The sequence below is a fragment of the Euprymna scolopes genome, chromosome 46, assembly GCF_053919585.1.
Source record: "Euprymna scolopes isolate OS-2025 chromosome 46, ASM5391958v1, whole genome shotgun sequence".
In the NCBI taxonomy this organism is placed as follows: domain Eukaryota; kingdom Metazoa; phylum Mollusca; class Cephalopoda; order Sepiida; family Sepiolidae; genus Euprymna; species Euprymna scolopes.
The window spans coordinates 50,556,793-50,628,881 of NC_136527.1; the positions used below are offsets into that span (position 1 = coordinate 50,556,793).

The 72,089-nt window shown below is 33.5% G+C and overlaps 1 long non-coding RNA gene across 1 annotated transcript; it reads right to left on the reverse strand.

Moving 5' to 3' along the window:
- Positions 1-19,130: 19,130 nt before the first annotated feature.
- On the reverse strand, positions 19,131-28,655 carry LOC145270555 (uncharacterized). Its single transcript, XR_013865440.1, has 3 exons — positions 28,552-28,655; positions 25,600-26,014; positions 19,131-21,097 (listed from the first exon to the last, which is right to left on the reverse strand). It is a non-coding gene; the product is annotated as an uncharacterized LOC145270555 (long non-coding RNA).
- Between the last annotated feature and the right edge of the window lie 43,434 nt (positions 28,656-72,089).

Genomic DNA, 72,089 nt, shown 5'->3' on the forward strand with positions numbered 1-72,089 from the left:
CTTTGGGAAAGAAGAAGGAAAGGATGGCTAGCTTCCGATTCAGCAACGGTAGTGTCATGGATATCGGCAGTGACTGGCGATAAGAGAGTTGGGGCCAGAGGTGCTGCAGAAATGCTGATCAAGTGCAGGCTTGGAGCACTCACAGATTTTATAGAATTCCAGACAAGAGAGGTTTACCTAGAAACCACCAACGAGGAGGCCAAGGAGGTAGTGCACAAGACTTTCTTACAAATATGACAATCAGAAGACAAATCTGCTACAGAAATCACACGAAGACTAGTTAAAATACTTCTCAACCTGCATTTCAGAATATTGGAAAAATGGTCCAAATACTAGTGTGACAAGTATGTTTCGATTTTCCCTAAAAAGTAAAATAAGATAAACTGAAATATTTTTGTAATGTATGTGACTCTTCTTTTAAAAAAACAAGGTCTTTATTCGCAAGTAAATCTTTAAAACGAAAAACATACAACTTTTATGCCAAACAGTTTTTTTTACTTTTTAAATTTACGACATCTCCATAAAACATCTATTTTATATCAAGTATTCATGTTTAAATATCTATTTAAGCGTTTTGCCTTTTGTCATTGTTGTTTTCATAAAAATGTTTATTGTACGATTTTTTTTTAAATACGAGAGTGTTTAATAAGTAATGTCCCGAACCAACTTCCGTTTGTCTGATTTAGTAGAAATGTTGCATATGCAATGATTTTTTTATCTTTATGAGCCATGATGCAAATTACAACTCTGAATAAATTGTTGTTCCTGATTTATAAGTGTTTGAAATTAGTTAAGTGTGAAATGGAACTGTGGGGTATATGTGAAAGGGGGAAAATGTACCGTTTAAGGCTAGGTTATGGTTAGAAACAAAAACAAACAAAAAAGTAATATACGACGTACCGGGCGTATCTGCATCGCTCTTTGGGAAAGAAGAAGGAAAGGATGGCTAGCTTCCGATTCAGCAACGGTAGTGTCATGGATATCGGCAGTGACTGGCGATAATAGAGTTAGGGCCAGAGGTGCTGCAGTAATGCTGATCAAGTGCAGGCTCGAAGCACTCACAGATTTGATAGAATTCCAGGCAAGAGAGGTTTACTTAGAAACCACCGAGGAGGAGGCCAAGGAGGTAGTGAAGAACTGTCAGGAGTGCCAATCGATAGATCATGGACCGCCCAGACACAAAGCAGGGGAGTTACACATTGCAGAGGACTGGAAGCAATTGGCCATTGATGTGACCCATTATCACCATAAGCTGTATCAATGGTCGACTGTGGACTGGAGAAGTTTGCTATCTGGAGAGAGATCAGGGCAGAAGCTGCATAGACGATCGGAGGGGTCATCAAAGAAATATTTTTGGAGAGATGGCCGGTTGAGGAACTGTTAATGGACAATGGCCCCGCTTTCCGATCAGAAGCCTTTAAAGTTATGTGTGGTAAATGGGGAGTAAGGCAATTTTTTAGGGCAGCCTATCGGCCGAGTGGCAATGGGATAGTGGAGAGGAATCATCGCACCATCAAGGCTGCTGCGGAAAAAAGCAAAATTTCACCCATGAATGCAGTGTTTTGGTACAACATCTCACCGAAAACCAGATAAGATGAGACAACTGTGCCTCATAGAGCCATCTTTGCATATAAGTGGCGGCATCCGTGCAACAAAACGGTAGGAATTGAGGGTGAAGAAGCTACCATTAAAGTGGGTGAGGAGGTGTGGGTAAAGCCCCCAATGCAAAATGTATCACTCACTGGGGGAGGGGGTCTTAACGGGAATGCAGTCGAAAAACAATGTGATGGTGAATGGCGTTCCCCGGCATATCCTAGACCTGCGTCGTGTAACTCTGCTGGTGCGCAGTGATGGCAGTGAAGAGGAAGAAGTCGATATCCACCAAGAAGCTAACGATGCACCCCAATTCGACTTAGCCCCACATTGTGGTTCTTTACAACTAGATGAGAATGTCTGTAGTGAGCCTGAAACCGTCAACCCCAAGAAGTTGTCCCCCAGAGGCCTCAACGTGAGAGGAGGAGGTCTGCTTTGATAAAGGATTATGAAGTGTCTTATTGATCTCGAAGATCAGGGGGTGCGTGTGGGGTATATGGTTAGAAAAAAAAACGTACCCGGCGTATCTGTATCGCTCTTTGGGAAAGAAGAAGGAAAGGATGGCTAGCTCATTTATATACACGATGGGCATCCTGGGAAGGCAGGACATGATGGGAGAAACTATTAATTTCCTGTCTCTGCCTTTTTTTCTAGATAGGAAGATATAAAAGCTGGGGAAAATCCCTGGAGATTGCAAAAAAGTAAAGAGTCGTGAACATCTTCTCTTGAAAAGTATTTCGTATTGCCGACGTTCGGATTGTGCAGTGTGAAATTGGTGGCGAGAGGCCAGGTGTGGTCGATTAGAAAAGAAGATGGCAGAAACGAGCTGTTGGCGAGCCAGGCGAGTGACTCCCTCCTTCCCGAACCCCAGAACAGAATCTTGATTGTAACACTACATAAATAAAGTAATATTCATTTTATCCGTGATATTCACCAAATAGATCGACTCTATTTCGAAATGATTTATTTTTTTTATTTTTCCTCTTCAATTTTGTGTTTTGCGAACTTGCTCTTCCGTTCGTCATCTTAAATGTTAACTTGAGCTTTTAAAGTCAATCACATTTGAAAATCGTTTTCTTTATAAAAGTAGATAAAGTTGATCGAAAGCAGATTATTAAACAAAAACGTAAGTATTACTACGTGAATTTAGTATCGATTTTTGCGCATTTGCAGAATACGTTAAAATTTCTAAGGGAGATAACTACATGTACTAAGCGAATAATCCTAATGAAAATGTTAATTTATCGTTGAAATTTTTTCGCTGTCGATTGTTTTTTTGTTTTCAATATTGACTTAAACATGAAACAAAAACATAAGCTGGCATGGCTCACGTATTTTTTATTTTCATCTTTTTTTTACATCGGATTATTATTGAATGGTCACTAATCTATCAGATATTGTTTTCAATCTTTATCGTTTACTAAAGAAAAAAATGTTTTCCAGTTTCACAAGTTTTTAAGCAAAAAAAAAAAAAATTAAATGCTCGGCGCACGTATAGAAGAGGTGTATTTTTTTAAAAATCTTTTTTCCCCGGCGGATTATTATCGAATAATCTTGTTTTTAATACTGACTTGAATCTAAAAATGTCTAGAATGTTTCCAACTCCAAAAATACCTTTACAATGATGAGTTTTATATGTTTTCCGTGGTGCTGAAAACAAATATATACTTCAAAAGTGGTACAGAGAATTAGTTTTCATGATATAAATTCTTTGGGGGTCAATGTTACCTTACGCTACAATAGGTGTATCAGAAATTTGGAGGAATTTTTGACACCCTGTTGTAAGTAAAACAAATAATAGATAATGTCGAAATTGAAGCATGAAAGCTCCAATCTCCAACGGAGCAATTGATCGTTTTTTATTCGACTATGGTGATTTTGGCCGTAAACAAATTTTACTGATTTCTGATCAGTAATAAGTTTGCTTCCCCAAGAGGTAATGGCACCAATATCTAACTTCTAATGGCAGCCACTTCCTTTTCAACAGCTGGATGGTTTAGTTCAGAGTCATGTAGAGTTCGTGAGAAAAAAAAAACAACTGGTCTACCATAGTGGTTGAGGACTCCAGAAAGAGCACAATCAGGGGCATCAGTCTCCAACTCAAGGGGAGCATTCTCGTCGATAGTTTTTTTTTAACAGATGATTCAATATCTAGCCTTAGACTGTCAAATGCATTTCGAGCTTCCTGGTTAAGGGGAAATAAATTGGTCTTAATAAGAGGCTGAATCTTATTAGAATACCTATGGATCCACGTTGAATAATACGAGAAAAAAACCCAGGGCTCGCTTGAGTGATTTGCCGTCAGTTGGATAAGGGGTCGGGTTTAATTTGACCGTTGGGTCCAATGATATAACCCATGGAGCTCAGTTCATTCACAGAAAACACACACTTTTCTTTATTTTACGTAATTTTCCGTTTTTCTGTTAATTTGATAAATTCGCCAGATTCTCAAAGGGTATTCAAGTGAACTGATACAAACTGGAGTTAGCTTCAAAAGCAGTGAAGGGGTTGTCATTCTCATTGATAAGGATCTGGTGACACGCATTTTTCAGGTCGATTGTGCTGAATACATTATACTGAGTATCCTTATTCACTACGTCATCCAGCCGGGGCAGCGGGTAGGCATCAAGGCTTGTGTGCTTATTCACAGTTTCAGAATAATCAATGACCATTCTCTTTTTCTGATTATCGGATTTAATCACGACCACTTGTGCCCTCCAGGGGGAGTTTGAGGTTTCGAGGATCCCCTCCTTTAAAAAGCACTTAACCTCTGAGTCAATGAACTTGCTATCACTTGAGCTATAACGTCTAGAGTTGGTGGCAACCGGTTTGCAGTTCTTATTTATATTAGCAAAAAGTTCAGGCGTTTCCAGCGAAGCCACAGATAGTCCACAAATCTCAATAGGAGTTGAACTCCCACCGTACTTGAAGGTAACGCTTTCATGTTTACTTTAAAAAGCCAGTCCAAGAATCACATCACACAAAGGTTACTTAAAACTGACAGTTTTTGGTTGGGATACATACGTTTGTTAAAAAGTACGTTAGGAAAACAAGCATCTACCACTTTGGATGAGAGGTCAGACGTTTACATCGATGACAAACAAGCATTTAGGTTAATTCGATTAAAATCCAAGTCCGAGGGCTGCAGCGGTTGGTTCCCGGTATCGTGCAGGTGAAGACGATTTCATACGTTGCATTATCCAGCGCTCGAGCCTGGTCGAACATAGTGTCCAGGTCGAGCGTTTTATTTTCCAACAAACGCTGGCAAATGGTATGGGACTGAATTCCGGCAATAAAGGCATCCCGAATCGATTCATCAGCATATATCTCGTTTTTTTTTGTTTTATAAAGAGTTCCTCCAGTTTGAGACAGGCTTCTTTATAATTTCCGCAATCGCTGACGTATTCAAAAATATCCGGTGAAATAAAATTTATCAGGACCGACAACTTGTCGAGATTTTCCTGTGGTAATGCCGCTAAAAAATAATGAACGTCGCAAGCCAATGCTTAAACTCTCGCTCTGCATTAGATGAATTAGGGTTTACGTCCAATCGAGATGTCCTCATGGCTTCAGGGCACGATCCATTTTAAAATCTCTTACGTTTTTTTACCTTTTTATGCTGATAAAATGGTTGTACGTAAAACAAATACTGAATACCCTTTAAATAAGTGTTTTTATTAGCATAAAAGAACGATACGTCAAGTCAAACGTCAGCACTATGAAATAACATGGCTGACACTATTGGAGTAGTATACAGGGCTAGCGCTTCATCAGGGAGAGTGCTATTGGGACGTTTCATATCCATATGAAACACAATACAACATAGGTTAAACCTTTTCTGAAGCAGTGTAACAGAGCACGTGTGAGAAAATCAGCAGCAGCTATAGGATAGCTTGCTGGCGAATATATATTGCCTTTTTGCTACCGGTTTTGAAGAACTGCTAAGATTTCCGACCAGGCTATGTGTGTAATTGAAACAGCTTATCTCTTTTTGGGAAATCACATTAGGAGGCAACTTCTTGTGAAGCTGGATTTTTTAATATAAATTGAAGTTGTGTCTAATATTGCTGGTGTGGTAGACATGTGTTAAAAATCGGATCTTCGTTCTGTCAACAATAAAACTGTTTTATTTCCTATAGCCCCCGAGTTATTACTTTCTTTTTTTTTATTAGTTATTACATGCTTGTGTTTTGAACGTATATAAATATATGGAGGCGTTGTCAAGCGTTCACACAATTATTGTACCATCCGAAAACTTTCATTTCTATCTTTTATTATCTTAACAAGTCTTTTTTTTTACACGGTGGTCACAACTTATCAAGGCCCGGAAGCCACTCAGGGATAAGGGTTATTGCAAGTACAATACGTTAGTGTGGAGATTTGATGAAGTGTTTACTTAAGGGGGCGGTTCATTAGGAATTTTTTAACGTTGGACTTGAACACATCCAAGTTGTATTCAGGTGGGAAGCAGGCGTGCAGTTATAAGAAAGAAGCTTTCTTCATGAAATCCACGTTTTGATTTAGGCACGGATAAAGAGTGGGGGAAAGTTTTCACAGTGGATTCAGCTAGACGGGTGTTTTTCGTGAAAGATTGGCGAGGGGGGACCAGAGATTGGATTTCAGACGAGCACCTGCCACGGAAATAAGGATAAAACCAGGATAGGCTCGCAACGTCTCTTCTGTGAGAGAGAGGTTGCAGGGAAGAGAAAAGGACATCCCCCACTAGCCACGAAGTCTATTTTATACTCTGTCAAGGCAGGATAGGCTGTTTTCAGCAGCTCCTGCCCAGATGTGGCAGCAGTATTCTATCCTTGGACGTACTTGGCTTTTATATAGATAGAGAATTGCATCAGTAGTGAGATATCTTCTGGAGCGGTAGAAGGATCCCACCATCTTTCCAGCGACCTTGGCAACAGACTTGATGTACGTGTTCCATTTCAGATCAGGAGTAAAGGACAAACCCAGAAGCTTGTCAAAACACGGGGCTTCTCCCAGACGAGTCATCCATTTCAATTGATGCCAGATGGGGATCAGAGCGTTGATGATGTAAAGATAGGAGTTTGGTTTTAGATGCATTATAGGTAACCAGCCACGACTTCCCCCACTGAACCACGCGCTCGAGATCAGAGGAGAGAGAGAATCAGAGAGAACTTTGTCATTTACAGCCTTTGATGTGTTGCCGTAGATGGTCGTGTCATCAGCATAAATGCCAACGAATGATTTAAGTATGTATTTAGGGAGATCATTGATGTAGATCAGGAAGAGAGTTGGGCCCAGGATGGACCCTTGAGGGACTCCAGCATTAATACTGCAGGCCTCTGATTTTTGTCCATCGACCACTACTCTTATGAGCCTATCGGAGAGAAATGATTTAATGATTGAGAACACATTTCCAGTTATACCGTAACTGGAAATCTTGTGAAGTAGGCCCTTATGCCATACCTTGTCGAAGGCGTTTGATATGTCAAGAGCAATTGCCCTAGAAAGGAAGCTTCAATAGAATTAATTAATTTTGTAAAATGGCCGTTTTTATCTTGCTTCCGGGTATTGCATCATTTTCTGAAGAGTGGAGGTCTTCGGACCTTATTGTCTTAATTGCTGTCAGGTTGCAACCCAGGCTCTGACAACATAATTGTGTGAAATTGGCAATTCTCATATGTGTAGATCGAAATATGAATTGAATAAGATTATAAAAATAATAATAATTAGATAATCGAAACAAATAATTGTATTAAGAGAAACATTTCTAACTAAAAATTAACAAGGATTGAAGATAGAAATTCATCTGTAGCATGATTATATTTTAATGGAATTTGTCTTTTCATTTCAATTAAATGTCTTTATTCTGGTAGATATCCACAGACACATGTTTCGCCATCTCTAAGTCTCATGTGTGACTAAGTGTACATAGATAAAAAAAACTGCGATTCAGTTGTTGGTCCATAGTGTTCGATTACTTGATCCAATGAAACTGTCTGTGACAGGGAGAGAAACTTGATTGAAACCTTCATCTTATCCTCTTTCACACGACGGATTAATGAGACACGTGAGTGGAAAAGCACGCTAGTCTGCAAAACATTCGGAGTATTAGCAATAATTATAATTAGCAATTGGTAAAGGTAAAGTTAATTGTTTCATGAATGCATTATCTCAGGCATTATCAACTTATTTTGGATCACAAATATATTACTTATTGCGTGACGTCTTTCGATTATGTTTCATGAATCCATTATCCCAGGCATTATCAACTTATTTCAGATCACAAATATATTATTTATTGCATGACGTCTTTCGATTATGTTTCATGAATCCATTATCCCAGGCATTATCAATTATTTCGGATCACAAATATATTACTTATTGCGTGACGTCTTTCGATTATGTTTCATGAATCCATTATCCCAGGCATTATCAACTTATTTTGGATCACAAATATATTACTTATTGCATGACGTCTTTCGATTATGTTTCATGAATCCATTATCCCAGGCATTATCAACTTATTTCAGATCACAAATATATTACTTTTTGCGTGACGTCTTTCGATTATGTTTCATGAATCCATTATCCCAGGCATTATCAACTTATTTTGGATCACAAATATATTACTTATTGTGTGACGTCTTTCGATAGAACTAAGAAAGTTGTTTGCAGTTTGATTAATTTGACATTTTTCAGAGCTTAATTTTAGAATGCTTGATTCTGAATATGAATTGATCTTGTGTTGAATTCATGCCGTAGAATGCATATAAACAAATCATACTTCTGTGCAATATGTGTAGTATCTTTTTTTGAAGGCTAGAAGGTTTATACTGTATATTAGTTATAAACGATGAATCACATTCAGCCATAAAATTATTACCAATGAGTTTTTAGGGTGATTAAATTTTATTTGGTGTATGGATGGGCGTGCTATATTTGAGGATTAAAGAAGAAACTTAGCATACTACTTACGTATACTTTGTAGTGGTGATAAATCCCTATCGTCATTTCCAAAAACAAGTTAGTTCTCGTAAGAACGTGTTACCTCAAAATATTCATGCCCTTCGACAATTGTTTTAAACTAGAAAAATTAAACTCTAATTGTTATATATATTGGAACCTCCATAGCAATTTTATTGATTCGTACACGTTTTAGCAAGGGTTAGAGTCGTACATGTCAGAATAACATGTCGACAAAAAAATATGCTGTGCTGCTGCACTGCTGCAGGTGACGTGATTTAAAGTTTTGTTCCATAGATAAACACATAAGAAATGCAATTGTCACATGATATGGCAAAGAAGTATATTACGCATTTTAGGATAGTAGAGGGTTTCCGGACAGTCTGAATCGGGAAGCAAGACAGGCAAGATGTTTGGTCGTCTACAATTTCCATTGTTTGAAATAACTTAGAAAATCTGATCAAGAAGTAATTAATTAGACATTGGTCTTTCCTCCCATGAACAATTTCTCTTGAAATAAAACCTCTTAAATAAGCAGATCTTTATTGTGCTTTACTACACGTGTTGTTTTTGTTTGTTAACATAATCTAATTACAATGAGGGTCAGGGGTCAACAATCACGAGAATATGACGGCAAGTGAGGCACAATAATCAAATCGACTATAAAACAAAAATGTTAATAGCTTGAAGGCGAAAACGCAAGTGAGAAAAACAATCCATTTATGAAAAGACTGTTTACAAACATTTTTGAACATTAAAAAGTTACATTAAGTTATATTAATCAAGCCTATATAACTAGTACCTTGGGTAAGACAATTATATTTCTGCAAATTTCACAAGCTTGTTGGACCGAAATACTCAAGAATTTGTGCCAAACAACAACCCTCTCTCTGCACTTAATCTCATGTACATATTCTTACACATAAGCGAGAGTCTGGGGAACAAAAATAATTGCAACATACAGCTATACACGAGCTAAAAAGAACAATTAAAAGCAACACACATGCACACTCACATACATATATTACATATATGTACATATTATTCACACTATGAACATATTGACTTATACATGCACATTCACATACATATATTACATATATGTGCATTTTATTCACAATATGAACATATTGACTTATACATGCACATTCACATACATATATTACATATATGTACATTTTATTCACACTATGAACATATTGACTTATACATGCACATTCACATACATATATTATATATATGTGCATTTTATTCACACTATGAACATATTGACTTATACATGCACATTCACATACATATATTACATATATGTGCATTTTATTCACACTATGAACATATTGACTTATACATGCACATTCACATACATATATTACATATATGTGCCTTTTATTCACACTATGAACATATTGACTTATACATGCACATTGACATACATATATTACATATATGTGCATTTTATTCACACTATGAACATATTGACTTATACATGCACATTCACATACGTATATTACATATATGTGCATTTTATTCACACTATGAACATATTGACTTATACATGCACATTCACATACATATATTACATATATGTACATTTTATTCACACTATGAACATATTGACTTATACATGCACATTCACATACGTATATTACATATATGTGCATTTTATTCACACTATAAACATATTGACTTATACATGCACATTCACATACATATATTACATATATGTGCATTTTATTCACACTATAAACATATTGACTTATACATGCACATTCACATACGTATATTACATATATGTGCATTTAATTCACACTATGAACATATTGACTTATACATGCACATTCACATACATATATTACATATATGTGCCTTTTATTCACACTATGAACATATTGACTTATACATGCACATTCACATACGTATATTACATATATGTGCATTTTATTCACACTATAAACATATTGACTTATACATGCACATTCACATACATATATTACATATATGTACATTTTATTCACACTATGAACATATTGACTTATACATGCACATTCACATACATATATTACATATATGTACATTTTATTCACACTATGAACATATTGACTTATACATGCACATTCACATACATATATTACATATATATGCATTTTATTCACACTATGAACATATTGACTTATACATGCACATGCACATTCACATACATATATTACATATATGTGCATTTTATTCACACTATGAACATATTGACTTATACATGCACACTCACATACATATATTACATATATGTGCATATTATTCACACTATAAACATATTGACTTATACATGCACACTCACATACATATATTACATATATGTGCATGTTATTCACACTATGAACATATTGACTTATACATGCACATTCACATACATATATTACATATATGTACATTTTATTCACACTATAAACATATTGACTTATACATGCACATTCACATACATATATTACATATAGGTGCATTTATTTCACACTATAAACATATTGACTTATACATGCACATTCACATACATATATTACATATATGTGCATTTTATTCACACTATGAACATATTGACTTATACATCCACACTCACATACATATATTACATACATGCACATTTTATTCACACTATAAACATATTGACTTTTACATGCACATTCACATACATATATTATATATATGTGCATTTTATTCACACTATGAACATATTGACTTATACATGCACACTCACATACATATATTACATATATGTACATTTTATTCACACTATAAACATATTGACTTATACATGCACATTCACATACATATATTACATATATGTACATTTTATTCACACTATAAACATATTGACTTATACATGCACATTCACATATTACATATATGTGCATTTTATTAACACTATTAACATATTGACTTATACATGCACACTCACATACATATATTACATATATGTACATTTTATTCACACTATAAACATATTGACTTATACATGCACATTCACATACATATATTACATATATGTACATTTTATTCACACTATAAACATATAGACTTATACATGCACATTCACATACACATATTACATATATGTGCATTTTATTCACACTATGAACATATTGACTTATACATGCACATGCACATTCACATACATATATTACATATATGTACATATTATTCACACTATGAACATATTGACTTATACATGCACATTCACATACATATATTACATATATGTGCATGTTATTCACACTATGAACATATTGACTTATACATGCACATTCACATACATATATTACATATATGTGCATATTATTCACACTATGAACATATTGACTTATACATGCACACTCACATACATATATTACATATATGTACATTTTATTCACACTATGAACATATTGAATTATACATGCACACTCACATACATATATTACATATATGTACATTTTATTCACACTATAAACATATTGACTTATACATGCACATTCACATACATATATTACATATAGGTGCATTTTATTCACACTATAAACATATTGACTTATACATGCACATTCACATACGTATATTACATATATGTGCATTTTATTCACACTATGAACATATTGACTTATACATGCACATTCACATACATATATTACATATATGTGCATTTTATTCACACTATGAACATATTGACTTATACATCCACACTCACATACATATATTACATACATGCACATTTTATTCACACTATAAACATATTGACTTTTACATGCACATTCACATACATATATTATATATATGTGCATTTTATTCACACTATGAACATATTGACTTATACATGCACACTCACATACATATATTACATATATGTACATTTTATTCACACTATGAACATATTGACTTATACATGCACATTCACATACATATATTACATATATGTACATTTTATTCACACTATGAACATATTGACTTATACATGCACATTCACATACATATATTACATATATGTACATTTTATTCACACTATGAACATATTGACTTATACATGCACACTCACATACATATATTACATATATGTGCATATTATTCACACTATAAACATATTGACTTATACATGCACATTCACATACATATATTACATATATGTGCATATTATTCACACTATGAACATATTGACTTATACATGCACATTCACATACGTATATTACATATATGTGAATTTTATTCACACTATAAACATATTGACTTATACATGCACACTCACATACATATATTACATATATGTACATTTTATTCACACTATGAACATATTGACTTATACATGCCCACTCACATACATATATTACATATATGTACATTTTATTCACACTATAAACATATTGACTTATACATGCACATTCACATACATATATTATATATATGTGCATTTTATTCACACTATGAACATATGGACTTATACATGCACACTCACATACATATATTACATATATGTACATTTTATTCACACTATAAACATATTGACTTATACATGCACATTCATATACATATATTACATATATGTACATTTTATTCACACTATAAACATATTGACTTATACATTCACATACACATATTACATATATGTCCATTTTATTCACACTATGAACATATTGACTTATACATGCACATGCACATTCACATACATATATTACATATATGTACATATTATTCACACTATGAACATATTGACTTATACATGCACATTCACACACATATATTACATATATGTGCATTTTATTCACACTATAAACATATTGACTTATACATGCACATTCACATACATATATTACATATATGTGCATTTTATTCACACTATGAACATATTGACTTATACATGCACATTCACATACATATATTACATATATGTGCATTTTATTCACACTATGAACATATTGACTTATACATGCACATTCACATTCATATATTACATATATGTGCATTTTATTCACACTATGAACATATTGACTTATACATGCACACTCACATACATATATTACATACATGCACATTTTATTCACACTATAAACATATTGACTTTTACATGCACATTCACATACATATATTATATATATGTGCATTTTATTCACACTATGAACATATTGACTAATACATGCACACTCACATACATATATTACATATATGTACATTTTATTCACACTATAAACATATTGACTTATACATGCACATTCACATACATATATTACATATATGTACATTTTATTCACACTATAAACATATTGACTTATACATGCACATTCACATATTACATATATGTGCATTTTATTAACACTATTAACATATTGACTTATACATGCACACTCACATACATATATTACATATATGTGCATATTATTCACACTATAAACATATTGACTTATACATGCACATTCACATACATATATTACATATATGTGAATATTATTCACACTATGAACATATTGACTTATACATGCACATTCCCATACGTATATTACATATATGTGCATTTTATTCACACTATGAACATATTGACTTGTACATGCACACTCACATACATATATTACATATATGTGCATATTATTCACACTATAAACATATTGACTTATACATGCACATTCACATACATATATTACATATATGTGCATTTTATTCACACTATGAACATATGGACTTATACATGCACACTCACATACATATATTACATATATGTACATTTTATTCACACTATAAACATATTGACTTATACATGCACATTCATATACATATATTACATATATGTACATTTTATTCACACTATAAACATATTGACTTATACATTCACATACACATATTACATATATGTGCATTTTATTCACACTATGAACATATTGACTTATACATGCACATTCACATACATATATTACATATATGTACATATTATTCACACTATGAACATATTGACTTATACATGCACATTCACATACATATATTACATATATGTGCATATTATTCACACTAGGAACATATTGACTTATACATGCACATTCACATACATATATTACATATATGTGCATTTTATTCACACTATAAACATATTGACTTATACATGCACATTCACATACGTATATTACATATATGTGCATTTTATTCACACTATGAACATATTGACTTATACATGCACATTCACATACATATATTACATATATGTGCATTTTATTCACACTATAAACATATTGACTTATACAAGCACATTCACATACATATATTACATATATGTACATTTTATTCACACTATAAACATATTGACTTATACATGCACATTCACATATTACATATATGTGCATTTTATTCACACTATGAACATATTGACTTATATATGCACATTGACATACATATATTACATATATGTACATATTATTCACACTATGAACATATTGACTTATACATGCACACTCACATACATATATTACATATATGTGCATTTTATTCACACTATAAACATATTGACTTATACATGCACATTCACATACATATATTACATATATGTACATTTTATTCACACTATGAACATATTGACTTATACATGCACATTCACATACGTATATTACATATATGTGCATTTTATTCACACTATAAACATATTGACTTATACATGCACACTCACATACATATATTACATATATGTACATTTTATTCACACTATGAACATATTGACTTATACATGCACATTCACATACATATATGTACATTTTATTCACACTATAAACATATTGACTTATACATGCACATTCACATACATATATTACATATATGTGCATATTATTCACACTATGAACATATTGACTTATACATGCACATTCACATACATATATTACATATATGTACATTTTATTCACACTATAAACATATTGACTTATACATGCACATTCACATACATATATTGCATATATGTGCATATTATTCACACTATGAACATATTGACTTGTACATGCACATTCACATACATATATTACATATATGTGCATTTTATTCACACTATGAACATATTGACTTATACATGCACATTCACATACGTATATTACATATATGTGCATATTATTCACACTATGAACACATTGACTTATACATTTCTAAGCTTTTTTGATTACTTGGCTTTATCTACCAAACACGACTTTTAATAAAAAACGCTTAATGTTTGAAAATAACTATTATATCCTTAGAAAATTGATATAAACATGTTCTCCTCAATTATTCATTAAAAGTTCTGCTTATGTATTAATTAGCACTTGCTAACTGGTGGCCGTAATATTCATTAATGTTTAATTTATTTCCTTTACTATAAAGATGTACGTCACTAATTATTCTTCCTAAACTTATCTAGCAATATTCATTGAAAAAACACAATTTTGTTAAATTTAGTTAAAATAATGAAAATATGTATTCTAACATTTTGTTCATTTTATTTCATGTTTTCGCTAATTAAACAAAAGAGTAAGAAATGATTTAACACCAAATATTATATCGCTGGTGACTTGGGTGGGCACGTTTAAATATTTAGACATGAGAAAAGTTGTAACTAAGTAGCAGTACACCCCATATAAAGTATTTTAATCCAATAATAATTGATCAATAATTCTAAGTAGAATAATTCGTTCACGTAAATATAAAACAATCCCACAAACTGTAACTGCTACACAAATTACTATCTATGTCGAGGTTGTATATTGCTAATCAATTTATAATTGTTAATTTTTTCTCGATATCCTGATGCTACAACAGGAAATGATAATGCAACAATCTAATTTCTAATATAAGTAGAACAAAAATTGCCACAGTTATTAGTTTGTTTTTCTATATAAGAACATCACAGAGTTACACATTTCTTGCATTATGTAAAGCATTTATGGATCTTCAAAAAAGTAGCCTCAACATGGCTAAGAGTTGCATCATCAATGACAGATGGAGCGCAACTAAGTCTAGGTGCTGCTTCTACAGATTTCATGGCATGTTGGAATTAACAATGACAATGTTTTACAAAAATAATATGTGACATTGTTTCTTTTAATTTCATCAAAAGTTTCGTGTGGTGTGCATGATTTCAAATAAGACAACTGATCACTGCATGACAATTGACAGGCTCCATTTAACTTATTTCAAACACTTGTAAATCAGGAACAACAATTTCTTCAGAGTTGTAATTTGCCACATACTCCATAGAGATATAAATCATTGTATACGCCATATTCCCACTTGACCAGGCAAATGGAAGTGGGTCAAGGTCATTACTTATTATAGATTCTTTGTATATGCAAAATTTCTACTAGGTAAGACAGATGGAAGTGGGTCATGGTCATAATTTAGTACAGATTTGTAATTTGATACATGACCCATAGAGATATAAATCATTGCATATGCAAAATGTCTACTAGATCAGACAACGGAAGTTAGTCAAGGTCATTACTTATTGAAGATTCCTTTTATTTAAAAAAATCATGCACAATAAACATTTAAACAGTTTATGAAAACAACAATGATAAAAGGCTAAAACCTGAAGTAGATATTTAGACACAAATACTTGATATAAAATAACTTTATTGAAATGTATTCAAATTTTAAAAAAATAAAACACTTTTAAAATGTTTCATTGAGATGTGTTACATTTTCAAATAATTTAAAAACTGTTAAAACGTTTTATTGAGATGTATTAAGTTAAAAAAAACTAACAAAACTTAAAACGTTTTATTGAGATGTATTAAAATTTTAAAAAACTGTAAAAACGTTTTATTGAGATGTATTAAATTTGAAAAAAATTGTAAAAACGTTTTATTGAGATGTATTAAATTAAAAAAAACTACCAAAACTTAAAACGTTTTATTGAGATGTATTAAATTCGAAAAAAAACTGTAAAAACGTTTTATTGAGATCTATTCAATAAAAAACTGTTAAAATGTTTTATTGACATATATTACATTTTAAAAATAACAAAAACACGAACTCAGCATAAAGGCTGTATGTTCTATTGGGTGGTTTTAAAGATTTACACGAGAATAAAAACTTTGTTTTTAAAAGTAAATTATTTACATAATAAAAAAAACATATTCTTTTCTCTCGTTTTTGCACGAGAAAGTAGCACAGATTTCAGCACAATACCAAAACACACATATAACAAGAATACAAACACACACACATATAACAATAATACCAACACACACATATAACAACAATACAAACACACACACATATAACAATAACAAAATATGGTTTTTAATTTTTTCAAATCATTTGAAAATGGAACATATTACCAGATGCCAGACATTCACAAAATCTCAAAACAGTACACTTGTGTGTTCGCATGTTTGTCTAAAGTGATTTCATATAAACAGAAGAGCTACATTACAAAAATATTTTCAGTTTTTCTTATTTTACTTTGTAGGGAAATAAAAACTTACTTGGCTTGCATGTGTGCGTGCTTCAAAGGGTCAGTTGTGTAACAAAAAGTAGAAAAGAGGACTAAAATGGTTGTTTACATGTTTGTCTAAAGCTGATTTCATAAAAACTGTTAAGACGTGACCTCGGCATAAAAGTTGTGTGTTCTTTCATTTTAAAGATTTACATAATAACAAATTTGTTTATTTAAAGAAAATCAAACGATCATATCATGTTCTCTCCTGAGAAAAAAAACTACATACATTACAAAAATATGACTTTTTTGTTTTTCTTATTTTACTCTGTATTGAAAATCGAAACTTACTTAGCATATGTTCATGCTTCAAAGGGTCGGTTATGCAACAAAAAATAGAAAGAAAGCCCAAAATCTTTACACCCAATAGTTTTTATGGATAACGGTCATGGCAGCGATGCAGAATGTCGCCATTTCTATGAGAAAGAAACAGATGAACTAAAAGAAAAGACATGTACAGAATAGAGGACGAGTTAAAAGAAATGTGTTACGTATGTAGGCATGTACAAGTAAACTTGAAAAGTATTGAGTTTTGGAGTTGAACGATTTGACAACATAATGACACGTTTTGGAGTTAATAGTTTTTATAACAGAATGTCTGCTTGTGGAGTTAATAGTTTTGACAACAAAATGTCAACTTTTGGATTTTATAGTTTTGACAACAAAATGTCGACTTGTGGAATTAAAAATTTTAATAACAGGGTGTCTTGTGGATTTGGACATTTTGCGAACAAAGTGTAACTTTTGGAGTTGACAGTTTTCATAACAGAATGTTGACTTTTTGAATTGGAAGTTTTAAAAACAGTACACGCTTAAACTCTATAAGAGATACATAGATACTTGCATGTTCTATTCAAGCTCTTTTGTATTCAGTATATTTTGCATGTGAAACAACAAATGTTCCTTTTATACAAATCACTCTTGTACTTGGTTCATCAGGTATATTTGCCAAGTATTTTTATATTTGCCAGGTAATTTTAAAAATTCTTTTGTCTGATTTAAGTTCCTCCTATAATTACTGGAATACAGATTTTCTAAAGATTACAGTTTATTTTCTATGTCGTACATAAAACCCTGGTATTTCGTTATATTTTTGTCACTTTGTTTAACCAAATAATATTTCTTTTTCTATGTCGTGCATACAACATAGGAAGTCGCGATTTCTGAAAAATACTGCAGTGAATAAAGGGGAAATTAAGTTCTAACGTTGATTCTTTCTCCTTGTCTCATTTTATTATGTCAGCTTTAATAATAGCCGTAGGAGTCACAGTCGATGGTGTATATGTCAAACTGTTGTTCCCAGGACTTGCTGCAGCTTTAATTCCTCCATTTTCTAAGCATGTAGCTGTAGGAATCGTAGAGTCATAGTCGATGGTGTATGATATGTCCAACTGTTGTTCCCAGGACTTGCTGCAGCATTCAATATTCAACATTTTATAGATGATGTGGATATATTCACACAATCCATTGTTTTTAACTGTATAGTAGCCATCCTCTAGCAAATGTCAAATGGCTCAAACTAACTTCTCTGTTGCACAAACTACACTTGTCATGCTGAGATCCTTTATCTTATTATGGAAGATCATCAGATATTGTTTCCCATATGTGTTAGCATATGATGCAATAAATATGGCCTCTGTCAAAAGGAACCAGGTACTTCAAAAGAATGTGGTTTGTCTCTTTCCTTTTGATTTTCCTGGGGAGGGGGCATTCTACCGAATGCCAAACATTCTCCCATAATTTTAGTTACTCCAACCAAGAGATCGTTTTTACGATCCTAACCGTCCTTTTAAGTGCTATCATTTGTATTTCATTTGCACTTGGTTCATGGGGTATATTCGCCAGACAGTTTTTGAAATTCTTTTTCATTAGCATGATTGCTTCTATAATGACTGGTATGATTGATACCTTCTTAGGATTTCAGTTTCTTTTCATGTCGTACATACGTCCTTAGTATTTTGGTATTTTCTCCCTCTCTGATCTGTTAGAGCCAGCATCATCAAGGATGCTTATTTCAACTAGGGTTTCCACATTCTCCTTCTAGTCCCATATCACTATGTAAGGCTTCCGTATGTGTTTTCATATGACTTAACAAATTTGACTTCTGTGCAAAAGAAGAACTACAAATTTTACATGAATGTGGCTTGCCTCCTGTATGTGTTTTCATATGATTCAACAAAGTTGACCTCTGTGCAAAAGAGGAGCCACATAATTCACAAAAATATGGTTTCTCTCCCGTATGTTTTCTCATATGAGTCAATAAATTTGTCTTCCATGCAAAAGAAGAACCACATACGTCACAAGTGTGTGGTTTCTCTCCAGTATGTATTTTTACATGACTCAACAAACTTGACTTCCATGCATAGGAAGAACCACAAACTTCACAAGAATGTGGTTTCTCTCCTGTATGTGTTTTCATATGACTCAACAAATTTGACTTCCATGCAAAAGAAAAACCACATACTTCACAAGAATGTGGTTTCTCTCCTGTATGTGTTTTCATATGACTCAACAAACTTGATTTCTCAGCAAAAGAAGAACCACATACTTCACATGAATGTGGTTTCTCTCCCGTATGTATTTTCATATGATTCAACAAATTTGACTTCTGTGCAAATGAATAACTACATATTTCACAAGAATGTTGTTTGTCTCCTGTATGTTTTTTCATATGATTAAACAAATTTGATTTCCGTGCATATGAAGAACCGCATACTTCACAAAGATATGGCTTCTCTCCTGTATGTGTTTTAATATGATACAACAAAGTTGACTTATTTGCAAAAGAAAAACCACATATTTCACAAGAATGTGGTTTCTCTCCTGTATGTGTTTTCATATGATTCAACAAAGTTATCTTCTGTGCAAAAGAAGAACCACATACTTCACAAGAATGTGGTTTCTCTCCCGTATGTGTTTTCATATGAGAAAACAAATGTGACTTCCATGCAAATGAATAACCACATACTTCACAAGAATGAGGTTTGTCTCCCATGTTTGCTTGCATCTAATTCCACAAAAATTTTATGCAATGGATAGTGTGATAGATTCCAATGACGAAATTTCCTTCTGATGCTTTAATGAAGTTGTTTTATTGCACAAATTCTGGAAATATAAAATACATTTTAAAAAATACATTTCATTTCGTGAAATTGGATTTTTTATGTTAATTTTCATATATGAATTTATTATTAATGAAATTCAAAACAAAATGTGTATACTTTTAATCAATACTGGTTGGTTAATTTGGTTCTATTTTCAAATATTTAACTAAATTTTTTTTTACATTCTTTATTTTTAGAGATGAAGATTTATTAATCATTTTATTTTGATTCTTCACTGTTTTCATCTTGGGTGTTATTTTCACAACGTTTCTATATTACCTCCCATCTCATTCAGTTGAACTTGGAATCTTTCTCTTGAACGCACAAATCTATATAAAATTCTGGTGTTTATTTGTTTGTTTAACCAGCATATCGACCTTTTTGAGGGTCAATTAATGCTGTATATATTATTTTAAATTTTTTGATACTTCTGAAGTCTATCAACATTCTTTGGGTCATTTAATACGGTTTCAAATTCTTTTCCAAGTCGATTTTCGCTGGGTATATTCGGGTAATATTTTGGAATAGTTTGTTATTTTATGGCATTTATATTTTATGGTAATGGTTTGCTCTTTTTAGGAAATTTAGAAAAGTTTTGGGGCTTTCTTTTTTGAAGAATTCTTTTAAGTTTGTTGCCTTGTAGTAGTGTTGACGGATGTGTGTGAGGTCATAGCAATCAAGTAAAAGGTGTTTCACTGTATAAGGTTTGTGACATGGTATACTGTTGAGAGGTTCTTCACTTTTTAGTATGTAGAATGAGTTATGTAGGTGTCTCCTATCCGGTTATGTGATAAGGCTACTTTGTTGTAGGATTTTCTGGGATTTTTTAAGTATAATTTGGAAGAGTTTGTTGTTTGGCAATTGTTCCAGTCATCACGAACAACACAAGAACATGCTACTCTCATGTTTTAAACAAAGGGTGCCATTAGATAATTTTAAATCCTATTCTCCATCTCACTGAGGAATGAAACTTCAACGTTCAGGAGTAACTTACAACTGAATTTTACCAAGTACTCTAACCATAGCAGCACAGATTCTAGCAGACAATACGAGTAGGAATTTTAGGAAATTATTTTTTTTAGATGTTATCACTATTTATTACTATATATTATATTTATGCACTGGATTCTAAAGCCAGCTTGATCTTCACCGTTCTTCTCCATCTATAATTTATACTTCATTCCATAAAGACAAAAACGAAAGAAAAAAATATTGTTATGTTGATGTAAATAAAACAAAATAATAAACACAAAAATGGAAAAATAAAAAATAATATGCAAATATCATACTCAAAGGGTAAGTGACCTATGGAATACATTTGACACTGATTTTAAATGTGGTACAATGTTTGTTGTTGGTTATTTTGTTTTATAATTGTATTTTTTGGTTTTAAAAAGAATATATATATATTCTTTTCATATATATATATATATATATGTATACTGATTCTGATTGTTGGACAGTTTCGTTATTATATTTGTTTTGTATTGTAATAATTGTTTTGTTGAATTTTGACAAAAAGAAGAGTTAAATGATGAGAGCGTTGAGACGGAGAGGAAATGTAAAAAAATATATGTGAATAGTTTTGTTGCAAAATAGAGTGGGGAGGGATGTCGTGTGTTGAATATGCACACAAAGCAACACATGACAGCTCATAACAAACGCATAGAACGATGGGGTCTGTTTGTCAGTATTGATGTTGTCAGTGGTAGAAAGGTTAACTATTTGACGCATGCAGCTATTGAAGATGAGCCCACTTGCAAAAAGCAAGTCACATATATAGCCCAGAGAAAAAGGCAAAAGATAAAGAAGTTTACACTCCGCCAGCAATCAACATTGCACATGTGTTGTTCAATCCATACTAGCTAAGAATATCAATAGCAAAATATCTCATAGAATATTGGCCCATTTTAACAGTGATCATATCACTCTACAACTGACTACAATAACCCACAGTGTGTGTCAATTTTTTATTGCATATCCTTAATCGTCTTTTCTCTCTCTTGTTCTTCACATATAGACAAAGCCGTTTTACATATGCAGGTAAAGAAGAGAAGGAATTTTTGTTAGTTTCATATGATTGTAGGGGATTTTTCAGTTGAAATCTTTCATATATGTCAGTTATTGATAAGCTTTTTTTCATGCTACTCTGAGAAATGATGTCCTTTTAGCGACCAATGAAAATAAGGTGCCCTATATCCAAATAGAACTAATAAGCATGTCTCATCTTTGTGACAATCACTAGGAGTTTATCTTCATTGACCTCAAGATGAGGCCGAGGATGAAAATTTACTTGCTTACATCCTCCCAGATGATTATCATAGGTAACATTTGAAACGTATCCAAATTTCATAACAAACACATTTGAAACGTATTCAAATTTCATAACAAACACACGATCTAAAAGTTAGATACACAGGTTCTTTTACTCATAGCCGAAAGAAAAATAAAAGTTCATACAAACAAGAGGGGGATAACAGTTCCTTACTTAATTTCCATGGACACAAGCCTTCTTCAGTCATAACCAGAAGAAAAATAAAAGTCCATAATAATAGCAAAGAGAGAGTAACAGAAGTAGTAATAAATAACAAGAAGAATTAACAATGAAACATACAATCCAACATAAAGAAAAATTAATAATTAATCACAATTATTGAAAAACTAAAATAATCTCATTTTTTAAAACAACTGTCAAAATATCTGGATTAAAGAAATTGCCAGAAGGGTCTTACCAGCTGAAATAAATTATGAAAGAAATTCGAGATATAATACTCAGATTTTCTTTAAATGCTGCATATATAATTCAGCTATCCAAAAACACATGTTCTTGTAATATAATGTGCTTTGTGCTACTGTGAGAAAATCAGCAGCAAATGTAGGATAGCTGACTAGTGAAAATATAAGCAGCTGCCATCTTAGCACATATGCAAATGAAGCAAGTGCGCACATGCTGATGTCACGGGAAGGAGAAGAGAAAAAAGGAAAGCACACGATGAGAAAAAATGTGCTACATGGTCGAAAAAGTAGTAACACACTGAGGAAAATGACACATGCAAAAAGGGCATTTCTGACAGACATGTACAACGTGCAAGTGATATATTTTAACATAGTCAAGGGCGTTGTTGGAAATCACTGGATTAAATGCTTGTGTATCCACCTAAAATAATCATATTTTATGTATTTCCTTCTAAATTTGTTCCTACAATGGTATCAGATTATGTGCAGGTGCGAGTTTTTTTTAAAATGCATGGTTTGAGTACAAGAGCTTCATTACATACTCTCATCTCTATAACTGATCAGTAAGATTCGAAACCAAAATGCTAGTGACTTTGAATATTTGGTGTGTAAGCTGTGCAGATTACTGCTAGAAGTTAACTCCCTTTCTAGCTTACCAAATAAAAGGCCATTTCTTATTAAAGCCCCATTAATAATAATTCCAATCTTTTCATCTATCACAGTTAATGTCCCACAAAATACAAAATAGTTTAATTTTATGTCGTCTTCACTTTTCAAAACAGAATTAAAGTTTAAGTGTACGATCACAATCCAGTAAGTAAATATTCATCAAATGTTATTTTTACAATGTTTGCATAATAAATAACACTAAAGATGAGAACAGTAGTCTTAATAATCTAAATAACACAAAGAATCATTCCTCATCTAAAAACTTCAGAAACGTAATATTGTAATTTGTTTAAGAATCATGATGATTTTTTAAGGTTTGTTGCTTCGTTTAATGTCTATGATCTCCCCCCCCCTGCAATCCTTTACAATGACGACTTTAAAAATTTTTTTTTAAAGTGCTAAAAAAGAATATGTATTTAGAAAAATGATGCAGAGAAATAGTTTTCATGATATTAAAAATTTACTTTTTCAAAGAGTGAAGGATCATATTTAAATATGAATTAAACGTAAATGAGCACCCACTTTATGGCCACCTAGGGAAGGAGTAAATTTTTGCCATTGTTTTTGGGCGAAAAATATTTTTCATTTTGTTTTCTGATTTCCTCTTTTAATAAAGACACAAGGATATTTAAAAAAAATAAAGTATAATCTATATAAAAACACGTGTAATTCATTATGTTATCAGTAGTGACCATTTTTGTATATGCAAATGCGCACATATGCAACAAACAAGTAGTTTTCCAAATATTAATCAATGTAATTCCTTATTTTATCGGTGGTGGCCAATTCTGTATCTGCAAGTGCATACTTAATTGGCCACCACTGATAACAAACAATTACATGTTTTTAATATCCAGACACTTACTTGTTTGCAGCAAATTTAAATGCGATATTCGTTTTCAGCATACCCGAAAACCCATAGAAGTTGTGATATTAAAGATGATTGTTAAGGTGAAAAATAAATAAAAATTAAACAAAACGGCTTTCAGGCAGGCAAAAAAAACAAATAAAAAAAATTATCACCATGTGGCCAGAAAGTGGGTTCTTATTTTACATTAAATTTATATAGAAAATGTGAGAAAAAAAAGTTAAACTCACCTGACTTGAGGAGGTTGATGATCGGACTAAAAACCGGTGACGTTTGACTCGTGCTTATATCTACTGCTGCTGCTTCTGATGGAAGCGTTTGCATATGAATGACTGTTACTAACTATTTAAAGGATTGAGGCAGGATCTGCTTAGATGACGGAAACTTTCAGTGGACGTTATTCATTACCGATAATAAGAGTACAGATGCACCGGTTGGTCTCCTAGCTTCGTGTTTCTTGACTCCTGATCAGAGCTGGGCATCGCGATCTTGCATACTTTCTATTGGTGTTGGAGAATTTTCGACAAAAACTGATTCCCACTTTTTGAAAAAGTAATTTCCTCATATCATGAAAAATAATTTTCTGCGTCACTTTGGAAGTATATATTCGATTTTAGCACATCCGAAAAACTATAAAATAATCTGCTGAAAAAAATGAAAAAACAAAAGATAAAACTTTTTATTTTAAACTTGTGAAACAGTTAAAAAGATATAAAATTTACAAAATTAGTTTTTTTTTGTAAACGACGAAAAGTTGTTTTTTATGTTTAAATCAATATTAAAAACAAAAAACAATCGACATCAAAACGTTTTCAACGATAAATCTACATTTTCATTAGGATTATTCATTTAGTAAAAGTAGTTATCTCCCTTACATTTTTAACGTATTCTGCAAATCTGCAAAAATCGATACTAATTTCATGTTTTACGTTTTTCAAAAAAAATTCATGTTTTACGTTTTGGATTATAATCTGCTTTCGAGTAACTTTATCTGCTTTTATAAAGGGAAGGATTTTTCAAATGTAATTGACTTTACAAGCTCAGGTTAACATTCAAGATGGCGAACGGAAGAGCATGTTCGCAGAAAATAAAATTAAAGAGGAAAATTTAAAAAAATTATTTCAAAATAGAGCTGATCTATTTGGTGAATATCACGGATAAAATCTGTATTACTTTATTAAATATTTTAATATTTACATGAGAGATAACAGATTACAAGCTTAATATTTATTACTTCTCTAATTCATTGCATGGTACATGCAATTTAATGGCGGAAACTGATAGGTGAACATAGTTTAGAAAGCCAACTTGTCATATTTTTATGAATTTCCGATTATTTCTTCACTGTGTTTTGAAAGATTAAAGTCTAAAGTTAATCTCTATATTAGAAAAAAATACACACGAAAAAAGTTTATAATTAAAACTGTTTTCATGGCGGTTTCAAAGATAATTAGTAAAGTCTTAAGATATTGAATTTAAAAAAAGATAGTTGTATTAGCCCCTTCCCTCGAAGCGAGATTTTAGTAACAGATCTAGCTTTGCACAATAAAAACAAGAGACAACACGTCACAGATAAGTCTTACGGAAGCCCCAAAATGTAAGAAAGTCTATTTTATTTTATATCTAGTTGGGAGGGGAGTGCCCGGCTTTTCCCAGTCATTAAATATGCTAAAATATGATATTTTAAATTTGTTCAGATTTCGTATATATGATTATAGAGTCGTGATATCAAAATTAATAAAAAACGTGTTTGGGTGTCATCAGCTAGAATCGAAACCAAAATCAAAAACTGTAACATTCAAAGCTGGTGATGTTACCACTGTACAAACATAACATGTATATGAACTGATTAAAAATAAACGAAGATGAATTTACAAAATGTATAATATTTTTTTAAATTTTGACCCTATAGAACTCATGAAAGTTGTGCCAATTTGTAAAAAACTGACCGTGGAATCACTAACTTCTACATGTGTGACTCTGTTTACCCATTCATAATCGGGATCTATCAATTTTTAAGACCGACATTGCAGGTGCAGGAATAACTTGAAGTCGAAAGCAGTAAAGTATCTGCAGGACCGTTAAAGGTAAATTTAACAAGATCACCGATTAATAGAAGGTTTCCACCAAGGCACATCCTCACATACATAAAATAAAAATATAGAAATAACTCCGGACAAACAACTTGAAATCACTGTATTAAGATGAAATAACATTTATTTACGTGTTAGAAATATTAATTCAAATCGTTCAAACGTAATTGTTTTCTTGTCCTGAGTGTTCATTATGCAGGATGAGGATCTCGTGAGAATAGCATGAAGTTTAAGATTACTGTTTTTTATGAACAGAGTGTCACACTGTCACACGTGGCTTGAAATGAATGTGAATATTTTCTTAGAAAAAAAGTCATTACACCATGTAAGCAAAATTTTGTGATAATTTTCATCATTAAAACCACATTAAATATTTTTAATATTATTTTCTTGTGAAAACATTGAATGAATACTGCTTATCTTAATGTTCCTGAAATATAAAAAATATTTTTAATTTTTAACATCTACAATGTTTTATTTTTATATAAAAAAGCAAATAGAAATTCATGCGTTATTTCTTATTTAAAAAATAATAATTTGTGATTTTAGTCATCATATCGGAGTCACTGGACACATGTATCCATAAAAATAAAACTGAGTCTTCAAAGAAAAAGAAATAATAAAATCCATTCAATAATTGATATTTTAAAGTTTATTATCAATTTTCATATTAATTACATAAAATGACAAAAAAAATAAATAAATAATAATAAAATAATCCACGATAAAATATTTAGTTTCAAATACAAATAACGACCAATTAAACGCCATTTTATTTACTGGATATTTTTCCGGAAGATAATAACTCCCCTAATAAGTTCGATTTTTTAATACTTTTAATCCTTTTAATTAACACACGCATATTGAGTAAATATTGGTAAAATAAACTGAAAGAAACAAAATTTAAAAAACAAAAAACACAAAAAAAAACGAGAAATTATAAAGGCTGAATGCATAAGGAAATGAACAACACAGCTATGGGTAAAGAAAATAAACAAAGTTCGCAATTAAGATGAAATAATAGTAAAAAAAAATAACAATAAAAGTATTTAAAGTGTCTTTAAGAAGGAAATATATAATGTTTCTTACCGGAAGTTGCTCAAAACGACGAAGGACAACAGAAGATTAAAGACAGCGACATATGGGACTAGAACAATTAGGGAATAACACACCGATCAACCTGCCGGTGTCGAGTCAGAGGAAACTCTAAAGAAAAATGTCCCGCCAAGGGAGATAACTGTTAAATGGACATAATGCATGGAAAATAGACAACTAGAAAACAACTTTTATAATTATTGTAATTTGTTTATATTTTTAAAAATATGTTTTTTAATTGAAAAGACGGTTTAAAAGTTAAACACGGAACTTAACACTACTGTTTTGTCAAGTAAACTACTTTTAATTTATTCGATTTCGAAATTTATTTTCACTTAAAAATATCCGTGTATTTATGTTTATATATTAGTAGGCACCGCTAAAAATCGCCGAAAAATGAAGTTGTTGTTGTTTTTTAAAACGAAATTACATTTATTAAAAACCATGATTTCTGAGTAACTTTTTTTTTTCCAGAAAGATAAAACTCTGAATTTTATCATATATAAAGCTGAATAATGTAAAACTTTTTCTACTATTTTTAATTAAATTTTAAATGTTAAAATTTCCCAAAAAGTTAACAATTGACATTTTTTTGTCTTGCACAAAAAGCATGTATAAATATAAAAAAAAGAAAAAAAGAAGGTTTTTGAAAGAATTAAGTTGTTTATTTTTAGTCTAACTAAGATTTAGGGTGATTTTCTATGAATATATGCAAAAATATTGTAATATAAGTACCTGGATTTCAAATAATTCCACTTATTCATATAGGCAACCAGTTACTTCGCGTCCATATAGAGTCCAGATCGAGAATATTTACGTTTGTGTTTAATAAAAAGCAAACTATGGAAGACCAAACAGGCCAAATAAAACTTATTTTTCAGTGACGAAAATTTCAATGTATTATTAACGCTGAGGCTGGCCAGTACCAGATGGGTGACCATTTTGATGAGTTTGGTTTTTAATGTGTATGTGTGGGGGTAGGCTCCCAAAAATGGGGGGGGTAAAGCAGAATAAAAATTAAAATTGACCCATTCTAGAAAGATTTCTCCTTCATTGAACGAGGAAGAACTGTAGGGTTTCTTGACTACATAAGCAACCCCGAGGCTGGCCAGTACCAGATGGGTGACCATTTTGATGAGTTTGGTTTTTAATGTGTATGTGTGTTTGGGGTCAAAGCAGAATAAAAATTAAACTAAACTACATAAGCAACCCTGAGGCTAGCCAGTACCAGATGGGTGACCATTTTGATGAGTTTGCTTTTTAATGTGTACGCGTGTGGGGGGCTCAGGCTCCCCAAAATGGGGGGGGGATTTAAAACAGAATAAAAACTAAACTACATAAGCAACCCTGAGGCTGGCCAGTACCAGATGGGTGACCATTTTGATGAGTATGGTTTTTAATGTATACGTGTGGGGGTTAGGCTCCTAAAAATGTGGGAGGGGGGTAAAGCAGAATAAAAATTAAAATTGACCCAGTCTAGAAAGATTTCTCCTTCATTGAACGAGGAAGAACTGTAGGGTTTTTTGACTACATAAGCAACCCCGAGGCTGGCCAGTACCAGATGGGTGACCATTTTGATGAGTTTGGTTTTTATGTGTATGTGTGTTTGGGGTCAGGCTCCCCCAAATGGGGGGGGGGAATTCAAAGCAGAATAAAAATTAAACTAAACTACATAAGCAACCCTGAGGCTGGCCAGTACCAGATGGGTGACCATTTTGATGAGTTTGCTTCTTAATGTGTACGCGTGTGGGGGGCTCAGGCTCCCCAAAATGGGGGGGGCTTCTTTCTGACAGGTTTTTCAAGAGATTCACGCATAATTCACAATTTTAAGTGTGATATCGAGTCATAACACACCCGAAAACCAATTTAAATCAACTTTAGAAAAACAAGTGCTCACTGCTCCGTTGGACAACATCGGCAATTTGACAATAATTTATTCTAAGCTTCCTTTTGTGTAATTTTGACACTGCAAGTGTACGGGTCATACAAAATAATAACTTTATTTAGAATGCCATTCTTAACATGGGGGGTGTTCAACTATTCTGCGCTTTCACCTAAGGTTTAACCATTCTTTTACAGTGCAGATTTTTCGCAGTATAAAAAAAGTACTGTTTCTAGTTTAAAATTAATTTTTCACTATAAAGTTTCGTTTATAGCAGACGGACGAACAAATATCCGCTATAGTTTCGGTAAAATAAAAATAACCACGTGTAATAATAAAAATAAATTTTTATTTACCATCCATAATTTTGTCTCGCAATGAAAAGAGAAACGTCTCGTTTCTATGTGAGTGTTGACCAACATAAATTGTACTGATTCACGCTTGCACCGGTTTTGGCAGTCATGGAGATTCAACAAAATTATTTCAGCGCGTATGGTCCACCGTAGTTGAAAGGCGGCAAACGTTATCAAATGGGATCGAAAAACTGATGATATTTTTTAACACAAAGGGCACAATATCTATCGATTTTATTTTTGTATCGATTCTTCAAATTCCCTGTTTAATAATGGTCATGCATTATTCGGCTCGCTAAAAAAAATTTATTAATTTATTTATCAAATATTTTAAACTGGCTTTTTTCGTATTAATATTTAAAAAGATTTTTTTTTTTTTTTGCTTAGCTTAAATGAATTATTTTACTTAACATATTCACCGAATTTCACACTCCAAAAGTCAAAAGCGGAATAATTAAACACAATCAAAGTTCTGATATTCAGACGCCAAAATAAGGTATGTAAACAAGTGTTTTTTTTTTTTTTTTTTTTAATCTATAATCCTGTCCCTTACAACAACGGAATATGTTTTGTTTAGTTTCAGATGATTATTTTAAGCATATTTGTTCCCACTTCAAAACAGGGGGGGGTAAGCAAAAAAAATATATATATAAATATCGTTTATGAAAAATAAGTACACTGTTATAAAGTTCATTCTTCTCTTAATAATCGCTGAAAATTTCGTATTGATTGGATAATTACCTGATTTTTGGTAGATTTTTAAAAAGACGGTCCGTCAAAAAGTACTTACCTGCCCCCCCCCTCAGTTTTGGCGGTGCCTATATATTAGGTACGAGCAAAATGGGCGGATAAAGATAGAGGGACCTAGTTTTGCTTTCATACATTCATGTGCTCTGTCTCTGTTTTAGCGTCATTGTCTTTGTTGGAACACTTGGATTCGAAATGTTCCTTCTCATTGCATGCATGGCACAATTTGCCATGGGTTGGGCATCTGTTGCGCTTTGGCACGTGTGCGTAGCCGCAGAATAGGCATTCTCTTTTGGAGCCGGGTTCCCTCATTTGACTGGTTTCATATACCCTCACCTGGGTTGTATCTTCAGTCAATCAACAAGCAAAAATCACTGCTCACACAAATTCTTTCAACTGACTTTGCTGTTTCTCAAACTTCAAATGATTTCTCCATCCTTTCCCACCCACAAGTGACCTGTTTTTATGAGGCACGCGCACGTGATTCCGCGAGACTTCGTTCACTACAAAACGTCACAGCCACCATGATGGACTCTTTCTTTCTTTCTCGATGCGTGCGATTCACAGGACAGACAGACACAAGGACGTTTGTACGGTAAACCATTTTCCCCACACCTACTCCACAAACCAATGACATGAACTATCAAAAAAACAAAACAAAACACACACACACACACACACACACACACACACACACACACACATATACACAATGAACTAAACAGGGAGGTAATTGTTGTAGTAATGCACTAAACCAATTACCTCCCTTTTGTGTAGACCCGGATGTAACCTTACCGGCCTAGCTTTCATGCTCAATAAACGTCAATTTAATAGCTCCTCTGTCGACTCTATTTCCTATAAATAGCACCCCAATAATTAACACTTCAAGTAGTAATTTTAAATGTGAGGATGGAACCTTTACTTAAATAGAAGACCCCCCCCAAAGACTAATAAAAATAAAAAATAAAGGAAAACAAAATCAAATTTAATTTCGATAAAAAAATATAAAATAAAATAAAGCTGTGTTTTCATTTCGATAATAAAAAAAAAAAACTGTGACAAATGGGGGGGGGGGCGAAACGTTTCGATTCATATTTACATTTCCGGTGTTCGATGTTTTGCTGTCTTAATTGGAATTGAGCTGAACTACACCCATGGTAAGTAACCAGTCAAGATTATCGATTAACTTTAAGCTTTAAAACACGATGAAAAAAATAATCGATTAAAAAATATAATAAGCTTTCAAAACTATGTTCACCAATCAGTTTCCCCCATTAAATTGCACGTGCAACGAATTAGAAAATTAACACGATAAAAAAAAATAGGAAATCTATAAAAAAAATTTGATAAACTATTGTTCACCAATATCTTCATTGTTAATGTGTTTGGTAAACTGCACAAGCATTAACTTTAGTCTTAAATGTTTCAAACAAAATAAAAAAATTTAAATATCAGGAATCTAAAATACATAAATAAATTTTTTAAAAATACGAAAAGGCGGCTTTAAAAACTATCAGTTTCCACCATTAAATTGCACGTGCAACGAATTAGAGAATTAATAAAGATGAAACTTGTAATCTGTTCTCTCTCATGTAAATATTAAAATGTTGAATAAAATAATATTAATTTTAGATCGGCTCTATTTCGAAATGATTTCTTTTTTATTTTTCCTTTTCAATTTTGTTTTCTGCGAACTTGCTCTTCCGTTCGTCATCTTGAATGTTAAGTTGAGCTTGTAAAGTCAATCGCATTTGAAAAATCGTTTGCTTTATAAAAGCAGATAAAGTTAATCGAAAGCAGATTATAAAACAAAAACGTAAGTATTACTACATGGCGCATGTGTATTTTTTATTTTCACCTTTTTTCATTTTTTCATCGGATTATTATCGAATGTTCACTAATCTATCAGATTTTGTTTTCAATACTGACTTAAGCATAAAAAAAAACTGTCAATACGTAATTCTTTATGTTATCAGTGGTGGCCAATTTTGTATGCGTTTTCACGTACAGAATTGATAACATTTTTCTTGATTTTTGTTTTTTAATGTCCCTGTGTCTTTATTGAACAAGACTTCAGAAAAAAAAAACAACAAAAAAATTAAAAATGCCCGCCTTACTTGGTGGCCATAAAGTGGGTGTTCATTTTACATTAAATTTCTAATGAAAAGTTATCCCCCACTTTTTGAAAAAGTAATTTTTTTATGCCATGAAAACTATTTTCTGCGCCACTTTTAAAGTATATATTCGTTTTCAGAACTCCTGAAAACTCTAAAAATTTGTCATTGTAAAGATTTTTTGGAGGATTGGAAAGATTTTAGACGTGGACACAAACAACTTATTTATTTAAAGTAGAAGATGGTCATACACTTTTTGAAGACATTTATGTTTGATTAAAAAAAAATTTATTTACTTTTTTTTCTTGCAAGTCCAATATTTCGCTAATAAATAGCCTCTTCAGAGTAGGTAGTCCGGTCCATGTTTTTTTTTCTTTTTCTTCATTTTGGTGTTATGATGGAGGCAATGCCTCGGAATAGAAGAAAGGAGAAATGTACGGCTGTTTCAGTGGGTCCATGTGTGTTATGCTCCAGTTTCGAGCGGGAATTTAAAGTAGATGTAATGTGCATCCAGGAGACAAGCGCCCGCGTGTTTGTGTGTTGTGTGGGTGCGTAAGAGAGACGGACAAAAAGGAAAGACTTACCTCGGGGCCGGCTTGGCGTCGCCGACCGAAAATAGAAAAAGAAAGATCAAGATGGCGGCCGCCGTCTTTTGTAAAGGATTATATCTCGCAAAGTCACATGAATTCTTGCAATATGCAAATTTAGCCAGCCTGTAACGGCCATAAAAGCGGGTGATTGAAAGACGTTGGGAGAGCGATGATTGACTTGGTTGGGAATCGTGTTGCTGTTGCTTCTCGTGCCGTGTGGGTGTGAGTATATCTTACTGTTGTTGGGATCGTTCTGAGTAACCGATTGTTGGGTCCGTTCTGAGTAACCATTCGTGTCCGTCTAGGTTCCTTGCTAGTTGGATTCGGTGCAGAACCAGTGTTTACTGGTTATTGAATTACTTTACGTTGCTGCAACGTTACACATCTACAGAGGGCGCAGTACTTTTAAAGGATTTTCCTTATACATCTACAGAGGGCGCAGTAATTTTAAAGGACTTTCCTTACACATTTCCTACAAGCTATCTCGACTATTTGCCCTCTAGGACTATGACCGAGTCGAAATTCGACTTAAAGCTCATACCTGAGTTTGACGGGTCCACGTCCATTGTCGACTGGGTTGAAAGGGGCGAGCTGATGTATGCGCCAGCAAGTTGAGGGAATGGTGTCAGAAAGGCATTAATGTCTCAATATTGGATTTGCAAAAAACCTATTTACAGGTGCGAGTTGATGAGATGTTGTGGCCATTCCAGACAGTTTGGTTCCAGGGGCAGAGGCACTGCCTTACACGCCTCGGCTTTGGCCTAAATGTGGCACCACAGATTATGAAGACTTGTCAACACAGTATTGTCACAAGAAAAGCCCAGGAGGGACTCAACGTCAGCTTACATTGATGACGTATATGTCAATGAAAATGTACAGTCTGCATCGTGTGTCAAAGAAAAGTTGGCTCAGTTTGGTCTGGAATGCAAGAATCCCGAATATTTGAGGGAAGGAGCACATGTATTGGGATTGGATGTTTATGAGGAAGATGGCACCCTACAATGGAGGTGTGGCAGCGAAATTCCAAGCATCCCCAACATCGTTACAAGGCGGACCATTTTTTTCTTGGTGTGGAAAACTTGTTGGTCACCTACCAGCCTGTGGCTGGCTCCGCGCAGCTGTTGGTGTAATTAAACGCAGAGCAAATTTAACAACCACAGGTTGGGATGACATATCCGATGATGTCCTACTAACTCTGATGATTAAAGAGACACTGGAGAGAGTGAACAAGAACCCTGCCTGTGGGCGGTGGTGTGTTAACGGAGACAACGTAGGTGTGAGGGTTGATGCCAGTTTTTTGGCGTTGGGAGTATCGTTGGAGCAAGGAGGAAACGTGTTCGAGGATGCATGTTGACTGCGGCCCGTAACAGATTCTCAGCATATTAACCTGGCAGAGCTGGACGCCGTTGTAAAGGGGATAAATCTGGCCCTGCAGTGGCAGTCTAAGAAGTTGACCTTGTACACAGATTCTCTCTGTGTCTACCACTGGGTATCTGACACACTTTCAGGATGGACACGAATCCGTACCAAGGCAGCAAGCGAAATGTTAATACGGAGAAGGCTAGACACGCTAAAAAACCTGGTATCTGAGTATGGGCTATCACTGAGCATCACTCTGGTGCCATCACATTGTAATCGTGCTGACCAACTGACCCGAGTACCTCACAAATGGTATGAAGCCGCAAAGATGGGAATGGAGATTACTGCTCGATCTTGTGCAGTTGCAATCGACCCATGTCAAATACAAAAAATTCATGCACAGAGCGGACATCCGGGTATCAAGAGGACCCTTTATTTTGTGAGGCACGTATACCCAGCAGTGACCAAGATGGATGTCAGACAGATCATCAGAAATTGTTAAGCTTGCCAGTCTATTGATCCGGAACCAGAGCAATGGCGGAAGGGTCGATTGGAAGTTGAGGGTGTGTGGCAGCAGCTGGCCATGGATATCACCCATTACAGTGGCAAGTCCTTTCTAACTCTCATTGATTGCGGGCCTACGAGATTTGCGGTGTGGCGGCAGATGACCAGACAGGATCCGGCAAATGTTGTTCGCCACCTATCATCCATTTTTTCTGAGCGAGGTGCGCCGGAAGAGCTCCTGACTGACAATGATGCAGCGTTTTGTAGCCAGCAAGTCCGGCAGTTGTTAGATGAGTGGGGCGTCCGACTATGGTTGCAATGTGTGCATGTGCCGTCAGGAAATGGCATTGCTGAAAGAAGCGATCACAGCATCAAGAGAATTGCTGCCAGGAAGCGATGTACTATTACGGAAGACACATATTGGTATAACATTACGCCAAAGGACGGGACATCTCCTTCAACCGCACATGCGAATGCTATTTACACATACCGAGTCAGAGTGAAGGGAATCAACACTACGCAGCCAGCCAACAAGGGAACATATAACAGATATGATGAGGGAGATCCAGTGTGGGTGCGGCCTCCCAGGAAATCGGTGCACTGACAAGTTTAAACGAGGACAAATATCTGGAGTGATTAACCAACAGTCTGTGTTGGTCGATGGAACCCCACGACATGTGTGAGATCTTCGCCCAGCTACCAAGGCACGTCACGCAACTACCGAAGAAAGCAGTGAAGCATCCAGTGATGAGTTGCCGATACATGAATTCAGTGAGCCCCCTCCAGAGACTGATAGTGATACTTCGTCTGATGAGGCGGAACCAGATCCAGAGCCGAATCTGAAACAGTGAATGTACCTCTTCGCAGGAGCACATGCACTAAAAGGCCACCCCACAGTGCTCTCTATGTGATCATCAGATAAGGGGGGAGTGTAATGTGCATACAGGAGACAAGCGCCTGCGTGTTTGTGTGTTATGTGGGTGCGTAAGAGAGACGGACGAAAAGGAAAGACTTACCTCGTGGCCGGCTCGGCATCGCCGACTGAAAATAGACAAAGAAAGATCAAGATGGCTGCCGCCGTCTTTTGTAAAAAATGATATCTCGAAAAGTCACATGAATTCTCGCAATATGTAAATTTAGCTGGCCTGCAACGGCCATAAAAGCGGGTGATTGAAAGACATTGGGAGAGCGATGATTGACTTGGTCGGGAATCGTGTTGCTGTTGCTTCTCGTGCTGTGTGGGTGTGAGCATATCTTACGGTTGTTGGGATCGTTCTGAGTAACCAATTGTTGGGTCCGTTCTGAGTAACCGTTTGCGTCCATCCAGGTGCCTTGCTAGTTGGATTCGGTGCAGAACCAGTGTTTACTGGTTATTGAATTACTTTACGTTTCTGCAACTTAACACATCTACAGAGGACACAGTACTTTTAAAGGATTTTCCTTACACATCTACAGAGGGCGCAGTAATTTTAAAGGACTTTCCTTACACATTTTCTACAGAAGATGGTCACACACTTTGAAGACACTTATGTTTGAATAAAATTTAAATGAGAAATTTGAAAACTTTGAAGTGTCGGATATCTATTTTCTATTTTGGTGGACATTAACTGTGATAGATGAAAAGGTTCGAGTTAATATTAATGGGGCTTTTATAAGTGGATGTCCTAAATTTTTGTAGGTAAAATTGTAACTGACTTGGATAGCATGTGTGTTTACTTCAAAGAGTTGCTAGTATAACAAAAAAATAAAGGAAAGAAAAGTTAAAATGGCAAAACTGTTGGTTTCATTGTTGATGGTCAATTGTGCAATGCAGACTGTCGCCATTTCTATGCCAATGAAACAGGAAAATGAGTTAGTGCCAAGAACTGAAAAGGAAGAGAGAATTTCCAATGTGTAATCGTCTTATGAATGTTGTCACGTGCTTAGCTTGCTTGAGAAAAGGCCTTTTAATGTGTAAGCTAGAAGGGAAGTTGATTGCTAGTAGCAATGAGCACAGCTTATAAATCAAAAATTCAAAATCTAAAACCGTGAGGTGTCGGTGCTGCTTCTATAGAAATAATATGCTGCTGTTGGGTTATGGCTCAGTAATAGAGCAACTAGCACAGTCATTGGAATCTTGGTTTCGAATTTCACTGATCATTTATAGAGATGAGAGTATGTATGTGGCTCTTACACTCGAACAGCGTTATTACATTTCAAAACCTCAGACCCACACATTGTCTGGTACCATCGCAGGACCCCCCCCCCCCAAAAGGAAGGACATTAAAATACGACTCTGCATTTTATAAGTGGATACAAAAGAATTTATTCCAGTAATTTCCAACAACACACTTTACTGTGTTTCAAAATATCACTTTGGTGTCGAACATGTTTCTCAGAAATGCCCTTTCATACATGTGGCTTTTTCATCACCTTCCTTTCCATTTTTTCGACCATGCAGATGAGTCACATTTTTTAATTTGCATATTTGCTAAGATGATTGCTGCTTATATTTTCACTGATTTTCTCACCATATTCCATGCAGGTTATATTACAAGAACATTTGTTTGTGGATAGTTAAATTATATATGCAGCATTTAAATGAAATTTGATTATTATATCTCTTGTTTTTTTCATAATTTATTTCAGCTGCTAAGACCCTTCTGGAAAGTTGTTTAATCCAGGGATGTTGAAAGTTGTTTTAAAAAAACTGAGATTATTTCAGTTTTTCAATAAGTGAGATTAATTGGTGTTGGATTGTAAGTTTCATTGTTAATTTTTGATATGTATTACTATTGCTGTTACTCCCTCTTTGCTATTCTTATGGACTTTTATTTTTCCTCCGGTTATGACTGAAGGTAGCCTTGTGTCCATTGTTATTTCTATGAACTTTTATTTTTCTGTCAACTATGAGTACCCATAGCCAACAGAAAAATAAAAGAACCTGTGTATCGTTTAGATCCCTAGCCATTTATTTGTTATGAAATTTGGATACGTCTTAAATGTTATCTATGATAATCATCTGGGAGGATGTAAGCAAGTAAACTTTTTATCACTTTCCTCAGTTTGAGGTCAAAGAAGATAAACTCTTAGTAAATGTCACAAGGAGGAGACGTGCTTGTTAGTTCTATTTGGATATAATGCTTCTTACTTTCATCGGTCGCTAAAAAGACATAATTTCTCATAGTAACATATTTGCTGACATATGTGAAAGATTTCAACTACAAAATCATCCAAATGGTTTTCCCTCCGAAAAGATCTCCTCAAATCATATGAGAAATTCCTTCTCTTCCTCCCCTCTAGTTCTCTTTCGATATAAGCAACCTTATTTCAACTCCTCCCTCTTTCCACAGCCAACGTTACGTCTACGTATGAAAAGGAACATAAGATAGAAGAGAAAATTAAGAAAAAATGCAAATTTAACAATTTTCCTGACCATGCAGTTGGTCAACCATCTTGCAATCGTGTTACTAACTGAACGTCCTGGAACCTTGATGATTGCTCCTAGCGGTAAGATTATGGTTGGAGTCTAAGGGTATATGAAATGTGCTATGTGATCACTGTTTAAAGGCGCCAATATTCTATGAGATATGTTATTGATATTCTTAACCGATTCAATAATGTACAACGCTTAAAATATAATTTCATGCATATATTTTTTTTTCGTTTTGCATTTTCTTTTTCTTTACTTTTTTATAACCATATTCATTTACATCAACATTACCATATTAATCTACATCAAAATAACCATATTCATCTACATCAACATAACCATATTCATTTACATCAAAATAACCATATTCATCTACATAAACATAACCGTATTTATCTACATCAACATAACCATATTCATCTACATCAACATAACCATATTCATCTACATCAACATAACCATATTCATCTACATCAAAATAACCATATTCATTTACATCAAAATAACCATATTCATCTACATCAACATAATCATATTAATCTGCATCAACATAACCATATTAATTTACATCAACATAACCATATTCATCTACATCAACATAACCATATTCATCTACATAAAAATAACCATATTCATTTACATCAAAATAACCATATTCATCTGCATCAACATAACCATATTCATCTACATCAAAATAACCATATTCATTTACATCAACATAACCATATTCATTTACATCAAAATAACCATATTCATCTACATCAAGATAATCATATTCATCTGCATCAACATTACCATATTCATTTACATCAACATAACCATATTCATCTACATCAACATAACCATATTCATCTACATAAAAATAACCATATTCATTTACATCAAAATAACCATATTCATCTGCATCAACATAACCATATTCATCTACATAAACATAACCGTATTCATCTACATCAACATAACCATATTCATCTACATCAACATAACCATATTCATCTACATCAACATAACCATATTCATCTACATCAAAATAACCATATTCATTTACATCAACATAACCATATTAATCTACATCAACATAACCATATTCATTTACATCAAAATAACCATATTCATTTACATCAACATAACCATATTCATCTACATCAACATAACCATATTCATTTACATCAACATAACCATATTCATTTACATCAACATAAGCATATTAATTTACATCAACATAACCATATTCATCTACATCAACATAACCATATTCATTTACATCAAAATAACTATATTCATCTACATCAACATAACCATATTCATCTACATCAACATAACCATATTCATCTACATCAACATAACCATATTCATCTACATCAACATAACTATATTCATCTACATCAACATAACCATGTTCATTTACATCAAAATAACTATATTCATCTACATCAAAATAACCATATTCATTTACATCAACATAACCATATTCATCTACATCAACATAACCAAATTCATTTACATCAAAATAACCATATTCATCTACATCAACATAACCATATTCATCTACATCAACATTACCCTATTCATCTACATCAACATAACCAAATTCATTTACATCAAAATAACCATATTCATTTACATCAACATAACCGTATTCATCTACATCAACATAACCATATTCATCTACATAAACATAACCATATCTATTTACATCAACATAACTATATTCATCTACATCAACATAATCATATTCATCTGCATCAACATAACCATATTCATCTACATAAACATAACCGTATTCATCTACATCAACATAACCATATTCATCTACATCAAAATAACCATATTCATTTACATCAACATAACCATATTCATCTACATCAACATAACCATATTCATCTACATAAAAATAACCATATTCATTTACATCAAAATAACCATATTCATCTGCATCAACATAACCATATTCATCTACATAAACATAACCATATCTATTTACATCAACATAACTATATTCATCTACATCAACATAACCATATTCATCTACATCAACATAACCATATTCATTTACATCAACATAACCATATTCATCTACATCAAAATAACCATATTCAACTACATCAACATAACCATATTCAACTACATCAACATAACCATATTCATCTACATCAACATAACCATATTCATCTACATCAAAATAACCATATTCAAATACATCAACATTATCATATTCATTTGCATCAACATTACCATATTCATTTACATCAACATTACCATATTAATCTACATAAACATTACCATATTAATCTACATAAACATAACCATATTCATCTACATCAACATAACCATATTCATCTACATCAACATAACCATATTCATTTACATCAACATAAACACATTCATTTACATAAACATAACCATATTCATCTTCATCAAAATTACCATATTCATCCACATCAACATAACCATATTCATTTGCATCAAAATAGCCATATTCATTTACATCAACATAACCATATTCATCTGCATCAACATAACCATATTCATTTACATCAACATAAACACATTCATTTACATAAACATAACCATATTCATCTACATCAACATAACCATATTCATCCACATCAACATAACCATATTAATTTACATCAACATAAACACATTCATTTACATCAACATAACCATATTCATCTACATCAAAATTACCATATTCATCCACATCAAAATAACCATATTCATTTACATCAACATAACCATATTCATTTACATCAAAATAACCATATTCATCTACATCAAAATTACCATATTCATCCACATCAAAATAACCATATTCATTTACATCAAAATAACCATATTCATTTACATCAACATAACCATATTCATCTACATCAACATAACCATATTCATCTACATCAACATAACCATATTCATTTACATCAACATAACCATATTCATTTACATCTACATAAAAATATACAATTTATCGACTCGTTTCTGTCTTGTTAGTTCAAGTCATTACGGTTTTTTTTGTTTCCATGAATAATTTTTTTCTTCTGTTCAATGTCTTAATACGGGGAACACCCAATGACTAGTCATTGACCTTTTTTATGTAAATGTCTTAAAGAATTGTGGAAACCATCTGATAGTAACCGCATGGTAATTTAAAATTAACATTATTAGATGACCGTTTGTGTTAATAAAATTTAATTTTTTTTGTCTTTCTCATAATCGGGGGAAGATAAATAAAGTTTTTGTGTATGTACATGTATGACTATATGCGATATTGGTATGCAGGTATCTGTGTATGTGTATTTGTCTATATATGTAAGTGTATACGTGTGTGTATATAAATATCTATATATCTATAGTATGGATGTATTCTGCATATATATATATATATATATATATATATATATATATATATATGTGTGTGTGTATGCCCGTGTGTAAATGTATGTTTTATCAAAAGGTGTATCCGATTGGGATCTACAGGTTTTAAGGTTCACAGTTGACAGTTTTATTAGTATTATAATTATAATAGAGGTAGTATATAAGATGCAGGTTTGTATGGCTATTTATGTTAAGTGTGTGTATAGATATAACTACGTCTATGGGTATTTATTTAGATTATATTGGTGTGGGTTTACGTTTATTGTAAATGTGTATATAACTATATATGCATTTTGGACCTCTATTGTTCCTGATATTCATAAACGACCTCCCTGATAATATTGTTTCGGAGATGGGTATATTTGCCGATGACACCACTCTCTATAACAGATATGAGGGGAAAACAAATGAACACATATCCAAGAAAATGGCAGAAACACTAGAGGATGACCTCCAATCCGTAGTGGAATGGGGACAAAAATGGTTGGTCTCATTCAATGCTGCTAAGACTAAGCTTGTTTCCTTCAATAACTACAAGAAACCTTCTCTACCACCAATAGCAATGGCCAAGAACACATTGCCTGAAAGTACTTCTTTTAAACTCCTCGGCCTAACGTTTACAGGGAATATGAACTGGAATAGATACATTGAGAGCATTGCCAAGGCTGCTGCAAGGAAGGTTGGCTCCCTCTACCGTGCTAGAAAACTACTTACGCCTGCCAGTATCCTATACCTCTATAAGGCAACCATTCGCCCATGTATGGAGTACTGTTGTCACATCTGGGCTGGTGCATCTGCTGCTTGTCTCTCGCTCCTGGACAGGGTTCAAAAAAGAGTCGCAAACCTGATAGGTCCTGAACTGTCATCTGGGCTTCAACCTCTGTCCCATCGACGAGATGTTGCATCCCTCTGCCTGTTCTACAAATACTTTAATGGTGAATGCTCTGACGAACTGCAAACACTTGTACCTCCCCGACGTAACTACCCCCGACAAACCCGACAAGCTACTAAGTCTCATCCCTTTACAGTGGAGATCCCTAGGTGCAAGAAAGCCTTTTACTCCAATAGTTTCTTCCCCAGAACTGCGGGTCTTTGGAACTCCCTTCCGGGATTCTGCTTTCCCAACTGCAATGATATGCAGAAGTTCAAGTGTAATGTTAACAAACATCTTTCTACTCTTCTCCCTTCATAATGACCCCGCTACTTAATTCCCTAATAGTAGCCCCCTGCTTCAAAGTGGCACTGTGCCTTGTTTGGGGTGAAAATTGAATAAAAAAAAAAAAAAAAAAAAAATATGTATGTATGCGGGTGTATCAGAGCATAGATATTTGTACATGTATTTATGTATATTTATGTGTGCAGAAGTCAGTAGTTTTCTTGATTTTATATTTTTTTTTTTTTTAATATTATTTATCTTTCTGTACATATGTGTACGTGAATATACCAAATGATGTGTTTCCACTCCTGAGTATATATATATATATATATATATGTGTGTGTGTGTGTTTTACTTCTAGACGCAAAAACTAAAGACGAAAAAAGAATATAAAAAGGGAATAAAAGATAAGGTTAAGGAAAGATAAAAGAAAGTGATTACAGAAATATGTATGCACATATGCAGCCATCAATGTTTCTATAAATAAATGTAATATATATGTATATATATATGTGTGTGTGTGTAGTAAAACATAGTGTAAACACTGTATATATATATATATATATATATATATGCGTTTGTAGTAAAACATAGTGATAACATTTAGAAACAAAATAGTTCCTAAAATTTATACTAGGATTATCTGTAAGGACCCATGGTGCTATGGTTAGTGTACTTGGTAAAAATCAGTAGTAAGTTAAATACTCGTAAATGTTGAAGGTTCAATCCTCAGTGATATGGAAAATAATATTTCAAATTACAGCATTTTTATGCAGACATTGCAAATGCTACAAGATGAGAACAGTATTCTGAAGAATGAAATAATATGAGTAATCAATTTTCTCATTTGTAAAATGAAGAAATGTTAGTTTTATATTTTACAATAGAAACAATTTTTGTTAACTATGCTCATTTTATTTTTAATTTAATTAATAATAAATCTTGTAGATATATTTTTTAATTAAAATAAACATAAAACATTACATTTTTACCACATGAATTTTATTTTTTCAAATTTATTGTACATTTGCAGAATTTGCAACAACGAAAAGATATTCATTAATGGATGAGAAGGACATTTCTTCATTGGTTATTGAAAAAGTTTGAAAATAATTGTACATTTCTTTAAATAAATGATCTAAAGTTGAAACTATTCAGCTTATTATCATACACTCAGTTCAATATACTTTTGTGGAATCAGATGCAATCAAACATGGGAGACAAACCACATTCTTGTGAAGTATGTGGGTCTTCTTTTGCATGGAAATCAGGCTTGTTTAGTCATATGAACACACACACGGGGGACAAACAACATTCATGTGACGTATGTGGTTTTTCTTTGGCATGGAAGTCAAATTTGTTGAATCATATGAACACACATACGGGAGAGAAACCACATTCATGTGAAGTATGTGGTTCTTCTTTTGCACGGAAATCAACTTTGTTTAATCATATGAAAACACATACGGGAGAGAAATCACATTCTTGGGAAGTATGTAGTTCGTCCTTTATACAAAAGTCAAATTTGTTGTATCATATGAAAATACATACGGGAGAGAAACCTCATTCTTGTGAAGTATGTGGTTCTTCTTTTGCATCGAAATCATATTTGTGTATTCATATGAAGACACACGCAGAAGATAAACCACATTCTTGTGAAGTATGTGGTTCTACTTTTGCACGGAAGTCAACTTTGTTGAGTCATATGAAAACACATACGGGAAACAAACCACATTCTTGTGAAGTATGTGGTTTTTCTTTTACATGAAAGTCAAATTTGTTGACTCATGAAAACACATACGGGAGAGAAACCATATTCTTGTGAAGTATGTGGTTCCTCTTTTGCACAGAAGTCAAATTTGTTGAGTCATATGAAAACACATACAGGAGAGAAACCATATTCTTGTGAAGTATGTGGCTCCTCTTTTGCACAGAAGTCAAATTTGTTGAGTCATATGAAAACACATTCAGGAGACAAACCATATTCTTGTGATGTATGTGGTACCTTTTTTAAATGGAAGTCAAGTTTGTTGAGTCATGCGAAAAAACATATGGGGTAGAAACCACATTATTGGGTTCTTTTTTTCACCCGAGTCAAATTTGTTGAGTCATATGAAACACGAGAGACAAAAGCTGAATATCCCATGTTGTAGCCAATCTGAGCAACGTGTTCCAGAAAGATCAGTTGGAAATAAGTCATACATTGTTTACTTTATTTACGAAATTCCTACAGCTACGTACCCAGGCCTGGCATAGTGAGATGAATCAAGAAGGAGAATGTGGCAACCCTAGTTAAAGTAAGACTTCCTAATGATGCTGGCCTAAACCGAGCACACAGGAAAAAATAACAAAATACCAAGGACTTATATACGACATGAAAAGAACCTGGAATCTTAAGAATATATGCATTATCTCAGTCATCATAGGAGCAACCGGGCTTATGAAAAGAATTTCAAAAACATTCTGACGAATATACTCGATTAATCAAGTGCAAAAGCAATACAAACAAAAATAAAAAAATCTCGGTATGAGTAACTAAACTAATAGAGAATGTTTGGCATCTGGTAAAATTCCCCATCCCCAGGGGGAAAAAATGATAAGAAAATTAAAGCAAAAGAGAAAACCCACATTCGTGTAAAGTATGTGGTTCCTTTGGACAGAAGCCAGATTTATTGCGTCATATGCTAACACATATGGGAAACAATATCTGATCATCTTCAGAAATCCATACATTAAAATTGTATACCAGCATCACATAGCAAGAGCTATTGTATAGGGAGGAAGGTGAGGTTGATTTGATATTAAAACAGTTATATAGTATTAAACAGTCGATAGGTATTTTCTTATAACAGGATCGTATAAATCGTATGTATGTTGTTTAATCGATTAGATATTGATGTATAAACAGAGTCATGTTGTATCAGAGTCATCACACGGGTATATCTTACAGTTCATATATAAGAAGAAGAAAATATGCTTCATACCTTCTTCAAGAGTTCTATCGATGAAACATGAAATGACCAAACACCATCCAATTGCGACATCTCTTCTTCCTTCGTTTGTGAAACCACAGAACAACACTCTATTTTATAATATAAATTTATTTCTGTTGTCTCAAATGGTCTTCACAAAGAGTCTACTTATTTGTCTACATGCTTGTTCTTACAGCCCACTTCCGGGCTTGGAGTAATCTATTCACCTGCATAAAAAGACTCTAACTCCCCGACCCTTCAACTGACTAAAACTCCTGACCTTCCTACCTCAGTTCCGTTACGTCATGATTAAAAAGCACACATTCTTTACATGACCTTGTCACATACGTCTGTTCAAGGTTATTTTTATATTTAACCTAGCTAATTTATATAAACATCTTCAGCTAAAACCCATTGCTACACATTCTTTTTTTTACAGTGATGACCACTTATCAAGGCCCGGAATCCACTCAGGGATAAGGGTTATTGCAAGTACATTACGTTAGTGTGTAGATTTGATGAAGTGTTTACTTAAGGGGGCGGTTCCTTAGGAAGTTGTTAACATTGGACTTGAACACATCCAAATTGTAGTCCAGTGGGAAGCAGGCAGACGGAACAGAGTTCCACAGGCGTGCAGTTCTAAAAAAGAAGCTTTGTTCATAGAATCCACGTTTTGATTTAGGCACAGATAAAGAGTGGGGGAAATTTATCACAGTGGATTCGGCTAGACGGGTGTTTTCGTAAAAGATTGGCGAGGGGGGACCAGAGATTGGAGTTCAGACGAGCACCTGCCATGGAAATAACGAAAAAACAAGGATAGGCTCATAACGTCTCTTCTGTGGGAGAGAGGTTGCAGGGTAGAGAAAAGGGCATCCCCCACTAAGCCACGAAGTCTATTTTGTACTCTGGCAAGGCAGGATAGGCTGTTTTTGCAGCTCCTGCCCAGATATGGCAACAGTATTCCATCCTTGGACGTACTTGGCTTTTATATAGATAGAGAATTGCATCAGTAGTGAGATATCTTCTAGAGCGGTAAAAGGATCCCACCATCTTTCCAGCGACCTTGGCAACAGACTTGATGTATGTGTTCCATTTCAGATCAGGAGTAAAGGTCAAACCCAGAAGCTTGTCAAAACACGGGGCCTCTCCCAGACAAGAGCCATCCATCCCAACTGATGCCAGATGGGGATCAGAGCGTTGATGATGTAAGGATAGGAGTTTGGTTTTGGATGCATTAAAGGTAACCGGCCACATCTTCCCCCACTGAACCACGCGCTCGAGATCAGATGAGTGAGAATCAGAGAACTTTCTCATTTACAGCCTTTGATGTGTTGCCGTAGATGGTCGTGTCATCAGCATAGATGTCAACGAATGATTTAAGTACGTGTTTAGGGAGGTCATTGATGTAGATCAGGAAGAGAGTTGGGCCTAGAATTGACCCCTGAGGGACTCCAGCATTTATATTGCAGGCCTCCGATTTTTGTCCATCTACCACTACTCTTATGAGCCTATCGGAGAGAAATGACTTAATGATTGAGAAAACATTTCCAGTTATACCGTAGCTGGAAATCTTGTGAAGTAGACCCTTATGCCATACCTTGTCGAAGGCCTTAGATATGTCAAGAGCAATTGCCCTAGAAAGGAAGCCTTTATCAAGAGATTCAATAATCCTGTGGGATATAACCGTCAGCACATCTGCGGTAGATCTTGCAGAGCGGAAACCATGTGTGTCACTAAGAAGGTTATTCCTGCTGAGGTGGTTGACTATTTCTCTATTTAATATGGATTCCAGCAACTTACTCATAACACACAAGAGACTTATTGGTCTGTACTGAGAGGGAGATGATTATCACCTGAATTCTTAAATACAGGGAAAACTGATGAGGTCTTCCAGGGAGTCAGAAAGCACTTTTCCTTAAGGCAGCGCTTAAAAAGTTTTGTAAGTATGGGAGCAAGTTCTGGTTGAAGCTTTTTTAACACTATAATTGGGATGCCATCAGGACCAGTTGCTTTACTGGAATCTAGGTTCTTGATTAGCTTGGTCACCTCATGCACGGATATTTGTATGTTACCTAGCTTGTTCTGTGTTATAGGAGGAAATATGGGGAGTTGATGGCCTTCGTCGCATAGGGTAGAATTAGCTGCAAAGTTTTTTGCAGATAGTTTGGCCTTGTATGACGCTGACGAGATGACCTCTGGTCCATTGATAATGGTTGGGATAGAACGCACACTTCTGTTCAGGATCCTATTATTTGCCAAAACTGGTGGTAACCAAGCCGCTGATCAGCTACCTTGGATTTAACCGACTAGGCATATAGCTCTCTTGCATTTTTTATTACTCTTTTACAGTGGTTGCTGGCAGTCCTGAAAGCAGCTTTAGTCTCAGTGCATCTATTACGTTGGTAACTATGGAAAAAGTGATTTCTGTGCGCGATAGCAGCAGCACATTCTGGGGAGAACCATGGCTGGCTGTTAGGTTTTGGTTGGAATTTTTTAGATGGTATGAATTGGTCTATGCCAACAATTAACCATTCGGTCAGATCTGATACTATAGAGGACACTTCCTTTTTAAACATGGAGTGCAGAGGTAAATCAGATATGAATGTACGGAAGCTATCCCAGTCAGCCATAGAGTATCGGTATACAGTACGGTGGAGGGGTGCGTCTGGGGGCTTCTTACATTTCGTTTTTATCTTAACTGATACGACGGAGTGGTCGGAGGATCCTAGAGGAGAATGAACGGAACATGAACATAGCTCAGGGGAAGTTGAGAGAAAAAGGTCTAGGAGGCTTGCATTATTCTATAAACAATAAATTATTCCCAATATAACTTATTTTAAGATTATCATTGAATAGATAGACAGATAGATCGATAAGTAAGACAAACAACCAAAACGAGTCTTTAAAAATACTCCAGAACTTCCATAACAGAAAATTGGACAAATGAGCCAAACAATAGCATGACAACTATTTTCTGGAGTTATTCACTTAGGACTTTATAAACAAGAAAGGTTTTATAGACTGCCTTAAAAGAGGGCAGTGCCACTAATATCAGGGCAGACATAGGAATTTTAAAAACTACATAGTAAATATACCTCGTGAACTAATACAATGGAGATTTGCATACATTTGTTGTGTCATATGCAACATTATACTGAATACAAAAGAAATTGAATAGAACATACACATATCTATGCATCTCTCATAGAGTTCGAGTGTGAGACCCACGTAAGGAGCCCTTTGATTTTTGAGTACTTCGACTTATCAGCTAAATTCGATGCTCAGTTTTTAAAACTTCCAATTCCAAAATTCAACATTCTTATATCAAAACATGCAAATCCAAAACTTACACTTTGTTTTCAAAACGTCCAAGTCCACAATACACCTGTTGTCAAACCTATTAACTCCACATCTCAGTTAAATGCTTAGAAGACGGAGCTATTAAAGCTGAAATAATAAAAGGAGACAAGAAGGAGAAAAAATCAACCTTAGAAGTTAATGTCCCTAATATTATTTGGTTAAACAATGACAAAAATATAAGGAAATACCAGGATTTTATGTACGACATAGAAATTAAACTGTAATCTTTAGAAAATCTGTATTCCAGTAATTATATGAGGAACCTAAATCAGACAAAAACATTTGAAACATTTTTACCTGGCAAATATACCTGGTGAACCAAGTACAAGAGAGATTCAAACAATTCCTCAAAAAGAGACAGAAATTTTAAATTATTTGTCGGTTGAAATATATGAGATGAAGTTTGGATGCGCCACACCCGTTAAATAAAATAATTGAATAAAAAAACAAACCTCATTCCTGTGAAGTATGCGATTCTTAGCATAGAAGCAACATTTGTCTAACTACCAAATCCAAAACTTGACGCTTTGTTTTCAAAATGTTCAAATCCAAAACTCGACACTCTTGTCAAAACTTCTAACTATAAAACTTAACTTGAACTTAAATCAGACAAAAGAATTGTTAAAAACTACCTGACAAATATATCTGTGAACCAAGAGATATTTGCATAGAACATTTATGTGTGTGTTTGTATTCTTGTTATATGTGTGTGTTGGTATTCTTGTTATGTGTGTTGGTATTCTTGTTATATGTGTGTGTGTTGGTATTCTTGTTATATGTGTGTGTTGGTATTCTTGTTATATGTGTGTGTTGATATTCTTGTTATATGTGTGTGTTGGTATTATTGTTATATGTGTGTGTTGGTATTCTTGTTATGTGTGTGTGTTGGTATTCTTGTTATATGTGTGTGTTGGTATTCTTGTTATATGTGTGTGTTGGTATTCTTGTTATATGTGTGTGTTGGTATTCTTGTTATATGTGTGTTGGTATTCTTGTTATATGTGTGTGTTGGTATTCTTGTTATATGTGTGTGTGTTGGTATTCTTGTTATATGTGTGTGATGGTGTTCTTGTTGTATGTGTGTGTGTTGATATTCTTGTTGTATGTGTGTTGGTATTATTGCGTTAAAATTTTGTGTTACTTTCTCATGCAAAAACGATAGAAAAAATCTGATTCTTTGATTATCTTAATAATTTACTTTTAAAAACAAAGTTTTTATTCTGGTGTAAATCTTTAAAATCACCAAAAGAACATACAGCCTTTATGCCGAGTTCAACGTTTTAACAGTTTTTTTTAATATAACACATCTCGATAAAACATTTTAACATTTTTTTATTTAACAAATCTCAATGAAATGTTTTAACAGTTTTTTAGTTCTTTTTAATTTAATACAACTCAATAAAACATTTAACACTTTTCAATTTTTAAAATTTAATACATCTCAATAAAATTAGTTTATATCAAGTTTTTATGCCTAAATATCTATGGCTTTTATCATTTTTGTTTTCATATATATGTTTATTGTGCATGATTTTTTAAATACAATGAATCTTTGATAAGTAATGACCTTGATCCACTTTCGTTTGCCTGATCAAGTAGAAATGTTGCATATGCAATGATTTATATCTCTATTGGTCATGTGGCAAATTACAACTCTGAATTAATTGTTGTTCCTGATTTACAAGTGCCTGAAATTAGTTAAGTGTGAAATTGAGCATGTCAAGTGCCATGAAGTGATCAGTTGTCTTATTTGAAATCAGGCACACCACAGCAGTAAACTTTTGATGAAATTACAAGAAACGATGTCACATCATATTATTATTGTAAAACGTTGTCATTGTGAATTTCAACATGTTATGAAATCTATAGCAGCAGCACCTAGACTGGGTTGCCCTCAATCTGTCATTGATGAGACAACTCTCAGCCATGGTGATGCTATCTTTTTTTAAAGATCCATGCTGGACTATTCGCCAAATCGCCTAAAAGATCATGATTAGTGCAGGGTCTGTGGAAATTATCTGATGAATTTCTAGATTTCTTATAATTTTCCAGACACAAAGACGCATTGATTACCATACTGTACCGAAGCAATATTCACTCTAGATGTGTTAAACTGGTATCCACATTTACAGGAGTTTATTATGTTTCAGTTTTCAGGAAATATATGTAAACTATAAAAGTCAAGAGGTTGGGCCAGATCAGCAAATATCCCTCTGCAAAATATCACACCAATGCACAACACACATTGTTCGAGATCAGAACTGCAGACGTCTATGAAATCCTCTGCCATGCACTTACTCTGCATCACCTTGCATCATCCGATTTTCGCATCTTGAAGCAAGAAAATTGTTTTTGAAAGGAAAGCGTTTTCCAGATTATGCAGCTTGATTTCTAAATTTTTGCATCTCCTACAAAAACTATCTCCAGAGATGCATTAAACGATGCAAGAAATGTGTAACTTAGTGATGTTCTTATCTAGAAAAACAAACTCGTAACTGTGGCAATTTTTGTTCTACTTATATGAGAAATTAGACTGTTTTACTGTTGCAGCATGAGGATATCAAGAAAAATTCAACAATTATAAACCGATTAGCCGTATACAGCCTCGATGTAGATAGTAAATTGTGTAGCAGTTATAGTTTGTGGGATTATTTTATATTTATGTGAACGAATCTTTTTACTTAGAATTATTGATTATTATTGGATGAAAATACTTTGTATGGGATGTACTTCTACTTAGTTACTTACAACTTCTCTCATGTCTAAATCATTTAACCGTGCCCACCCAAGTCACATCGATATAGCATTTGGTGTTGACCCATTTACTTGTACCTTCTCCAAATATATATAAATATATATATATATATATATATATATATATATATATATATATATATATATATATATATATATAAGACAATGTTTTCAGGGATACAAAATTTAAATATTGCTATTTATGATTCATGATTAAAAGTAAATATATATATATATATATATATATATATATATATATTCCTTTAATCTTCTCTCCAAACAAGTGGAAAAAGGGGGAACAAGAGAGGAAAGAAAGAGAAATGGGGAGCCAGCTGACCGGTTTCGACCCTCGCTTCTCAAAGCTGTATCGAGGGAATTTTTAAAACAAAGAATGAAAAAGCAATTATTATTTTGCCCTAAAAAACATAAGATGAATCTAATTTGGACCTTCACACATTGGGCCCTTATGATTTGTTCCAAGTTAAAATTAGATGAGGAATTGGAAACAATTACGGATACTTTATCAAAAAACGAGTACCAACTAGATGTGATTAGATCAGTTATTCAAAGAAAATTGACTGAATTCTCTCGAATTAAAGAGAATATAGTGGCCAAATGTCCAATTTATCTTCGTATACGTTTCGTTGGGTACAGTAAGTGAGAGATTTGCCAAACAAATAAGTTCAGCAGTTCATGGATGTTATTTTGCTGCCAATGTGCGTGTTGTGTTCTCTATGAGAAATTTATTACGATCTTCTCGAAAAGACGTTCTACCCCCACCCCCACCAATAATAGTAATGTAATTTACAATTTTGAATGTGGTTGCGGTTCCAACTACTTGGGTCGAACGACATTAAGATTAGATGGAGAATCCAACAACATGTACCAAGTTATTCTTGGTGACTGCTCCAATAATAAGTTCTTCCTCCGGTCCATCGAATTTGAAAGTTACGATCTTGTATCTGCCGAGAATATCTTTTCCTATGATTAAGTCGACAAATAATTTTTTAATGACCTCCACTATTATGTTAGAGTGTACATTATTATTTAGAGAGATATCGACTTTAGTTTCTCCCACAATTTTCGCACAGATTTTAGGGTCGGCTAATGATATTTTTTGTGTTTGGGAATAATTTCGAGGTTCATTTTTTTGCAATATTGTCGTTAATGAAAGTCCCCACACTACCAGAATCTATCATGGCATTGACAGTGAATCTATTTATTTTACACTTAGTAAAAGTAATGTCTTTTTTCCTTCCTAGACATGCGAGACTCGGGAAATCAGTGTCTTCATTTAACACTGCTGACACAGAAGATTTGCAGACTTTGGCCCAGTGTCCTTTTTTCGAACACTTATTGCAGTTCGAGTCCCGTGCTGGACAAAGGCGACGCGGATGACGAGAATTCCTGCAGAAAAAACAAATTTCCTTTGGCCTTGTATTTTTTTTGTGTTGCAGCCAGACTCGTATTTTCTCCTGAAGCGATTATTGGCGCAGAAATCACACTCTCCTGGTTGTAACACACAGAGGGTTTTTCTGCTTCTTCCAGAGATCTTGCCATCTCGTATGCTTCCTGAAAAGTTAGCGAGGATTTCTCGAGAAGTCGTTGCCGAATTAAGGAGGAGATACCGCTAATAAAAGCCTCCCGCATATACTGGCTTTTATTTGTTTCAGCACTCACGGCTTGGAAGTTGCATGTCTTAGCGAGGTTTTCCAACTGTAGCCTGAAAGAATTATCTGCTTGCGCTGGTTGTTGTTTCATGTTAATAAGTTGGTGTCGGTTGTAAATGATATTAGTAGGCCTGATGTATGCCGCGTCCAGAGCTCTCATGGCAGATGCATAGTCGCTGGTGTCACTGATTATTTCGTATACATCAGCCGATATGCTATTTATCAAAGCACAGAAGTCAGTTTGGGTGTTTCAAGTTTTTTCAGTGCTGTTAACCGTATGTAAGTAATTCATAAACGTGAGTTTCCAGTGTTTGTACTTTTTTCTGCATTGAAGGCTGTAGACTCGGTGTCGAATCGTTCGGGACGAAGTACTCGGTCCATTTCTTTTGTGAATAAAATTGTTGTGAAAAACAAAGAGCCGAATACCTTTGTGTAGAGTTTTATTCACAAAAGAAACCAAGTAACAAATAGCGTTAATTACGCAGCATTTATACTTAACGGAAGAGTTCATTCAAGGGATGAGGGGTTAGGGATATTACACTTTCTGTTATGATTTAAATTTATATCCAAGGGCTCTTTTAAGAATAGATGTTGTTCCCTTTATGGCTGCTATTTGTATTCTGTTACAGCTTGGTCTTCCAGGGATTGCTTCTAAGTATTTCTGAAGATTCTTTTTTATTAACCCAGTTGCTCCTATCACAACCGGTATAATGTTTATTTCTTTCAGAGACCATGTGGTTTTTATATCATTTTTTAGGTCCTGATATTTTGTTATCTTTTCCCGTTCAGCTCTATTAAGACCAAAATCATTTGGGACTGTGACATCGATAATGAGCGCAGTTCGTTCGGGCTTGTTTCATATTACAATATCGTGTTTGATAGCTTTGTCTTTTATGTATCTGCCCGCCTGTATGTCTTTGTCATAGAACACGATCACTTTTCTGTTTGATGTTATCGGTGGTTGTTCATGTTCCAATATGTTCGTTGCTCTGTCAAGTTGCATCTCTCCACAGATCTTCCAATGGAGGTACTTACATACTTTGTTGTGAAAGGCAGTGTAAAGGCCATCGGCCAATAAGATTGGACATGCACACATTAGGCTCTCAATTGCTGAGTGGCAAAAGCACAACCACATATAACACATGAATGTGCTTTGTCTCTCGTATGTGTTTTCATATGACTCAACAAATTTGACTTCCATGCAAAAGAACCAAACACTTCACAAGCATATGGTTTGTCTCCTTTTTTAAAATTTTCTTCCTTTGAAGCTTGTAATGCTCTCTTTATCACTTGGTTCACCAAGAAGATAAGCTAGGTAGGAATTCAAATTCTTCTCCATAAGCCCTGTGGCACCTATAATAACTGATATGATTGATATTTCCCTAAGATTCCAGTTGTCAACATTGCCCTGCTTTTTATTGAAACCAATGGGAAGCTCTTTTTAGTATCCTCGTTGTTACCTTAAGTGCAATTGTCTGCATCTCTTTTGCCTTTGGTTCACCAGGAATATTAGTTAGGTAATACTTCAGGTTCTTCTTCATAAGCCCTGTGGCACCTAGAATAACTGATATGATTGTTTCCTGTATGTTTCCAGATGATGCAACCAATCTGACTTTGATACAAAAGAAGACCCAAATATTAAACCAGAATATTTTTTCTCTCCTGTATGTTTTCATATGACGAAATAAAGGAGAATTCCATGCAAAAGAATAATATACTCCACAATAATAGGGTTCGAGTTTTTTTTATTTCATTTGATTTGTTTTTGATGGGATAGGGCATTCTGCTAAATGTCAAACATTCTCCCATTAATTTACTCCAACCGAGGGATCTTTTAAAGATTCTAACTATCCCTGTCAGAGCAATTTATTGTATTTCTCTTGAACTTAGTTCACAACGTCGAACGCCTGTATGTGTGTTCATATGATGTAACAAATTTGACTTCCATGCAAAAAAAACCACATACTTCACAAGAATGTGGTTTGTCTTCTGTATGTGTTTTCATATGACTAAATAACTGTGACTTCCGTGCAAAAGAAGAACCACATACTTCACAAGAATATGGTTTCTCTCCCGTATGTGTTTTCATATGACTCAACAACTGTTACTTCTGAGTAAAAGAAGAACCACATACTTCACAAGAATGTGGTTTCTCTCCTGTATGTTTTTTAATATGACTCAACAAATTTGAGCTCCATGCAAAATTAAAACCACATACTTCACAAGAATGTAGTTTCTCTCCCGTATGTGTTTTCATATGACTCAACAAATATGACTTCTGTGCAAAAGCAGAACCACATACTTAACAAGAATGTGGTTTGTCTCCCATATGTATTTTCATATGACGCAACAAATTTGACTTCTGTGCAAAAGAACCACACATTCCACAAGAATGTGGTTTCTCTCCCGTATGTGTTTTCATATGACGCAATAAATGTGACTTCTGTGCAAAAGAAGAACCACATACTTCACAAGAATATGGTTTCTCTCCCGTATGTGTTTTCATATGACTCAACAATTGTGACTTCTGAGTAAAAGAAGAACCACATACTTCACAAGAATGTGGTTTCTCTCCCGTATGTGTTTTCATATGACTCAACAAATTTGAGCTCCATGCAAAATTAAAACCACAAACTTCACAAGAATATGGTTTCTCTCCCGTATGTGTTTTCATATGACTCAACAATTGTGACTTCTGAGTAAAAGAAGAACCACATACTTCACAAGAATGTGGTTTGTCTCCCATATGTATTTTCACATGACGCAACAAATTTGACTTCTGTGCAAAAGAAGAACCACATACTTCACAAGAATGTGGTTTCTCTCCCGTATGTGTTTTCAGATGACTCAATAAATGTGACTTCCGTGCAAAAGAAGAACCACATATTTCACAAGAATGTGGTTTCTCTCCTGTATGTGTGTTCATATGACGCAACAAATCTGACTTCCATGCAAAAGAAGAACCACATACTTCACAAGAATGTGGTTTCTCTCCCGTATGTGTTTTCATATGACTCAATAAATATGACTTCTGTGCAAAAGAAGAACCACATATTTCACAAGAATGTGGTTTCTCCCCTGTATGTGTGTTCATATGACTCAACAAATGTGACTTCCATGCAAAAGAAGAACCACATACTTCACAAGAATGTGGTTTGTCTCTCATGTTCGCTTGCATCTGATTCCACGAAAATGAAAAATCCAATCAAGTGTATGATGATAGGCACGCTAATAAATTTCAACTTTAAAAAAATTTAATGAAGAAATTTATAAGTATTTTAAACCTTTCTAAATCACCAATGCAGAAAAGTTCTTCTTATCCATTAATGGATTGCTTTTCATTGTTGTAAATTCTGGAAATATAAAATGAATTTATAAAAATACATTTCATGTTGTAAAATTGTATTATGTTGATTTTTATTAAAAATATCCAAAACATTTATTGTTAATGAATTTTTAAAAAAATGAGTATATTTGCATTAAATACTGGTTATTTAACAAAAGTATTTTTTTTAATTTAACTAAAAATAATCACGTTTTTTTTCATTTTGTGGGTGAAGTTAGATTATATTATTTGGATTCTTCAGAATAATGTTCTCATCTTTTTCATAATGTTTCTATTTTACTTTCCATCTTATTCAGGTGTTTTTTGTCGAATCTTTCCTTTGAACTAAGAAATCTTTACATAATTCTGAATCGAACTCTTTATTTAGTATATGAGATTAGCACACCCTTAGATTGTTAGTGATGACTGGGTAAAAATTGAGGATTGAAACTTCAAAATTCAGGAGTATGTAACTTACAACTGAATTTACCTAGAACTATAACAATAGCACTATGGTCCTAGCAGACAATCCTAGTATGAATTTGCGGAATTATTTTGTTTCTAGACAGATTTTATTACTTATTACTAAATATATACATGCACATGTTAGTATATATATATATATATATATATATATATATATATATTAACATTATTTATAAAAAATGGTTTCTTTATCGTGTTAAATACTATACTAGATATGCTTAGTAGTTGATCATCAGAATATGCATGTTCCCTTAAGCAGATTATGCTTCATTGTTCACCTCCATCTATAATTTCTTCTTTATTGCATAACTAGCCTGAAGGAGGAAAAGAAAGTGAAAAAAATGTAACGTGTTAGATGTTGCGCCCATCGAAAGTGACATAAGTATAAATTAAAGTTAGACAATCAAAAAGAAAATCCGTTGCCTCTTAAACTTTTTTGCAAGACATACATATATACATACACACATTAAAACAGATTTTTATTCCTTGTATTATAGATGGTAGAGGGTTGCCCTTTTCCATCCATATATATTCCAACATAACTGATTTTTCAATTTCTCCACATATTACAGCTTTTCAATGTTTTTTTAACCTTACTCTTAGTGAATAACATGGCTCACTATTTGACGCATGCAAGTGTCGAAGGTGAGAGCATCTGCAAAAAGCATGTCACATATATAAACCATAGAAAAAGGAAAAGGATGAGAGGCCTACAGTCAGCCAGGAATGAGCATTGCATAAGCATTGTTTACTCTACCAACCTCCTGATTACACTCTCCATCTCTAGCTAGGCACACACATATCATGAAGTATGAGAAAGAGAAAATAAAATTTATATTTTTATACAAAAACAAATCAACATCGCAGTCCACACTCTCCATCTTAACAAAAATTGATTGTAAGTTGTATTGTGATCTTATTCTTTCATCAGTAGCATTTGCTATTGTTATGATGGAGTAGCAGCTATTTTCAAATAGATAAGACGGTGGCTACAGGAGGTGGATGGATGATGTAGAGAATTGAAAAAGGCAGTGGGGTCAGTAAGAAGATTGAGAAGAGATAAATCTTTCTAAGGAAAACAATGTTGGTGGGTGGACCATGTAGAGCAGTATTTTAGGGTGACCAGAGCACTGGATGAGGAAAAATATCGTATAGCTCTCTTAATTACATGGGGCCTAGTTGAACAATTCATGACCAGACTCATCTTAGACAATGAAAGTTTAACATGGGTTAATTTGAAAATGTCTTTAGAGAACTACTATGGAATTGTCGCAAACCCTAACAAACAAAGTCAAATTAGCAAACATGAGACAGGGTAGGTTAGAAGGGGTACCTGACTATATGCACAGGATAGTTAGATGAGAATAAGGCGCTTTTAGTGGGATAGTCCAGAGAAGCAGACTAGTTAAATAACAGGTACTGGGATTCTGTATAGAAGGTCTCAAAGATAGGAAGCTGGAGATGCTTGTGATGAGACACAATCCACATGATCTTTAAGTGGCTTATCAGAAAGCCTTAGAAGAAGTTAAATGGAGAATCTGGCCGAATACATACAATGAGTATAAAAACTATCCCATGGAGGTTTGTAGCAGATACTAGTTGAGGCTATGGATCTAGCCAGTTCCTGAAGATATGGAGACGGACGTAAAAGAGGAAACCAAGTACAGAGTAGGGGACTAGGATTTAAAACTAGAGAGAAGGAAAGAGGCAGATAGATAATTAGGTGTTATTATTTTGTTGAGGTGGGCAACATACAGAAATTCTGAAAGAACCATATCCAGGGAAACCATGAGAGCTCCATTCATGCAATGCCACCCAGCTGAACAAGGGCATACCGATGGCATAGTTGATAACATGGGTGCATCATATTCTGTTTTGATTAAAATTGAGGGAAAGAATTATAGAAGTCCGGTGGATAGGGGCTCAGAGGTGTCATTAATAAATAGCAGTGTTTTTAACGCACTTTGACAGGAACTTGAATTATGTGATAAAAATTTAAGAACAGCTAATAGGTCCCCATTAATTGTAGAAGGACTTGCTCGATTAAGAGTAGAGATAGAAAGTCAGTCTTTCCACCATGACTTGTTTGTTGTAGAGAATCTCAACATAAGTGTGATAAAAGCTGCGAGTACTTAAGAAAAATGGGGTGAGGATGTACTTCGATTAAGCTGAAATGATGCAGGCAGATGTAATTGAAAGATTGAATTGCTCATGAAGTATTCTGATAGTGTAAGTAGAAAAGAAGGATGGTAGTTGTAAAGTGTTGAAACATTATGTTGAACAAAGACGATTGAAACCTCAGCAAATGCATTAAAACTCTCAAATCAAATATTTTGCCATTTTATTGAAACTTGCCGCTCAATACAATTTAAAAATACATCAAATGGATATAAAAAATGCTTATTTAAATGCTCTGATTGATTTTGAGATATATATTCCCCCAGAGGGATTTAAAATGAAAAATAAAAATTTTGTATGGAAACTGACTAAATCACTGTACAGTCTAAAAGAAAGCGCTCACAATTAAAATTTTACAATTAAAATTTAACACTCCATAATTATTTAATAGAACAAGAATTCAGGCAGTGTCCCATAGAGGTGTGCATGCATACCAAAAATATGTGTAATAAATACTTGATTTTGGTGTTTTGGGTTGACGACATATTGCTCACAATAATTTTGAGACAACACTTTAAAAGATGTTAAAAAATAAGTGAAACAAAAAATTTAAAATTACCAATCTTCGACAATCGTCATAGTTCCTCGGTATAAAGTTTACCTGTGAAAATGAAACTATAACAATGAACCAATCATGGTACATTGAAAAAATCCTGCTGAAGTTTTGAATGTGAGATTGCCAACCACCACCATTGAGATTGATATAAATAAGAATATAGAGATCGAAACTAAATTAAGAGACGATCGATTATACAGAGAAATTATTGGAAATCTAATTTATTTGATGACTGTCACTATGCCTGATATATTTTACACTGTAACAAAGCTATCCAAAAACTTATCAAAACTGACAATTAAGGACTTAACTCATGCAAAACAAGTACTTCATTATCTAAAAGGAACAAGCTTACCAGTCATTGATGCCATAAAAGCCCCACTTGGGTCAGCCAAATACTTGCTAAACTTAGATCTGAAATCAGGGTACAGACAGGTAAAATTACTGTATTAAGATGTCATTTTAATATCCTAAGATACTATGGAAAGTCACTTAGATCACATAGATAGGATACTACTAGCCAGTTTACATAAGTACAAGCTCAGGGTGAAAGATATCAGTGTGGGGTTTAAGGAGAAGTACAGAATCTGGGGTTCAAATTGTTGAATGGGGTATATAGCCATAACTGGACAAAGTCAAATCGATAAAATCTAACTCCAACTTGTGTGAGAAAAGTCAGAGCTTGGATTGGTATGACGTCATATTATTGATTATTTATAAAATATATTTCTGAGATTGTCGAGCAGTTAGTTCATGTAATGATGAAATATGTGGAGTTTTAATGTGACATTACATGTCATTTTGCCTTTGATAGCCTAAAACCAAAGCTTACAGATATGGTTATACTGGCTTATCTTGATCCTGAGAAGAATTACAGAATGTACACAGATGCTCCAATCATGCGATTGGTGCATGTTTGTTACAAATTTTGTGTCACAGATTTTATCGATTTGACTTTGTCCAGTTCTGGCTATATACTCCATTCTCAGGAGAGACGTTGCGAGCCTGTCTTTGTTTTATCGTTACTTCCATGGCAAGTGCTCGTCTGAGCTCCAATCACTGGTGCCCCCTCACAGATTTTTCATGAAAAAACACACATCTAGCTGAAACCACTGTCAAAAATTTTCCCCACTCTTTATCTGTGCCAAAACCAAAACGTAGATTCCATAGACAAAGCTTCTTTCTTAGAAGTGCACGCCTGTGGAACTCTGTTCCGTCTGCCTGTTTCCCACCTCACTACAACCTGGATGTCTTCAAGTCCAACATAAACAAATTCCTGATGAAGCGTCCTCTTAACTAAGACACTTTATCAAATCTCAACACTAACGTACTGTACACACTATAACCCTTAACCCCGAGTGGCTTCCAGTCCTTGATAAGTGGCTACCACCTTGTAAAAAAAATGATCTATGATCTGAGCGAGGGTAATGATGTTAAAAACAAATTTGCTTCTTATCTCATAAACTTAGTGATATGCAGACGAGATGGTACTTGAAAAGGAAGGACGCTGTTTGTGTGGACCTCTAGTCGAGACAATGAGGATCCTGGTATAAATAGATGATAGCAATTACTTCAATCATTTTGTTTGAGCCAAAATAGTTTTCAACATATCAAAAGCTTGAGGGTTCATCAGTATCGCACAACCATCCTACGTTGTTGGGTTTTTATTAAATTAGGGAACCAGAGAAAGATAATTAAATTTTTAGATTCAAAGATGCAGAACAAAAAAGTTCATAGAGATGGACAAAATAGTGTATTACTTGTCCCAACCCAACAACAAACTATTGATGAGGTTATATGTACTGACGCATCTTAAAAAAAATAGTGGTAGTATAATACCAGGACAATAATGGTCATGGAAAAGACGTTTTATGCAATTTAACAAAAATATTTCTGGTGGTGTTTATTTAAGGAGCTGAATGAATATGAAGGAAATGTATCAAATGTACCAAACCAGAGATCTGATGAAGCAACAACCTCAAATGCAGAAGTGCAATCTGCCTCCTTTTCCTTTCATAAAACTAGCATTGGATATTTTCAGGCCCAAAGACACTTTTGCGTAACCAGTACATAGTGATTTTCATTGATATCGTATATTGGTTGGCTGGAGGCTTTTGCAGTTCCTAATAAGCCAGAAATGGTGGTGCATCTGTTGTTGGATGAAATTCTCCTCAGCTTTGGGCACCAGCCCAGCTGTTAACAGATACTGGACCGGAAAATATTAACAAAGTGATGAAGAAGGCATTGAAGGACCTCAACATACATCATGGAACAACATCAGTTTATCACACAAAGAAAGAAATAGAAAGATTTCATAGGATGATGCATGACAGTTAAGCCAATATATATATATATATATATATATATATATATATATATATATATAAGTGAAAGTGCCTGTCTGTGTGTGTGTCTGTGTACATTTCCCTATGCAATAACTCTGTCAATTTTAAGCCTACAGATTCGGAATTTGATATACAGGGTACTGAGATTTGGGAAAATCGATGTCATTGGTTTTCAGACAGAAATTTGGGGATTAAGGGATCAAAGTTCAACGATTTCACGTTTGAGAACTCTACCAAACTCCTCCTACAATTTCGGGTCCAAACACGTGAAATTTTAGATATAGATTTCTTGGACTTGGATCTAACTTAATAACTTTATTTGAGCCATAAACAATAAATTTTAAGGGGTCATAATAGGGGTTAAAGTTAAAAAATTCACCTTTTTTTTTTGCTCAGCATACACCTCAAAATACCCGTGCAACGCCGGGCACCCATGCTAGTATATATATATATATATATATATATATATATATATATATATATATATATATATATAAACCAAATGTTGGCAGCTGTCAGATTTCATGTGAGCTAAACTACAAATTACGAAATTATCACCATACTATTTGCTCTATAACAGAGACGTGATTCTGCCATTAGATAATATATTAATGCCTTGTAGAGTATACTATGCTGATGAGTAACACTGGATCACTCAAAAAGTGATGCATCGATGTTTTTGATAAGGAATAACATTCAGGACGTTAGGAACAAACTGATAGAGAACAAGGATAAAAAAATAAAGTCATTAGATTTTAAGATTGGAGATCTGTTTTTTATAAGAACCACCAGAAGGCGCATGTGGAACATCTGTGGGCAACGTTGATTGAGGAAAGTCCAATGAGTCGGATAGTGATTGAGCCACAGAACAAACTGATATCCCAATATGGAGAAGTCAACATCAATGGGAAAGGCTATTGATGGAACGGAGAGTCATGACACATAGCATGACATCAAAAATTGCAAATATTTTGAATACGAGTTATCTCCCATTTGCATCAGTTGTGTTGTCAACCACAATAATAGGATTCATTTGGAAAGGCCTAGAGTTGGCTCGGAGTTTGGAAGTGGGGAAGAGGAACAAGTTAGAGGGAATTGTTTAGGTTGGGTAAGATCTATATTCTTTTTTAAAAAATATTCTTTTCTCAGGATTTGTTCTATATGTGACACTTAGGAAGATGATTTCAACTAACCACTTCGACAGAGTATGCTAAGCATTAGGAAGAAAACAATTTTGTCAGAGTATGCGAAGTGTTATGAATGAGTTATGAAAGAAAAGATTATGAGAAAAACCAAAGAAATATTTTTTCTTGTTTTTAAACTCGAGCATCAAAGTCATCGAGTGTCATCTACCGATGTTAATTTTAAATTATCAGATGGTATTCATCATGCATCGCGATTTCCTCATATTAAGACATTTAACAAAAGAAAAAAAGAAACTTATTCTTGGAAAGAAAAAATTCAGTTAACAAGACAATAACGGATTTTTCAAATATTAAGCAATGTAATTCCTTATGAATGGTTCCCACCACTGATAACATAAAGAATTACTTAGCTTACGATCCATAAATCTACTTGTTTGCGGCAATTTTAAATATGATATTCGTTTTCAGCATACCCAACAACCTATAGAATTCGTCATGGTAAAGATGACTGTTAAGGTCGAAAGTAAGTAACAATTTACCAAAACGGCTTTCAGGCAGCCCCTCCCCCAAATATTACCGCGTGGCCAGAAAGTCGGTGCTCATGTTACATTAAATTTATATAGAAAAGTGATCCTCACCTTTTGAAAAAAAATAATTTCCTCATGTCATGGAAATTAGTTCTCTGCACAACTTTTGAAGTATTTATTCATTTTCAGCATCCTTGAAAACCTATAAAAGTCGTCATTGTAAAGAATATTTGTAATTTTGAAAGATTTTAGACATTGACCTTTTTTTATATTTAAGTCCTTAGTGAAAACAAAACCTGATTTTTTAAACTTGTGCAACGGTTAAAAACATTAAATTAAATTTATAAAATTATTTATTTATTTTTGGTGAACGATAAAGAAGTTATTTTTTTGTTTAAGTCAGTTTAAAATAAAAACAATCGACAGCGAAAAATTTCAACAATAAATCAACATTTTCATTAGGATTATTCGCTTTTTTTTTTTTTTTTGATTCCATGTTTCAATAAAGACACAATGACATTAAAAAGCAAAAATCAAGAAAAATGTTATCAATTCTGTACGCGAAAGCGCATTAATAATTGGCCACCACTGATAACATAAAGAATTACGTATTGACCGTTTTTATGTTTAAGTCAGTATAAAAACAAAATCTGATAGATTAGTGACCATTCGATATTAATCCGGTGAAAAAAAAAGATATGAGAATAAAAAATACACATACGTGCGCCATGAAGTAATACTTACGTTTTTGTTTTATAATCTGCTTTCGATTAACTTTATCTGCTTTTATAAAGGAAACGATTTTTTCAAATGTGATTGACTTTACAAGCTCAACTTAACATTCAAGATGACGAACGGAAGAGCAAGTTCGCAGAAAACAAAATTGAAGAGGAAAAATAAAAAAATAAATTATTTCGAAATAGAGCCGATCTATTTGGTGAATATCACGGATAAAATTAGTATTATTTTATTTAACATTTTAATATTTACATGAGAGAGAACAGATTACAAGTTTCATCTTTATTAATTCTCTAATTCGTTGCACGTGCAATTTAATGACGGAAACTGATAGTTTTTTAAGCCGCCGTTTCGTATTTTTATTTATTTATTTATTTTTTTATATAGATTTCCGATTATTTCTTGATTTTGTTTAAAAGATTAATCTATGTATACAGTAATACAAATCCGATTAATCTAAAGTTAATCTATACGAGAAAAAATTAAAGAGATTAAATGTAAAAAATTACAGGTGAAAAAAAATTATAATGAAAACTGTTATCACGTTGGAAGAAACTGACAAATTCATCTAGATTTAAAAGTTAAATAAATTCCTTGTAAAACCCCAAAATTCCCATTAAGAAAAAATACTAGTTTTCTGACCCTATTTCAAAGATAATTAGTAAAATAAAAGGTAATATTGGCAGGTTTCTTACCGGCTCCCGCAACGAAAAATAGTTCGTCCCAAAGTTGTATCACAAAGCGGAACTTGATGTAAGAACGGAATCGAAAAGAAAACTCGGGTTTGTATTACTGTACACATAGATTCGAAAAAGTTGTCAAAAAACAAATATATAACAAATATATGTTATCAAAGGCAAGATAAGTTACTTTTCTACCAAACTGGATATATTTTTCGTGTTTTTATTCCATGTAACATGTTTATTCAGCTCGAAAAACATACAATGTTTGCCGATGTATTGGAAAATTCAAAATGGCGGCCGACTCTCTCTTTAACATGGTAAGTTTGGGAAAAGGTGTTATAAATAATAAACTAGACAAAATACTATAAAAAACCTACCGAATATATGTCAACTTATGTCACGGTAACATATATTGAGCGAATTTCTAATAGTATTTTGTCGAGTTTATTATTTATAACACCTTTTCCCGAACTTACCGTGTTAAAGAGAGTCGGGCGCCATTTTGAATTTTCCAATACATCGGTAAACACTGTATGCTTTTCGAGCTGAATAAACATGTTACATTGAATAAAAACACCAGAATTATATCCAGTTTGGTAGAAAAGTAACTCGTCTTGCCTTTGATAATATTAATTTGTTATATATTTGCTTTTTGACAACTTTTTCGAATCTATGTGTACAGTAATACAAACCCGCATTTTCTTTTGAATTTTTGTTTTGGTTGACTGTGTTCAATTCACACTTGGTTGATGCAGTTTAATATTGCTGAACTATAAGTCCTTAGTAAAATTCTATTTATAAATACTTTTTAAAATGAAATTATTTAATTAATCGTAAATATTAAGGGTTACTCTTCCGTTTTTTTGTTTTTTTTTAAATACTGCAATAATTAATTTTAATTATTTTCTTCTGTATCTTCACTTTTCACCGCAACAAAAAATAAAGTAGAAAAATATTTTGTAATAAAAAAAAAAATTAGTTGCATTCAAAATAATTAAAATAATAATTCACCGGTTTGGGGAATTTTGTTAAGAGAAGCCAACGAACAAAAAAAGTGACAAAGCAAGATAAGTTACTCTTCTACCTACATGGATAAGTTTTCTATGTTAATGTTTTTATTTGTTTCAATAAGTTACTCTTCTACCTACCTGGATAAGTTGTGTATTTTAATGCTTTTATTCGGTTCGATAGGTTAGGTTACTCTTCTACCTACCTGGATAAGTTATGTATTTTCATGCTTTTATTCGTTTAGATAAGATACTCTTCTACAAATTTGAATAAGTTATGTGTTGTAATGTTTTTATTTGGTTCGAGTTCGATGAGTTACTCTTCTACCTACCTGGATAAGTTTTGTATTTTAATGCTTTTATTCAGTTCAATTAGTTACTCTTCTACCTACCTGGATAAGTTATGTATTTTAATGTATTTTAATGCTTTTATTCAGTTCGATGAGTTACTCTTCTACCTACCTGGATAAGTTATGTATTTTAATGTATTTTAATGCTTTTATTCGGTTCAAAAATCGCTTATGGCCGCCGTGTTACACTGTTACACTACATGAAACATGCGGAAAAGTATCTTTTCAGTAGCGTGAAAATTTGATTTAAGAGTAAATGTATCCATTATAAGGCTTCGATAGTTCGAACTGAGTTGTCTCCTTACTTATTAAATGTATAAAAGATGTTCGTTTTCAGCACACATGAAAACCCCTAGTAAACAAGTTTTTAAAAGCAGATTTTGTGTTGGTCTACCAGGTCACAATTACCAAATAACCCCCATAAAAAAATTACCATACCCCCCCTATAATGTTGAGGGGGGGGGGGGGCTCCTGTCTGGCGGGAATAAAACGGCATTAAAGAACGACAACACAGACATAGACGTTGACAATAGAACGGTCGCGAGAGAACTGCCGCCTGAGCTTACTTTATTAGAGAATTGCTCATCTAGGATTATGTCCATTTACTTGTGGACATGGACATCCCTCCCCATCTTGGTGGGACGACCTGTCTTATTTTAATTTTTACTATTTTTTATTTTTATTTATTTATTTTTTTAACTTACTTTATTAAAGAATTGCTCATCTAGGGTTATGTCCCTTTACTTGTGGACATCCCTCCCCATCTTGGTGGGACGACCTGTCTTATTTTAATTTTTACTATTTTTTTTATTTTATTTATTTATTTTTTAACTTACTTTATTAGAGAATTGCTCATCTAGGGTTATGTCCCTTTACTTGTGGACATCCCTCCCCATCTTGGTGGGACGACCTGTCTTATTTTAATTTTTACTATTTTTTTTTTTTATTTTATTTATTTATTTTTTTAACTTACTTTATTAGAGAATTGCTCATCTAGGGTTATGTCCCTTTACTTGTGGACATCCCTCCCCATCTTGGTGGGACGACCTGTCTTATTTTAATTTTTACTATTTTTTTTTTTATTTTATTTATTTATTTTTTTAACTTACTTTATTAGAGAATTGCTCATCTAGGGTTATGTCCCTTTACTTGTGGACATCCCTCCCCATCTTGGTGGGACGACCTGTCTTATTTTAATTTTTACTATTTTTTTTTTTATTTTATTTATTTATTTTTTTAACTTACTTTATTAGAGAATTGCTCATCTAGGGTTATGTCCCTTTACTTGTGGACATCCCTCCCCATCTTGGTGGGACGACCTGTCTTATTTTAATTTTTACTATTTTTTTTTTTATTTTATTTATTTATTTTTTTAACTTACTTTATTAGAGAATTGCTCATCTAGGGTTATGTCCCTTTACTTGTGGACATCCCTCCCCATCTTGGTGGGACGACCTGTCTTATTTTAATTTTTACTATTTTTTTTTTTATTTTATTTATTTATTTTTTTAACTTACTTTCTTAGAGAATTGCTCATCTAGGGTTATGTCCCTTTACTTGTGGACATCCCTCCCCATCTTGGTGGGACGACCTGTCTTATTTTAATTTTTACTATTTTTTTTTTATTTTATTTATTTTTTTTTTTTAACTTACTTTATTAGAGAATTGCTCATCTAGGGTTATGTCCCTTTACTTGTGGATATCCCTCCCCATCTTGGTGGGACGACCTGTCTTATTTTACTTTTTACTATTTTTTTTATTTTATTTATTTACTTTTTTAACTTACTTTATTAGAGAATTGCTCATCTAGGGTTATGTCCCTTTACTTGTTCACATCCCTCCCCATCTTGGTGGGACGACCTGTCTTATTTTACTTTTTACTATTTTTTTTATTTTTTTTATTTACTTTTTTAACTTACTTTATTAGAGAATTGCTAATCTAGGGTTATGTCTCTTTACTTGTGGACATCCCTCCCCATCTTTGGTTGGACGACCTGTCTTATTTTAATTTTTACTAGTTTTTTTTATTTTATTTATTTATTTAACTTACTTTATTAGAGAATTGCTCATCTAGGGTTATGTCCCTTTACTTGTGGACATCCCTCCCCATCTTGGTGGGACGACCTGTCTTATTTTAATTTTTACTAGTTTTTTTTTATTTTATTAATTTTTTTAAACTTACTTTATTAGAGAATTGCTCATCTAGGGTTATGTCCCTTTACTTGTGGTAATCCCTCCCGATCTTGGTTGGACGACCTGTCTTATTTTAATTTTTACTATTTTTTTTATTTTATTTATTTTTTAACTTACTTTATTAGAGGATTGCTCATCTAGGGTTATGTCCCTTTACTTGTGCACATCCCTCCCGATCTTGGTGGGACGACCTGTCTTATTTTAATTTTACTATTTTTTTTTATTTTATTTATTTATTTTTTTAACTTACTTTATTAGAGAATTGCTCATCTAGGGTTATGTCCCTTTACTTGTGGATATCCCTCCCCATCTTGGTGGGACGACCTGTCTTATTTTAATTTTTACTATTTTTTTTATTTTATTTATTTACTTTTTTAACTTACTTTATTAGAGAATTGCTCATCTAGGGTTATGTCCCTTTACTTGTTCACATCCCTCCCCATCTTGGTGGGACGACCTGTCTTATTTTACTTTTTACTATTTTTTTTATTTTTTTTATTTACTTTTTTAACTTACTTTATTAGAGAATTGCTCATCTAGGGTTATGTCTCTTTACTTGTGGACATCCCTCCCCATCTTGGTGGGACGACCTGTCTTATTTTAATTTTTACTAGTTTTTTTTATTTTATTTATTTATTTAACTTACTTTATTAGAGAATTGCTCATCTAGGGTTATGTCCCTTTACTTGTGGACATCCCTCCCCATCTTGGTGGGACGACCTGTCTTATTTTAATTTTTACTAGTTTTTTTTTATTTTATTCATTTTTTTAACTTACTTTATTAGAGAATTGCTCATCTAGGGTTATGTCCCTTTACTTGTGGACATCCCTCCCCATCTTGGTGGGACGACCTGTCTTATTTTTATTTTTACTATCTTTTTTTTTATTTTATTTATTTTTTTAACTTTTTTAGAGAATTGCTCATCTAGGGTTATGTCCCTTTACTTGTGCACATCCCTCCCCATCTTGGTTGGACGACCTGTCTTATTTTAATTTTTACTAGTTTTATTGTATTTTATTTATTTTTTTAACTTTTTTAGGGAATTGCTCATCTAGGGTTATGTCCCTTTACTTGTGGATATCCCTCCCCATCTTGGTGGGACGACCTGTCTTATTTTAATTTTCCTATTTTTTTTTATTTATTTATTTACTTTTTTAACTTACATTATTAGAGAATTGCTCATCTAGGGTTATGTCCCTTTACTTGTGGACATCCCTCGCCATCTTGGTGGGACGACCTGTCTTATTTTAATTTTTATCATTTTTTTTATTTTATTTATTTTTTAACTTACTTTATTTGAGAATTGCTCATCTAGGATTATGTCCCTTTACTTGTGGACATCCCTCCCCATCTTGGTGGGACGATCTGTCTTATTTTAATTTTTATCATTTTTTTTATTTTATTTATTTTTTTAACTTACTTTATTTGAGAATTGCTCATCTAGGGTTATGTCCCTTTACTTTTGGACATCCCTCCCCATCTTGGTGGGACGACCTGTCTTATTTTACTTTTTACTATTTTTTTTTTATTTTATTCATTTTTTTAACTTACTTTTCTAGAGAATTGCTCATCTAGGGTTATGTCCCTTTACTTGTGGACATCCCTCCCCATCTTGGTGGGACGACCTGTCTTATTTTTATTTTTACTATTTTTTTTTAATTTTATTTATTTTTTTCACTTACTTTATTAGAGAATTGCTCATCTAGGGTTATGTCCCTTTACTTTTGGACATCCCTCCCCATCTTGATGG